The 60,948-nt window shown below is 38.3% G+C and overlaps 4 protein-coding genes, 1 long non-coding RNA gene and 1 pseudogene across 6 annotated transcripts; 4 read left to right on the plus strand and 2 right to left on the minus strand.

Annotated features, from left to right (window-relative positions):
- Positions 1-551: 551 nt before the first annotated feature.
- LOC138899053 (uncharacterized) lies at positions 552-2,531 on the plus strand. The gene is made up of 2 exons (XR_011410854.1): positions 552-1,121; positions 1,748-2,531. It is a non-coding gene; the product is annotated as an uncharacterized lncRNA (long non-coding RNA).
- A 23,473-nt stretch (positions 2,532-26,004) lies between these two features.
- On the plus strand, positions 26,005-26,938 carry LOC104115975 (ferredoxin--nitrite reductase, chloroplastic-like). The gene is made up of 2 exons (XM_070196556.1): positions 26,005-26,279; positions 26,561-26,938. The coding sequence occupies exons 1-2, from the start codon at positions 26,256-26,258 to the stop codon at positions 26,936-26,938; spliced, it is 402 nt and encodes a 133-aa protein (XP_070052657.1). The 5' UTR covers positions 26,005-26,255.
- A 6,083-nt stretch (positions 26,939-33,021) lies between these two features.
- LOC104115974 (GDSL esterase/lipase At5g03980-like) lies at positions 33,022-34,146 on the plus strand. Its single transcript, XM_009626721.2, has one exon. The coding sequence runs from the start codon at positions 33,022-33,024 to the stop codon at positions 34,144-34,146; it is 1,125 nt and encodes a 374-aa protein (XP_009625016.2).
- Positions 34,147-34,494: 348 nt separating this feature from the next.
- LOC104115973 (uncharacterized) lies at positions 34,495-48,546 on the minus strand. Of its 2 annotated transcripts, none has more exons than XM_070185185.1 (4): positions 48,271-48,546; positions 46,921-47,349; positions 46,028-46,286; positions 34,495-34,779 (listed from the first exon to the last, which is right to left on the minus strand). In XM_070185185.1, the coding sequence occupies exons 1-3, from the start codon at positions 48,370-48,372 to the stop codon at positions 46,056-46,058; spliced, it is 762 nt and encodes a 253-aa protein (XP_070041286.1). In that variant the 5' UTR covers positions 48,373-48,546; the 3' UTR covers positions 34,495-34,779; positions 46,028-46,055. The 2 variants fall into 2 exon arrangements, with proteins under 2 accessions (XP_070041286.1, XP_009625015.1); XM_009626720.4 differs by lacking the exon at positions 34,495-34,779 and adding an exon at positions 44,889-45,073.
- LOC104096772 (ferredoxin--nitrite reductase, chloroplastic-like) lies at positions 35,232-37,457 on the plus strand (annotated as a pseudogene).
- Positions 48,547-52,268: 3,722 nt separating the features above from the next.
- On the minus strand, positions 52,269-60,640 carry LOC104115972 (probable N-acetyl-gamma-glutamyl-phosphate reductase, chloroplastic). Its single transcript, XM_009626719.4, has 14 exons — positions 60,446-60,640; positions 60,133-60,294; positions 58,008-58,115; positions 57,583-57,669; positions 57,383-57,433; positions 57,227-57,298; positions 56,968-57,087; positions 56,163-56,223; positions 55,992-56,072; positions 55,005-55,084; positions 54,817-54,906; positions 53,489-53,617; positions 53,250-53,393; positions 52,269-52,556 (listed from the first exon to the last, which is right to left on the minus strand). Exons 1-13 carry the CDS (start codon positions 60,512-60,514, stop codon positions 53,286-53,288), a joined length of 1,218 nt encoding a protein of 405 aa, XP_009625014.1. The 5' UTR covers positions 60,515-60,640; the 3' UTR covers positions 52,269-52,556; positions 53,250-53,285.
- Positions 60,641-60,948: the final 308 nt, after the last annotated feature.

A 60,948-nucleotide genomic window follows, 5' to 3' on the forward strand; every position in this document is an offset into this window, starting at 1 on the left:
ATAAAATTAAAAATTAACAAAACAAATAGTCACGTATTCTTCTTAAATATGATTTCATGACGATTAGGATTTCAATTTCTTCTTTCTTATTCTTGAGACGTTCTTTTACACAAAAGAAAATATAAAAATACATTTTACCTAGTTTTATCTAATCTTAGGAAGTCTAGTTTTGTGAAATAATTCTCATAGTTATAGTTAATTACACATTTTTGAGTTTAATTATTTTAGATACTTTTGTAAATTTTCTATCTTACTACTTTAACAATTCTCATCTACACCAACTCACGTTTTTGGCACAAATTACTAGCCTTTTTTCTCGTTACGTTTCTTTCATTTTTTTGTTTTGTTTTGTTTTTTGTTTCTTCTTTTATTATTATTTTTTATCACTACAATGACACATTACTAAACAGATAATAATAGCACGAAGGAGGGATTTCTTTTTGACTTTGGGACCACACAATTTTGGAGAGAATTTTTCTTGGAGAGCAATCCATACTCTCACGTGACCTTGCACATAACACTCCAGAGAACCTTTCATATATACTCACACACATCACAAGAGAGGAGGAGGGCGGACGAAAAATTGGGAAAGAGATTGGGGCAAAACTTTTCTATGAATTCTTTTCCTCTTGATTTCGAGGATGAAAGAAGCCCAAAAAATTTTCACATTTTAGTATTAGTCTTTAGCAATTCAGATCAAAAAATCACACAAAACTACATTAGTTTCTCTCTTTCAAAAATTAGATTTCGATAAGCAAGTGAAATGAAAATGGGTTATACTTGAGATCTGGTCCGCGTTCGAGGAGTCGAGGTTCACAGTTTGTTCGAGCTTTGGTCTGCGGATTCCTGTTGGCTTATTCCGATTTTGTTCGAGTCCCGGCGTCGGCTCTTGCTTGTATTCCCAAACAGAGAATAGTTAAAATAGCAAATTAGACCCAAAACCGACATTTAAGGACTAAAAGGTGCAAAATTTCGGAGAGGGTCAAAAATTACATGTCTACACTTGCAACTCAATTCACTGTTGAGGACATCCATGCGATCTCTAAGGAGACTGGGTCCGATGTTTTAAAGATGATGCTTAAAATTCTCAAACTTGGAGAAAATGCAGTCAAAGCTTTCAAGTAAGTACATGGCAGGATTGATGGGGTGACAGTGTCAGCCAATGCCAGCTTTGAACCTCTGAAGGAAGCGATTTGCAAAAATCTTACTTATTTCTTGCGTCGTTAGTTATGGAAGTTTCAATCAATCTCTTTTTGTTGTTTTGCTATTTTGGACTGGATAACTAGTCGCTGGATATTTCGTTTCTTTATTTTTGCTAAACTCTGCATGCCTATAATATTTGCCTATGCTGTGTCTGCCGGTATTTTATTTGCCTATAATTTGCATATATGCATATCCCCTCTTTGCTGATGTCAAAAAGGGGGAGAAAGAAGTTTTACATTGCATGACAGACTGTTGGCAACTCTTGTTTAAGGGGAGTCGAATGAAGTATATGCAGTATCTGTTGAGGGGGAGTCGACTAACTATGCAACACCTATTGAGGGGGAGTCGACTGAAGTATATGCATTATCTATTGAGTGAGAGTCGATTACAAGGATGTCATATATATATATATATATATATATATATATATATATATATATATATATATATATATATATATATATATATTTTGTCATCATCAAAAAGGGGAGATTGTTAATTATAAATTTCAATGATGAAAAATAATATATCACATTTGGTGAAGGATCACAAGGAATAAAATAAAAGAATCAAGAAGCAATACCAGTCAAGAATAGATTAAGGAAACAATCTATTAACAAGATCTCCAAAAGCAACGCAAGGAAAAGAATCAATGATTAGCGATGAAAAAGGAAGAAGCAACGGAGATCCGGAAGAAGAATCAATCAGTGATTCTATAAATGATTGATGGAAGCTATTACTGGAAGGTCCCAAATCAAAGGGAAACGAGATCGCAAAGGGATGCACTGAAGATTGTTGAAGTCAGAAATCAAGGGATCTATCGCAAATCACTCAAGTAATGAAAAGATATGCCTAGCGGATGAAAAGCTTGTCAAGATCACAAATCAAGGAAGATCAACAGAAACTTGACTTTATTCTTTGAAAGAATCAATCTATGATTCCTTTCAAGGATTAACTCCCTTGGGTTTGCAATCTTTCAAGATTCACGTTATTCAAGAGTCAAGAAGGCCTCATGAAGTGTTTATATACATATCTTCCAGACTTGAAGCTGATATACTTTGAATGAACCATTTTTACTCATTTTATTCTACTCCAAACAAGCATTGTAGTTCTTATAGATCTGCTGTGTAATTAGTGAGAGAAGAAAAAGAGAAAAATATTGGTGAGGCATTGTATCAAGAAGAGAAAAGTGACATAGAGATCAAACTGTTGGTGTAAAGCTACATCAACCATTTTGTACTAAAGAAACTTCGATCACTGAAAGAGAACACCCTTGCAACCCAAGGGGACTGTAGTAGGATTCACATTGAATCCGAATCAGTATAAAATTCTGGTGTCTTTATTTCCTGCATTTTATTTCTACATTACTATTATCCTGCTCTTATTTATAGTCGACTAATTGGTAAACTAGTCAACTACTTATAATATAATTTTTAAATAGGCAATTCACCCGCCCTCTTGTACTTTCACGTTCAACTTTGATACGCAGAAGAAGTGTGGAGACGAAGTATTTGCAATGTTTTATGATAATGCTTTATATTTATATTGAGATGGATTTCGATTGACACCTGAGGCTTTGGAGAACCTGATCGATACGTTGTTCAGCCAAAGAGGATTTGTATTCCCAGAATTGAAGGTTGGAGAAGAAACAGCAGAAGCAGTAACAAGGCATCATTCTAGGATTCATTCACGAGTTAGAGACATATTCACTACTTGTTGAAAGAGTAAATATTGCTTAGTGTTCAGCATCTGAATGATACTAAACCTATGGATTTCTCATATAATTTTTGTGGGAAACCCTTTGATGAAGTTCAATGGAATTCTTTTCTTGAAATGCTATATCCAAATACATGTTTCAATCATATTTTTCTGTTATCTATTGACTCTCTACTGTTGATCATTCTGTTAGTTGTACTAGCTTGTAATATAGTATCATTGAGGAAGTTTTTATGTCTATCAAAATGTCATAGAGTTTCTAAGTTGTCATTTTGTTCAGCTGTTTTAACGGATTTTTGAGCTTAGGATACATAGCTTTGGGAACATGGAAGCTTAAAAATCAACTCCATGATCATGAATATCATACTTTTATTGGTGACCAGATGGCCGGTTCATGATGAGATTGAAGCATCCAAATGGAGTAACAACGAGTGCATAGACTCGATACTTGGCAAGTGTGATAAGGAAATACGGGAAGGAAGGATGTGCTGATATTACAACAAGGCAAAATTGGCACATTCGTGAATTTGTACAACATGATGTGCCCGAGATACTAAAGGGACTAGCAGAAGTTGGGTTGACCAGTTTGCAGAGTGGCATGGACAATGTCAGGAATCCAGTAGGAAATCCTCTTGTTGGAATTGATCCAGAAGCAATAGTAGACAAAAGTCCTTACACTAATTTGCTCTCCCAATTTATCACGGGTAATTCACGAGGCAATCCAAAGGTTTCTAACTTGTAAGTATCTTACATGCAGTACTCCTATTCATATGTTTTCCTATGCGTTGATCGTGCTATAGTCATTAATTGTGGATTTGGTATTGTATTTAACTTGTATACTATTTACCCTCAAAATCGGATAACAATTGAATTTGTAAACGGGTTTAAGGATATGTGGATTAAATTAATACAAAGCGACAAGTAAAATTGTAATTGAAAATAAAATATGATAAAGTAAATTCAAACCACACGAATTGAATAGTAACAGCCTTGGGGCAGAGCCACATTTTAGCAGAATGCACTTCGATCAGTGTCAAGACACAGTTGAAATAGGACTTAAAGAGAAAATAATAATATATTACTTCTGAGTGGATGTTACAATGTATTTTACAAATAATCAGACCCCCTTTATATAGTAGGGGAGTCCTACTTTAGGTACAATTCTATAAAAGGTAAAAATCCCATAATTTGCTAATTAGCTGGTTTCTCATTGATACTTGCTGAGATTTTTATCGTGATACTCGACCGGTTATGGATATTTAGGCCTTCCGTTATTCAGTCTGGCAATGTTTCCTCGAGTTTATTCAGGGTCAGGGTCAATTTCGGGGTCATGGACTCGATGTTCTCGAGGACGGGCATTCTGACCTCGTATCCTGGTTTGATAGAACTCGGGGTCGATCTTCAACCCATTACGTTTTAATCCTGATATGTCATGCAATAGACGAGCCGAATTTTGGCCGTATACAGATAGTCCCCTCATTTTTTGAAGAGTAAACGATGATAAATGATATGAGCTACTGATTCTCGCCTCAATACTTCGCGTCAGAAATGACAAAATGAATGAAACATCTCGTCAGTCACGTCTTAATGGCATTAAATGTTCGCCGGTTGTTGGTCGGCCACTCCTGATGTTTTTACCATCGTTTGAAAATTATAAATACCCCCTCCTTCATTCATTCAAACTTTACATTCAAACCTTTTCTACTCTTGTTCTTAAAAATCTTTGCATTTTCTAGCACTTGTACCCAGATTACCTGAGATCTTTGTAAAACTCTCGCTTGTTTTCACTCCAAACCATTAAGTGCACCCTTTTAACTTCCTCCCCTTGATCTTTATTCAAAATAAAATGGCAAATACTTCTAAGACGGTTCCTTAAAAAGAAACCGCTTCTTCATCACGGCCGGCCGGTGAGGAACCAACGACGGAACCTTTTCTTGGAGCGTTTATTCCTGGCAGGTGCTCGGTGACCGCCAACTTCAAGATTGAAAAACCTTCATCCGTTCCGGGCTGGGGTGAAAATGTCTCAAGGTATATTTGCTCGATCACCGAAGAGATCCTCCCTACAGTCATAAAGGACTGCAACTGGGACAGAAAAGACGTGGTGGTTCCTGGGCCCGAAGAAGATATCACTACCCATATTAAGGGATACTTAAGTGTTTACACTTATCCCTTTACGTTGGTCCCGTTGAACCCGGTGATCATTCAATTCTGTAAAAGGTACGAGGTGTGCCTTGGTTAGATCCACCCTTCGTTTTGGAGGATAGTCATTGTCCTCCAATTCTTCGCGAGTAAGATTGATGGATGTCCATTCACCGTTGATCATCTGATGCGCCTATACAATCCCCGATTCTTCCAGTGGCTAATTAAACTTGCATGCTGGGCCACTAAAGACCTGTTCTCGAGCATCGATGAAGATCGAGATCGAGGTTGGCTGGGCCGATTTGTCCGAGTGAGGACCTCGGACTTGATCCCAGCCGAGTACATGTCGTTCCTCGAGTAATGGAACACAAAACGTAAGTAAAGTTTCTTAATTCCCCAGAATTTTATTTTTACTCTCTTTTTCTCCTTTCTTATCGATGTTTGGTGTCGATGCAACTGTTTCTTTGGTTCTGGATGCAGTTCATCAACTCAATGAGTGGGTCGAGGGCATTGTCTCACAGAAGCCGTATTCCGAGCGTGCATGGTGCAAACTTTCGAAGGGACGGTGGGTGGCCGTTCTCACGGTGAGATTCCTTTTTTGAGTGAACAACACTTGGGTTCTCTCCATGTTGCTGAGCTCTTACTCATTTTTTTTTATTTTATGTTTTATGCTGGTCTTTCTAAATATGTCACCATGAGGCCTCCATTTGGTGACAAGGAAATCCCCGTCGAGTCCCTGCCCCGAGGCAAAGTGAGGATAAGAAGAGGAGAAGGGCTCCGAGTTCTCCAAACTCGGCGAAGAAAAAATTGAAAAGGAGGTTGGTGTGCAAACCCAAGGAAAGCACCAGCGCCCGAGGGCTCTTGTCAGACTCAATCCACCGGTTGAGGGATGAGTCTAAAGAAGAAGAAGAAGAAGCTTCAGAACTGGTGGCTCACGTGTGAGGCAACACCGAACTGCCTCAAACCAGGGGGGTTATGAGGAGGCAGTGGCCGAGGCCTCCGAACCAGAGAGGGGCGAGGCCGTTTTGCCCCAAGTTATGGAGGCGGAAAAAGAGACTGCGATTGGTGCTTCTTGGGCAGAGGATAATGCCTCTAAGCATTCACTTGGAGTGATATATATCTCTTAGTTGCCTTTATTTACCGACTCCATGATCCACGAGGCCGAGACGCTGAAAGGATGCCCAAATGAGGGGCCCCAAGGGGTGGTAGACCCCTTTAACAACTTTTTTGATGGTTTAGATTCTACCGCCTCGGAGGACGTCACCGGTTTAGGTGACTTACTGGTACCAAAGAAGAGTCCATCTTCGAGAACCAACAGGCCTTCTTCAAGTCCGAAACTAGTAAACCGGTTCCCAGCTCCGAGTGCAGATTCTGACCAGAAGCGGTCAATTATTATGTCTATTCCGGAGGATGCCCGGGTCCTCTCTGTCCCAGTGGGGGTTTAAGTTATCTTTGGTGCCTGGTGACCGAAGAGGATAAAGCAAAGATGAACGATGTGGAAGCGCATTGCTTGTTCAACGAAGCCCAACAAGCATTAAACCGGGTAACTTTGAATGCATCTTGATGACTTTTTTCATTATGTACTTAGATTAAGTCATAAATAATCGTAACCTTTTCCTTTGTGTTTGTAGGCCTCCGTGCTTCATCACGAGACTTTTCTCCGATATCGAGAAGATTTAAACCACCATGAGGCCGAGGCCCGAGAGCTCATTGAGAAGAGGAACGCTTAAAACTTCTCAGTGAGCAACATGGGGGGAAGGTCAAGGATCTTCAAGCTGAGCTGAAGACGGCTCAAAAGGAGCATGCCGACCTGGTTGAGCAGGTATAATATTTGAGGTTAGTGACGAGGAGTAAGATATGGTGGCTAATGGTCTGAACCCGCAGGTCCAACAGAAGCTTGACCAGATCGGACAGCTCCGGGGAGAGGTGGATACGGTAAAGGCTGAGACAAAAGAATGGAAAAAGAACATGGACTGTTTGGCCTTAGAAAAGGAGACCGCCCGGGAACAACTGGCTTCGGCTGAGGTCCAGCTTCGAGCTGTAAAGGAGAAGTACTTGGTGCATGCCAAGAAGATCGAAGAGCTCCAGTCCCAGTTGAAATCGGCCGTCTCCGATCGATAAAATCTGGCCAAGGATCTTGAAGCGGTCAAGTCGGAGGTCAAAGTAATTAAAGTTGATGTCGACGAGATGGTGGTCGTTTATAAGGCCGATGCCGAGGTGGCTCATATTCGAGCAAAAGATATCATCGAGCATATGAAAATTCAATCTCGAAGGGAGGCCCTCGAGAAAATTTATGCTCGGGGTTTCGACTTATCGGCTGAGATTGAAAGTGCCAAAGAGCTCAAAGCCGGGGCCAAAAAATTAGCCTATCCCGAAGATGACGAGGAATCCGAAGATTTGGGTAAGTCTGTGGGTGGTGGAAACCCTGAAGATGATGATGCTGCCCCCGGCGAGGACTAGGCCACATAGGCCTTTTTTTGTATTATCCTTTTGTTGAGGACGTATGGCCTTTGCAAAAATTTGCATCGGGGCTGTTTGGCCCTTGTAAAAAGAATTTTTTGATTATGTATATAAGGCTTTTTTCCCTTTAATAGTTTTTGAATTTTCTCTTTGCTTTATTTACTTATATTTGCAAAGATCTAAATACCTTAGCATGCAATAGTTAGGTTATGTTCAGAGGTTCGAACAAACCTTGCCTTCAACTTTATTTTGTTTTAAGGCATCATGGGGGTTCGATGTGACCGTAAATGTTTTTCCCTGAAGTACTTAGACTTTTTTAGATCATAGTCTGCTGAGGGTAGCCTTTAGAACTGGTTAAGAAATTTTAAGGCCTTATTGTTTTTGTTTCGGGTCTCGGACATCTCCGAGCCATGTTAATATGGCCGTAGCCTTTTTAGTTTAGGTGTTGCTCCATTTTAATATCGCTATCCCAAGTTATTCCGACTTACCTAAGATGACAGTCCCCGAGTGGGGATGGCCGTAACCTTTAAAATTCGGGCGTTGCCTAATAGGTCTTATGCCCCTGTAATGACCCAACCGGTGATTTTACCTTCTAGAACCCCTTCCCCAAAATTATACTCCTCGTATGTGCTTTTACTACTTTATGACTTGCGGGGATGGTTAGTTCGGGTTTTGGAAGGGTTCAGGTTGAAATTGGAACACTAGGTTCCTTAGTTGGCCTTAAAAAGGCTAAGTTTGTCTTCGGTCAACTTTTTTAGAAAATGACCCTGGAATCGGGATTTGACAGTTCCAATAGGTTCGTATGATTGTTTTGGACTTGGGCGTATGTTCGAATCGGGTTTTGGACAACCCGGGAGCATTTTAACGCCTAATAGTGAAAGTTAGCTATTTGAAGGTTTTAAGGTTCTTTAAATATGGTTTGGAGTAGATTTTGGAGTAATCGAGGTGTGTTTGGAATTCCGAGCCTGGGAGTTTCCGTATGGTGATTTAAGACTTTCACGCGCGTTTGGAGTAAGTTTGAAGAATTTGAAAATTTTAAGTTGAATAAATTTGGTTTGAGGTATGATTCTTAGTTTTGATGTTGGTTTACACGTTTTGAGGGTTTGAGCGAGTCCGTTTTATGATTTCAAACTTGTTGGTATGTTCGGGCGGGGTCCCGGGGGCCTCGGGTATAAACCGGACAAGGCTCGGACCAAATTTGGACTTAGGAGCAGCAGCTGAAGCTTTCAGCTTCTGCTGCAATCGCACCTGCGCTTGGCCAGCCGCAGGTGCGAGCTCGCAGAAGCGATCCACGAGCCGCATAAGCGGCCAGGAGGGGGGCTGCCAGTGACATGGACCGCACCTGCGAAGGTGTAGGTGCGAGGAAGGCAGCGCAGGAGCAGACGGAGGTCGCAGGTGCGACACATTCACCGCAGAAGCGTTCTCGCAAAAGCGAGTCGCTGGTCGCAGAAGGTAAGGAGCCAGCTAGGGGAAGGACCGCATCTGCGAGGCTCTTTCCGCAGATATGGTTGTTGAGCCGCAGATGCGGAAATCACATAAGGCAGAACCTTCATTTAAGTCAGGGCTCAGCCATTTTTGAGCACATTTTCTTTATTCTTGGGCGATTTTAGAGCTTCTTGAGAGGAGTATTCACCTAACAACTTGGAGGTAAGTTAATTCTACTTATTGTGAGTTAAATACATTAATTATGGGTAGATTATAACATGTAAATTGTTAAAATCAAGGGTTTAGATGAAAAACTTAGTTTTTTGCTAAAATGAGATTTTAACCACGGAAATGGTTATGGAATGGGATGAAAATTGTATATTTGAGTTCTTAAGATAATGGGTAACGATTTCCTCCAAAAATATCCGAAATCCGGGTATGTGGACCTGGGGTGAATTTTAGAAATTTTACCATTTTGGGTCGGGTAATTAATCCAATGATCTAATTTCGAATTATTGAGCATGTAATGATTAAATTATATAATATTTGGCTAGTTTTGGATTTTTCGGCACCAAGTTGAGGCTTTAATACGAAATTTTGATCGGGAAGTGAACTTTAAGACGAGGTAAGTCTCTTGTCTAACCTTGTAAGAGGCAATTTACCCCATAAGTGTTAGAAATAAATAATTGTTCCTAATTGTGGGGGCTACGTACGTACAAGGTGACGAGAGTCCGTTCGTAGCTACTATTATGCTATTGTTCGGATAGTTTTAGGACTCAATTCATGAACTATTTGGAATTCTTGCACTATACTTGTTAAATTTAAATGTCTAATTTTATTAAATATTTGTTGGGGAAATTGTGAAAGACTGCTAATGAAATTCGTATTATTTTCGTATAAAACCTTATTAATATTTAAGTCAAATGCTTATAAATATTCCTTCTCTTCTTGTGGAGCGGGTCGAACGCCTAGGCAGTAGATAAATGCATCTATGGATCGTGCCGCACGTCCCTCAGCAGTGTACACGACACTCTGGATCGGGCCGTACGACCTCGGTATAAATTCTGCTTAATAATAACAATTACACGATACCTTGACATTCTTATTGCAGCTTGTGATAAATGATTTATTGGAAATTATTGAATTTGAAAGAATTATTTATTTCCGCTTGTTATGAAAATTTTTGTGATTCACATAAACCATGTTTATTTAAATATTTTTATTTTAATATTATTGACCCATAGTGAGTGTCAAAGTCGACCTCTCATCACTACTTCTTCGAGATTAGTCTTGATACTTACTGGGTACACGTTGTTACGTACTGATGCTGCCCTTGCTACACTTTTTGTGCATGACCTGAGATAGGTGCAACAGGAGGTTCTACTGGCGCGTACCCCAGATATCCCGAGACTTAGTGGTGAGCTGCTTCATGAGTCGTTCTGCAACCCTAGAGTCTCTCTCTTTTGAACTTTGTATTCTTTCTATTTCATATTCAAACATTGATTAGAAGTTTGTATAATCTACTAGATGCTCATATACTTGTGACACCAGGTCTTGGCACACTCATTAGTAGAATTGTGATTTGAATTATTTTTCTTGGATTTATTTAATTAGAACCTTCTATATTTTCTTAAATCTGGCAAGTAAGAAGAGTTTAATTACTCAAAAATTTGTTAAGAGAGGAAATATATGTTTAGTTCACTAGTCGGCTTGCCTAGCTGTGCTACTAGACACCATCATGACCTATAGGTGAAATTGGGTCGTGACAACATGGTATCAGAGCACTAGGTTCAGTAGGTCTCATAAGTTCTGAGCAGGCCTAATAGAGTCTTGCGGATCGGTGCAGAGACGTCTGTACTTATCTTCGAGAGGCTATAGGGTGTTAGGAAACCACCTTTGTTCATCTCCTATCGTGCAATTGATGTAGTACTAAGTATCTTTCTCTTATTCTCTCACAGATGGTGAGAACGCTCTACTGAGGTTCGAGACAAGGGAAGTGTTGCCCCCTTGTTGTTAGAGGCCGAGGCAGAGGCCGAGGGAGGGCTCTAGCCTGTGGTAGGGGACGAGGACGTCCCAAAGTTATTCCAGTTATGCCACTAGTGGATCCAGTAGAGGATTCTATCCTCGAGGAACAGGGCGAGGTGCCCGCAGCAGAGCCAGCTCCGGTGGATTTCACATCCGCACCAGGATTTTAGGAAGTCAAGGGTCGTATGCTGCGGTTCATGGATACTATGACTCAAGCCGATTTATTTCCGGCAGATCCATCCACATCTCAAGCGGGAGGGGGAGAACAAACCCCTACCGCACAGGCTTATGGGCAGGCAGATGCTGTATATCAAACCTAGGGTGCACTACCCGTAGGCGGGGCCCAGCCAGTGGCAGCAGCTACACCTGAGCCCAGACCAGCTGAGGCCGGCGAGCCGCATAAACTATTGGACAGATGGACCAGACTACATCCTCCTCTCTTTGGGGTGAGCGACATGAGGATCCCCAGGACTTCGTTGATCGGTGCAGGGACAGACTGCACAACATAAGGATATTGGATTCACATGGGGTAGACTTTGCTACCTTTAGCTGGAGGGCAGGGCCCATAGATGGTGGCAGTCCAATCCTCTTGGCAGGCCAGTAGATTCTTCTCTCATGACTTGGGATAGGTTCACCCGTATTTTCCTGGATTGGTATATTCCACCATCCGAGAGGGAAGAGTTGCGGTTTCAATTTGAGCAACTCCAGTAGGGTCAGATGTTAGTGACCGATTATGAGGCAAGGTTCTTTGAGTTGTCTCGCCATGCACTTATGATACTCCCTACTGATGCGGAGAGAGTACGGAGGTTTGTTGCGGGTTTGCACACTGGCATTCAGGCCGCTATGGCCCGAGAGGTTGAGATGAGGACTTATTATGAGCTAGTTGTAGAGTTAGCCCGGAGGATTGAGGGTGTACGTCGGCGTAGCCGAGAACAGGTTATGAGAGATAAGAGGTTTAGATATTCTGGAGAGTTCAGAGGTGCCCCGTCTGGGGTTAGAGGTCAGTTTGTGAGAGGGCAGTCCAGCAGGCCCCCATATCTAGCACCACCGACTCCTCAGGGTTCTCTAGTGGGACCTTATTTCAGTGCTATAATAGAGAGTTCTTACTGCCCACCGGCTATTCAGGGTTCTTCCAGTGGATATTCAGGTCATCAGGGCCAGACTTCAAGTCAGCAGCCCATCGTACCGAGGGTTTTTTTTAGTGCGGGGATTTTAGTCATATGCGGAGATTCTTCCCCAGGCTTTAGGGTAGACCAATGTAGTAGGATCAATAGCTTATGATTATAGCACCAGTTGCTCCACCAGTCGTCCGGCCGCCGAAAGGCGGAGGGCAAGTAGGTAGGGCCTTCCTAGAGGTGGAGGCCAGCCAGGTGACGCTCTAGATCGGTTCTATACTTTTCCGGCCAGACCAGATGCAGCCTCAGATGTCGTGATCACATGTATTATTTCTGTCTGTGGCAAAGATGCCTCCGTATTATTTGATCCAGGGTCTACGTATTCCTATGTGCCATCTCTATTTGCTCATTTCCTGGGTGTTTCTCGTGAGTCCTTGGATACTCCTGTTTATGTGTCCACTTATGTGGGCGATTCTGTTTTTGTGGATTGGATCTACCGATCCTGCATTGTTACATTCTGTGGTTATGAAACTAGAGCAGCCCTTCTACTTCTTGAGATGACCGACTTCGAGATCATCCTAGGCATGGACTGGTTATCTCCATATCATGCCATCCTAGATTGCCATGTCAAAACTGTTACCTTGGCGATTCCATCGTTGCCTAGGTTGGAATGGAAGGGTTCATCTGTCAACGCATCTAATCAGGTGATTTCCTTCCTGAAGGCTCGACACATGGTCAAGAAGGGTTGTTTGGCTTATCTAGCCTATGTTCGGGACACTACTGCAGATACTCTGGTGATTGATTCAGTGTCTGTAGTTCGGGAGTTCTCCGATGTATTTCCTTCAGATCTTCTAGGCATGCCACCAGGTCGCGATAGAGATCTCTGTATTGACTTGGCTCTAGATACCCAGCCTATATCTACCCACCATATCGCATGACTCCGAAAGAGTTGAAGGAGTTAAAAGAGCATCTTGAGGAGTTACTAGCCAAAGGGTTCGTTAGACCGAGTGTGTCGCCTTAGGGCGCACCAGTATTATTTGTGAAGAAAAAGGATGGAACTATGCATATGTGTATTGATCATCACCAATTGAACAAAGTTACCACTAAGAACAAATACCCGTTACCGCGTATTGATGATCTAGTTGACCAATTGCAGGGTGCTAGGGTGTTCTATAAGCTCGACTTGAGATCGGGGTACCATCAGTTGAAGATTCGGGATTCGAATGTTCCGAACACTACTTTACGGACTAGATATGGTCATTATGAGTTTCTGGTGATGTCTTTCGGTTTGACTAAGGCCCGACGACGTTTATGGATTTGATGAACAGGGTGTTCAGGCCATATATTGATTCGTTTGTCATTGTCTTCATTGATGATATTTTGATCTACTCGCGCAGTAAGGAAGCACACGAGCAGCATATGAGAGTGGTGCTTCAGACATTGCGGGAACAAAAGCTATATGCTAAGTTCTCCAAATGTGAGTTTTGGCTAAATTCTGTAGCATTCTTGGGACATATTGCATCGGCCGAGGGTATTAAAGTTAATCCCAAAAAGATCGAGGCAGTTCAGAATTGGCATCGTCCCACTTCGGCGACTGAGATCAGGAGTTTCCTAGGTTTAGCAGGTTATTATCGTCGGTTCGTGGAGGTTTTTTCATCTATTGCAGCACCTTTGACCAAATTAACCCAGAAAGGTGCTCCGTTCTGATGGTCTGATGATTGTGAGGTGAGCTTTCAGAAGCTTAAGACAGCATTGACTACAGCACCAGTATTAGTGTTGCCTTCTAGTTCGGGGATGTAAATAGTGTATTGCGATGCTTCACGCATCGGTTTGAGTTGCGTATTGATGCAGGGGGTGAGTTATTGCATATGTTTTATGACAGCTGAAGCCTCACGAGAAGAATTATCTGGTGCATAATTTGGAGTTAGCTGCGATTGTTCACGCTCTTAAGATTTGAAGGCATTATCTTTATGAAGTGTCTTGAGAGGTTTACACTGATCATCGTAGTTTGCAACATTTGTTCAAGCAGAGGGACCTAAATTTGAGGCAGTGCAGATGGCTTGAGTTATTAAAGGATTATGATATTACTATCCTGTATCATTCGGGCAAAGCAAATGTAGTTGCAGACGCCTTGAGTAGAAAGGCGGAGAGTATGGGTAGTTTGGCTTTTATTTCAGTAGAGGAGAGGCCATTAGCTTTGGATATTCAGTCCTTGGCTAACAGACTTGTGAGGCTGGATATTTCAAAGCCCAGCCAAGTTCTTGCATGTGTTGTTGCCCAGTCTTCACTATTTGAGCAGATCAAGGCTCGCCAGTTTGATGATCCACACTTATTGGTTCTTCAAGAAATGGTACTACGGGGTGGTGCCAAGGAAGTTACTATTGGCAAGGATGGTGTCCTGCGACTCCAGGATCATCTTGTGTTCCTAATGTGGATGGACTGAGGAAAATGATCCTAGAGGAGGCACATAGTTCTCGGTATTCTATTCATCCAGGTGCAACGAAGATGTATCGTGACCTGAGGCAGCATTATTGGTGGCGGCGGATGAAGAAGGACATAGTTAAGTATGTAGCTAGGTGCTTAAATTTCCAGCAGGTTAGGTATGAGCACCAGAGGCCAGTTGGCCTACTTCAGCAGATGACTATACCGGAGTGGAAATGGGAACGCATTACTATGGACTTTGAAGTTAGATTGTTGCGGACCTTGCGGAAATTTGATGCAGTTTGGGTCATTATAGACAGGTTGACCAAGTCGGCACACTTCATTCCGGTTGTGACTACGTATACTTCAAAGAGGTTGGCCCAGATTTATATTCAGGAGATAGTTCGGTTGCACGGCGTACCAATTTCCATCATATCAGATAGAGGCCTTAAGTTTACTTCAAATTTTTGGAGAGCAGTACATAATGAATTGGGGACCTATGTGGAGCTCAGTACAACCTTTCATCCATAGACAGACGGGCAGTCAGAGCAGACATTTCAGATTTTGGAGGATATGCTCAGGGCATGTGTGATTGACTTTGGAGGTCAATGGGATCGTTTCTTACCTTTGTCCAAGTTTGCTTATAACAACAGTTACCAATCCAGCATCGAGAAAGCTCCATTTGAGGCTTTATATAGTCGGCGATATCGTTCGCCCATCGGATGGTTTGAGCCCGGTGAGGCTAAGTTATATGGAATTGATTTGGTAAAATATGCCTTGGAAAAGGTAAAGTTAATTTAGTAGCGACTTCGTACAGCACAGTTCAGACAGAAGAGTTACGCGGATCAGAAATCGTGTGATTTATCATTTATGGTGGGTGAAAAAGTTCTCTTGAAGGTTTCACTGATGAAGGGAATCATGAGATTCGGGAAGAAGGGAAAGTTGAGCCCAAGGTTTATAGGCCCATTTGAGGTGTTGAGACGAGTTGGGGAGGTTGCTTACGAGCTTGCTTTGCCTCCCTGTCTATCAGGAGTTCATCCGGTTTTCCATGTATCTATGCTCCGGAGGTATCAAGCCGACCTATCATATGTGTTAGACTTCATCACAGTTCAGCTAGATAAGAGTTTGGGTTATGAAGAGGAACCAATTGCCATTGTTCATAAACAGGTTCGCTAGTTGAGGTCCAAGAAGATTTCTGCGGTAAAGGTCCAGTGGAGAGGCCAACCAGTCGGGGAAGTGGCTTGGGAGGCCGAGGAGGACATGCGGGGCAGATATCCATACTTATTCAGCACTCCAGGTAAAATTCTAAACTCGTTCGAGGACGAACGTTTGTTTAAGAGGTGGAGAATGTAACGACCCAATAGGTCATTTTGCCTTCTAGAACGCCGTTCCCCTAAATAAGACTTCCCGTATGTGCTTTTACTATTTTATGACTTACGGGGATGGTTAGTTCGAGAGTTGGAAGGGTTTGGGTTGAAATCGGAACACTAGGTTCCTTAGTTGGCCTTAAAAAGGTTAAGTTTGACTTCGGTCAACATTTTCAGAAAACGACCCCGGAATCGGGATTTGACGGTTCCAATAGGTTCGTATGATGATTTTGGACTTGGACTTATGTTCTAATTGGGTTTGGACAACCCGGGAGTATTTCGGCGCCTAATAGTGAAAGTTAGCTATTTGAAGGTTTAAGGTTCTTTAAATTTGGTTTGGAGTAGGTTTTGGAGTAATCGAAGTCCGTTTGGAATTTCGAGCCTGGTAGTAGTTCCATATGGTGATTTAAGACTTGCACTCAAAATTTGGAGTCATTCCGAGTAGTTTAAGTATTTTCGGCGCGTTCGGAGTAAGTTTGAAGAATTTAAAAATTCTAAGTTGAATCAATTTGGTTTGAGGTATGGTTCTTAGTTTTGATGTTGATTTACACGTTCAGAGGGTTCGAGCGAGCCCGTTTTTATGATTTCAAACTTGTTGGTATGTTTGGACGGGGCCCCGGGGACCTCGGGTGTTAACCGGACGAGACTCAGATGGACTTAGGAGAAATAGCTGAAGCTTCTAGATTCTGCTGCAATTGCACCGGCGCTTGGCCAGCCACAGGTGCGAGCTCGCAGAAGCGGCCAGGAGGGGGGCTGCCAGTGACCGCAAAATTGGGGAAATGGATCGCACCTGCGAAGGTGCAGGTGCACGGAAGGCAGCGCAGGAGCGGACAGAGGTCGCAGGTGCGACACACGCACCCCAGAAGCGGTCACGCAGAAGCGAAGGAGCCGTCTAGGGGAAGGGCCGCATCAGCGAGGCCTTTTCCGTAGATGCGGTTGTTAAGCCGCAGATGCGGAAATCACAGAAGGCAGAACCTTCATTTAAGTCGGGGCTCAGCCATTTTTGAGCCCATTTTCTTCATTCTTGGGCGATTTTAGAGCTTCTTGAGAGGAGTATTCACCTAGCAACTTGGAGGTAAGTTAATTCTACCTACTGTGGGTTAAATACATGGATTATGGGTAGATTATAACATGTAAATTGTGAAAATCAAGGGTTTAGATGAATAACATAGGTTTTTGCTAAAAATGAGATTTTAACCACGAAATGGTTATGGAATGGGATGAAAATTGTATATTTGAGTTCTTAAGATTATGGGTAACGATTTCTTCCAAAAATTTTCAGAATTCGGGCACGTGGTCCCGGGGTGAATTTTAGGAATGTTACCATTTCGGGTTGGGTAATTAATCTAATAATCTAATTTCGAATTATTGAGCATGTATTGATTAAATTAAATAACATTTTGGCTAGTTTTAGATTTTTCGACACCAAGTTGAGGCTTTAACGCGAAATTTTGATCGGGAAGTGAACTTTGAGATGAGGTAAGTCTCTTGTCTAACCTTGTAAGAGGGAATTTACCCTATAGGTGTTGTAAATAAATAATTGCTCCTAATTGTGGGGGCTACGTACGTACGAGGTGATGACAGTCCGTGCGTAGCTACTATTATGATATTGTTCGGGTAGTTTTAGGACCCAATTCTTGAACTATTTGGAATTCTTGCACTATACTTGTTAAATTTAAATGCCTAATTTTATTAAATATTTGTTGGAGAAATTGTGAAAGACTGCTAATGAAATTCGTATTATTTTCGTATAAAACCTTATTAATATTTAAGTCAAATGCTTATAAATATTCCTTCTCTTCTTGTGGAGCGGGTCGAACGCCTAGGCAATAGATAAATGCTTCTATGGATCGTGTCGCACGTCCCTCGGCAGTATACACGATACTCTGGATCGGGCCGTACGACCTCGGTATAAATTATGCTTAATAATAACAATTACACGATGCCTTGACATTCTTATTGTAGCTTGTGATAAATGATTTATTGGAAATTATTGAATTTGAAAGAGTTATTTATTTCTGCTTGTTAAGAAAATTATTGTGATTCACATAAACCATGTTTATTTAAATATTTTTATTTTAATATTATTGACCCATAGTGAGTGTCAAAGTCGACCTCTCGTCACTACTTTTTCAAGATTAGACTTGATACTTACTAGGTACACGTTATTACGTACTCATACTATGCTTGCTGCACTTTTTGTGCAGGACCTGAGACAGGTGCAACAAGCGGTCCTACCGGCGCGTACCCCAGATATCCTGAGGCTTAGTGGTGAGTTGCTTCCTGAGTCGTTCTGCAGCCCTAGAGTCTCTATCTTTTGAACTTTGTATTCTGTCTATTTCATATTTGGACAGTGGTTAGAAGTTTGTATAATCTACTAGATGCTCATATACTTGTGACACCAGGTTTTGGCACACACATTAGTAGACTTGTGATTTGAATTATTTTTCTTGGTTTTATTTAATCAGAACCTTCTATATTTTTCTTAAATCTGGCAAGTAAGAAGAGTTTAATTACTCGGAAATTTGTTAAAAGAGGAAATATATGTTTAGTTCACTAGTCGGCTTGCCTAGTTGTGATGTCGGACTCCATCATGACCTATAGGTGACATTGGGTCGTGACACCCCCAACTCTGATAGCTCGGACCATCCGAGTTTGGTTTCAAATGGCAGTCCCCGGGTGGGAGCGATCGTTTGAACTCGGACTAAGGTGGCCCTTGGGCTCGATACCTTTAGGGGATCGGAAGTAAGATATTCCTTAAGAAATGCAAGAAAAATTTAAAAAGACATACTATTTATCCGCAAGGAAGAGACTTCTTTTTATTCTTGTGCGTCATAATTACACATGTGTACAAGCTTTGTGTCAGGGATCGAGCAATCTATGTGGGTACGGTTCATTTGACCGTTTGGCCCTTACAATAAATCCTATCGATCGAGCCCCTTCGGTTACGAAGTTTCTTCCCTTGCTAAAGTCGATATCGAAGGGTAACGTCCCCAAGTATTCATGGTTGATCATAAAGAAGCCTCGGATACTGTTAATATTATCTTTGACACCGATTCATGACCGGTCTTCGATTCTAAATTAGCACGATCCATTGTTGCCTCGTTAAACCTTGTCGGAAAACCCATTTGGGACAAAAACGATTCAAGGGAAAAAGAGTGCAATGCGTGCTTTCAGGCCTAAAACATTTTGTACTGCCCCCTTATCAGTTACCTGCAAGCCCAAAATATAAGTAAAAGAAAACGAACGGGGTCGTACCTTAGTAGTAATATCGTTTCAAGTGAGTTATATTCCAATTTCTCGGTAGTTATTCATCGTTCATTGTTCCGCGTTTGTAGGACCCTTTTTCCAGTGATTTCGATGATATGATATGGCCCTTCCCAGTTCGACCCCAACTTCCCCTCATTCGGGATTCGGGTATTCGGCGTGACCTTCCTTAATACTAAGTCCCTGACATTGAAGTATCGAAAGTTAGCCCTCCTATTGTAATATATCTCGATTTGTTGCTTTTCGTTAGCCAACCGAACGAGGTTGAATTCGCGCCTTTCATCCAATAGCTCTAGGCTCGTACTCATGGCCTCGTCGTTTGATTCCTTCGTTGCATATCGGAATCTCATACTTAGTTCTCCGACTTCGACCAGTATTAGAGCTTTAGCGCCGTAAACCAATGAGAATGGAGTGGCCTCGGTACTGGACATCGAGGTAATATTTCCTTCCATTTTCCTTTGGCGTCGGTCAACCTTTTTTTAAGGTTCTGGAGTATGGTTTTGTTGGTCGATTCAGCTTATCCGTTCCCACTAGGGTGGTAGAGTGTTGATAAGATCCTTTTGATCTTGAGGTCTTTAAGAATTTGGTTACTTTGCTACCGATGAATTATTTTCCGTTGTCGCACACGATCTCGGACGGCATTCCGAACCGGCATATGATGTGGTCCCAAATAAAATCGATGACTTCCTTCTCCCTGACCTTCTCGTATGTCTGGGCTTCTACCTACTTAGAAAAATAGTCAATCATAAATAAAATAAATTGAGCCTTACCGGGTGCCCATGGAAGGGGGCCGACGATATCCATTCCCCACATCATGAATGGCCGTGGCGACATAACCGAATGTAGCAGCTCCCTGGGTTGGTGAATCATCAGAGAATGTCGTTGGTATCCATCACATTTTCGTACGAACTCCTTCGCGTCCTTTTCCATGTCGATCCAGTAATATCCATCTCTGATCACCTTTCGAACCAATGATTTGGCGCCAGAATGATTTTCACAGGTGCCCTCGTGAATTTCCCTTAGAACGTACTCGGTTTCTCCTGGTCCCAGACATATCGCCAGTGGGCCATCGAACGTTCTTCTGAACAAGGTTGCATCTTCGGACAAGCTAAACCGGGCTGCCTTTGTACGCAGGGCCCTCGATTCTTTTGGATTCGAGGATAGTTTTTCAGTTTTCAGATATTTTATATATTTGTTTCTCCAATCCCAAGTCAGGCTTGTAGAGTTTATCTCGGCATTACCTTCCTTCACCACCGATCTTATGAGTTGTACGACAGCCCCAGAGTTAAGCTCATCGTCTTCGACCGATGACCCTAAGTTAGCAAGGGCATCGGCCTCACTATTTTGATACCGAGGCACATGTTGTAAGGTCCACTCCTTGAACCGATGTAATGCTACCTGCAACTTATTAAGGTACTTTTGCATTCGTTCTTCTCTGACCTCGAATGTTCCATTAACTTGGTTTACCACGAGGAGGTCGCACTTAGCTTCGATCACCTCCGCCCCCAAGATTTTGGCTAGTTCGAGACCTGCAATCATGGCCTCATATTTGGCCTCGTTTTTAGTCAATTTTATAGTCCTAATAGATTGTCTAACTACATTGCCTGTTGGTGTCTTCAACACGATGCCAAGTCCGGACCCTTTTGCGTTCGAGGTGCCATCCGTAAAGAGGATCCAGATTCCCGAGGACTTCCCCGAGTTTACTAACAACTCTCGTTTGACCTCAGGTATTAGAGCCGGCGTAAAGTCGGCCACAAAATTTGCCAAAATTTGATATTTGATGGCTGTCGAGGGTCGGTATTCAATATCGTACCCACTGATTTCCACGACCCATTTGGCCAATCGTCCCGAGAGTTCGGGTTTATGCATAATATTTCGCAATGGGTAAGTTGTCACAATACATATGGGATGGAACTGAAAATACGGTTTCAGTTTCCTAGAGGCGCTTAGCAAAGCGAGCGCCAATTTTTCTAGGTGAGGGTACCTAGTTTCGGCCTCACCTAGAGTCCTGCTAACATAGTAAATTAGAAATTGCGTACCTTGTTCTTCGTGGACCAGGACTCCACTTACCTCTATCTCTGATACTGCCAAGTACATGTATAGTTATTCGTCTACCTTCGGTGTGTGAAGCAGCGGTGGACTCGATAGATACCGTTGGAGTTCCTCCAAGGTCTGTTGACACTCCGGGGTCCACGAAATATTGTTCTTCTTCTTTAGTAGCAAAAAGAATCGGTGACTCTTATCTGAGGACCTCGAGATGAATCGCCCCAGGGCGGCTATGCATCCGGTTAATCTTTGCACGGCATTCACGTTGTCCACGACCGTGATATCTTTGATGGATTTGATCTTGTCGGGGTTGATCTCGATTCCTCAGTTGGATACTATGAACCCAAGGAATTTACCGGATCCGACTCCGAACACACACTTCTCCGGGTTCAGCTTCATATTGTACTTCTTCAATATGCTGAAGGTTTCTTGCAAATGTTGTAAATGATCCTCTGCTCACAGGGACTTAACCTCCATCGATTTTCCTATTTATTCCTCAAACATCCGGTTTACTAGGCACTAATAAGTGGCACCAGCATTTTTTTTAATCTGAATGGTATCATGTTATAATAGTACGTGTTGTACTTAGTGATGAATGAGGTTTTTTCCTGATCATCCAGGTCCATCCATATTTGGTTGTACCCGGAATATGCATCGAGAAGATTGAGGATCTCATGGACGGCCATGGCATCGATCATGCAATAGATGTTAGGCGAATGGAAGGATTCCCTGGGACATGCTTTGTTTAAAGCCTTATAATCTACACATATTCTTAATTAGTTCCCCTTTTTAGGGACTACCACTCCGTTTGCTAACCAATCCGGGTATTTAACCTCCCGAATGGACCCTATTTTAAGAAGCTTAGATACCTCATCCTTGATGAAAGCATGTTTGACCTCAGACTGGGGCCTCCTCTTCTGCTTGACCGGATGGAATTTCGGGTCCAGTCTTAGCTTGTGAGTGGTTATCTCCGGTGGGATCCCTGTCATATCAAGATGGGATCAAGCGAAACAATCTATGTTAGCCATAAGAAATTGGATGAATTTTTTCCTAAGCTCGGGAGTTAACCCAATGACTAGGTATACCTTCCGATCGGGTAGATGCTCGATCAATATGACCTGTTCCAACTCTTCTACCGTTGATTTAGTAGCGTAGGAGTCATCGAGGACTATAAAATTTCGGGGAACCCCGTAATCATCGTCTTCGTTAGTCCCTTGCTTATTCGGTTGGGTCGTGGCCGGTATCAGTGATTGCTATTTGGCCTCTTGCTTTGCACCCGAACTTGGTTCCTTTGGCATTGCGAGTGTAGATATCGAAATCACTTCTTCGACTGCAAATATCTCTTTTTCGGCCGGTTGTTCTCCGTATATCGTCTTAATCCCTCTCGACGTTGGAAATTTTACCACTTGGTGAAGAGTCTAGGGCACTTCCCTCATGTTGTGGATCCATGGTCTCTCGAACAAGGCGTTGTACCTCATGTCTCCTTCGATCACATAAAACTTGGCCTCCTGGATGGTCCCGGCAGTATTGACTGGTAATGTTATCTCCCCCTTAGTGGTTTCATATGTCATGTTGAATATGTTCAGAACTCGTACTGCAGGAACGATTTGATCTTGTAGACCGAGATGATCTACGACTCTTGACCGGATGATGTTGGCCGAGTTACCTGGATCAATTAACATACGCTTAACTCGAGATTTATTTATGATTACAGATATTACCAGTGCATCATTTTGAGGCTATACGATCCCTTCTGCGTCCTTGTCGTTGAAAGACAAGGTTCCTTATGGTATGTAATCTCGAGTCTGCTTTTCCCTTGTGATGGACACTTTGGTGCACTTCAACATCGGTCATTTAGGGACATCGACTCCACCGATGATCATGTTAATGACGTGATGACATTCTTCTGGTTCAGTTTGTTTGTTAGAATCCTCGTTTCTGAAATGATTCTTGGTTCGGTCCCTCAGAGATTCTCAAAGGTGCCCGTTGTTGAACAACCGGGCTACTTCCTCTCTCAACTGTTGGCAATCCTCTATTCTGTATACATGAGTTCCATGATATTTTCACATCTGGTTATGGGCTGGGTTGGATTATAAAGGTCGAGGCCACTTGGTATCTTTAATGCGTCCGATAGCTGATACGATGGAAGTTGCATCAACATTAAAGTTATATTCCAATAACCTTGGTGCTTTTCTAGTTTCGATAGGCCTGTCAAAGCCGTTCTTGCTCATGAGTTCCCGAGTGCTCTAACCTCGATCATTTCTCCTTTCATTTCGTATATAACTTCGCCCGAACCCATTGCTTCTTCGATCTCCATTATACGGCTGGTACCGATCTCTATTTGACCTCAGTTCAAGGTCGATATCTCTCTTAATTCTGTCGACAGGTATGACAGGATAAACGAACCCTGAAGGAGCCTCAAGTTGGTCATCTTCGACTCTGATTTTTGATTGATATCGGTTATACACATCGGCCCAAGTAACAGTCGGGTTCTCTATCAGATTCTACTTCAACTGATGTGAAGCCATCGAGCTTCGAACATTGAGTCCTTGGGTAAAAGTTTGAACGACCCAATCATCAGTGGCAGGTCCATCCGTTCCATTTGAAACCGGGACATGAACTCTTTGAGCATTTCATTACCCTTCTGCTTTACTTTAAAAAGGTCCAACTTCCTAGTCTCGACTTTAATATCCCCGGCGTGTGCTTTAACGAAAGAATCTACAGGCATGGCAAATGAGTCAATATAATTAGGAGGTAAGTTGTGATACCATATCATAGCTCCCTTTGACAGGATCTCTCCAAATTTCTTCAGCAAGACAAATTCGATCTTGTCATCCTCCAAGTCATTCCCTTTGATGGCGCATGTGTAGGAGGTAACATACTCGTTTGGTTCAGTCGTTCCGTTGTACCTAGGAATCTCGGGCATGCGGAACTTCTTAGGGATCATCTTTCGAGCCGCGCTCGGAGGAAAAGATTTCTGTACGAACTTCTTGGAGTCTAGGCCTTTCAATATCGGTGGCACTCCTGGGATTTGATCAACCCTGATTGTAGGTTTCCACTTTCTTATCGCTCGCCTCGATCTTCTTCTCTACCGACTCTATCCGTTTTGTCAGTTCCTTGAGCATCTTCATAATTACTGGGTTGGTCCCTGACTCCTTCTCATTCAATCTCCCTGAGACCGGTTCAACTCTCTGAACAACTTCCTGGGATGGTTCGGGCTCAATCCTACTTGGCGGGCGGCTCTGGTTCTGGAGTTGGGCTATTACTACCTGTTGAGCCTGTAATATTTCGAAGATCACTCGCAAGTTGATTCCACCATCTTCGCCACTGTGCGTTCTTTGTGTGGCCGATCGAACATCCCTACGGACATTGTCCTCAGGATCGGTGGGCAAATTTGTATTGATGGACACATGCGAGCTGACATCGATTGGGTCTGTAGCGGGGACTCCGTCGAGGTCGACCGGGGGCACGTCGTTTCCGGGCACTACGTTGTTGTTTTCGCCATGGTGGTCGGACTCATTGTTAACATGTAGGGTTTTGGTTGAGAGTTCGACATTTTTATCCTAAAATCAGAGACACTTCAAAGAACAAGTGTAAAATAGTGCGTGTTATGAAAATTTGTATAAAATAACCACTATTATCCTTAGTCCCACGGTAGGCACCAAACTGTTTACTCTCAAAATCGGATAACAATTGAATTTGTAAGTGATTTTAAGGATACGTGGATTAAATTGACACAAAGCGACATGTTAAATTGTAATTGGAAATAAAGTATGATAAAGTATATTCAAACCACACGAATGGAACAGTAACAACCTTGGGGGGAGAGCCACCCTATAGCAGAATGCACTTCGATCAGTGTCAAGACACAGTTGAAATAGAACTTAAAGAGAATAACAGTATATTGCTTCTGAGTGGATGTTACAATATGTTTTACAAATAATCAGACCCCCTTTATATAGTAGGGGAGTCTTACTTTAGGTACAATTCTATAAAAGGTAAAAAATTCCATGATTTGCTAATTAGCCGGTTTCTCATTGATGCGTGCCGAGATTCTTGCCGTGATACCTGGCCGGTTATGAAAATTTTGGCCTTCCGTTATTCGGTATAGCAATGTTTCCTCGAGCTCATTCAGGCTCAGGGTCGATTCCGAAATCATAGACTCGATGTTCTCGAGGACGGACATTCTGACCTCATATCCTGGTTTGATAGAACCCGGGGTCGATCTTCAACCCATTACGTTTCAATCCCAATCCGTCATATAATAGACGAGCGCGATTTTGATCGTATACATATACACTGGCATTGTAACACTCATGACGTATTTTAGCATGTTGTAGGAGATAACCAACCTTATATTCTAAGTTATTAATATCACTTATTAAAGATAGTTACCTGTGATATCTTTTAGGTGAATTATAATGTTCATTTACATTATTAGTGTCTAGAAGTTAAACTATTTAACATTTACCTATGTGCATAAGACATATCTGTTGCATTCAGTTTTGCATACTTGATTGCCCGTAAATCAGCGGAGGATAACCTAGTATATCTTTCCCCTCCCCTCCCCTCCCCTCCCCTCCACACACACTCTTCAGAATCAAAATGAGAGTTTTTCCTTTCTTAGCTTTCCCCTGAATTTTCAAAAGAGGGAGGAACTTTCTGATGTAGTTATGTTTGTACTAATCTTCATGATAACGATTGTGAAGAATGGAATCATTCATTTGATAGTGAAATAGAACTTGATTTATGATCTTGTTATTGAGGGAGAGGTTAACAGAGGTGTTGACATATTTTGATGTTATTTCAGGCCAAGTGAAATCCGTGTGTAGTAGGCTCTCACGATCTTTATGAGCATCCCCATATCAACATTCTCGCCTACACGCCTGCCACAAAAGATGGGCGATTTGGATTCAACCTGCTTGTGGGTGGGTTCTTCAGCGCAAAAAGATGTAATGAGGCAATTCCTCTTGATGCATGGGTTCCAGCCGATGATGTTGTTCCGGTTTGCAAAGCAATACTAGAAGCTTTTAGAGATCTTGGTTTCAGAGGGAACAGACAGAAATGTAGAATGATGTGGTTAATCGATGAACTGGTGAGTGATACATTGGTGCATTCACAATTTTCTTGCTTATTATTCTTATGATTTAACAAATAGACTCAACTAGGTCTTCTCACTGTCATTGTATAACTATTTGACTAAATATCAAGGGCCTAGTTTCCAGCTAAAATACATTTTCTGATTTGCTAGTAATTTATAGCAAGTCCTACTTCATGTAATGGTGGAGACTGACAGATATATTCTTCTCTATGTAAATATCTGCTATCAAAGTTATAATTAGCTGGTCTAACTTGTAACGATTTCAACTAATGCAGGGTGTAGAAGGATTCAGGGCAGAGGTCGAGAAGAGAATGCCACAACAACAGCTTGAGAGAGCATCTCCAGAAGACTTGGTTCGGAAAGAACGGGAAAGGAGAGATTATCTTGGTGTACATCCACAGAAACAAGAAGGCTACAGCTTTATTGGTCTTCACATTCCAGTGGGCCGTGTTCAAGCAGACGATATGGATGAGCTAGCTCGTTTAGCTGATGAGTATGGTTCAGGAGAGATCCTGTTTACTATGGAACAAAACATTATTATTCCCAACATTGAGAACTCAAAGATTGAGGCACTGCTCAAAGAGCCTGTTCTGAGCACATTTACACCTGATCCACCTAGAGTTGTCAATATGGGCGGCGCCGGGCTAGCCTAGCCCAGCCCACGTGGGCTTTAGCAATTGACAGGCTGAGCTGGGCTAGTCCACCATTTTAATGGGTCTTATAATGGTCAGACCACCCCAGTCCTATGTGGGTTGCGGGCTCCTACGGGCCGACCCATCCTTTTTTAAAATATATTTTTTATTTTTTATTTAAGTTCTAACCTAAAAACGATAAATATTTAAAAGTTAAAAAAATCTTATTGAAAAAATTTTACAAAACTTAATAACTTTTTATACTGTTCCAATATATCACAATAAATACTAAAAAAAATAAAAGACAAGACTTTATTTCATTCACTAAAAGTCAAAACTCAAAATAAATTATTCAAGAACGTCCATGACGCTTATGGGATATCCAACATATCATCTTCATCAAACACATTTGAATCCGCTTGTGAGAAGGTTGTCTTAATATCTTCACTTTCATCTACATCTACAATACGTATACAATATTAATTAGTTAAATATTAAAAATAATTAAATTCTTAAAACTAATTAACGTTTTAAGACTTTGATCTTTTAATATGATGAGCTTAATAAACTTTAAGGTTGGGATACTCTTCTTCTTATTTTTTGTGTCATATATTTTTTATATTTTATATATTTTAAATACGCATTTTTATTAGGCCCACGGGCCGGCCCAGTCCAGCCTCAGTCAAGCCTCACGGGCCACGGCTTACTCGGGTCGGGCTTAAAAGCCTCGTTTTTAAATGGGCTTCAAAAATTTTAGCATAACCCTGCTAAATCACGGGTTGGGCTGGCCCAACGGGCCAAGCCCATATTGACGTCTCTAGATCCACCTATTCTCATGAAAGGTTTAGTGGCTTGTACTGGTAACCAGTTTTGTCACGACCCGAAATTCCCACCTTCGGACTGTGATGGCGCCTAACATTTCACTTGCTAGGCAAGCCAATATTAGAATAATATCATCTATTTTTAAAATAATTTTTAAATTTATTAGTAACCAAAGAACAAATGCGGAAGTAAAGTCTGAAATGTAGTGAATAATCCATAAAAATAACGGTGTCTAAATACCATCCCAGAATTTAGTGTCACAGGTGCACGAGCTTCTAGAATAATACAAATAAAGGTCTGAATAAAATAAAGCTGTCTGGAAATAAACACACAGCTAAAGTAAAATAGACGGGGACTTCAGAACTGCGGACGCCATGCAGTTATACCTCAAGTCTCCTCCGATTAGCTGAAATCCGAGCAAGTCTATGGCACGTCGTTGGGACCAACTCCGAAATCTGCACAAGAGTGCAGAGTATAGTATCAGTACAACCGACCCCATGTACTGGTAAGTGATGAGCCTAACCTCGACGAAGTAGTGACGAGGCTAATGCGGGTCACTTACATTACATATACGCAATATTAATAACAACAACAATAATAAAAATAAATCAGGTAACTCATTTTAATAATTGAAGAAAACTCAGCAGTCATAACCAATTATCATTTTCATTAATTCTGTTAGAGCATGCAACCCGCTCTCACAATATATTCACATTCAATTCTGTTGCAGCGTGCAACCTGCTCTCACAATATATTCACATTCAGTTCTGTTACGGCGTGCAACCCGCTCCTCCAATATATTCATTTTAATCAAGTCCTGTTGCGGCGTACAACCCGATCCCCCAATATATATATATATGTATGTCGACTTTTAAATAAATTTATTGCGGCGTACAACCCGATCCTCCAATATGGACTTTTAATAAGTCGGTTGCGGCGTGCAACCCGATCCTCCAATATGGACTTTTCATAAGTCTGTTACGGCGTGCAACCCGATCCTCCAATATGGACTTTTCACAAGTCTGTTGCGGCGTGCAACCCGATCCTCCAATATGGACTTTTCATAAGTCTGTTGCGGCGTGCAACCCGATCCTCCAATATATTCATTATAATTAATTCTGTTGCGGCGTGCAACCCGCTCCTCCAACATATTCATTTACCAATTCTTATAGAAGAAATTTTTCCAATAAATGCAACAATTAATATAAAATTATAAGACAACAAGCATACAATAATTATAATTTAATTATGAAACAAACAAAGGCAAATAGCAAATTATTATGGAAATCAGAGAGAAAATATGCAGTTTAATATTTAATATGCTAAATATCAAATAACAATTAAGACACCTAATTCAAATAGCATGTAACAATTAATGCAGGAATTCAAGAATTAATATTTGACAAAGAATAGGAGATAAATAATTATTATAATAATTAATTCATGATTTAAAATAATTTATGATTTTTCAAGTAAGCAGGCAAACAATTAATTTGAGGACGTATAGACACTTTTCACCTCGCCTATACATCGTTCACATGCATTTCACATAACAAATAATTTAAGGATTCTATCCCCTCAAGTCAAGGTTAACTATGACACTTACCTCGCTTTGCAAAATCCAATCAATTATTCAACCACAGCTTTTCCTTTTAAATTTATCTCTGAAAGGTTCAAATCTATTCACAAACAATTCGATATAATCAATACTAATCATAGGAATTAATTTCATATGAATTTATAAATTTTTCGGATAAAAATCCGAAATACATTAAAATATTCGGCAGTGGGACCCACATCTCAAATCCTGGAAAAACTTACGAAATCCGAACACCCATTCCGAGACGAGTCCAACCATATAAAAATTATCCAATTCCGATGTCAAATTGACCTTCAAATCTTAAATTTTCGTTTTTGGAAGATTTTATAAAAATCTGATTTTTCTTCCATAAATTCACGAATTCATGATATAAATGAGTATGAAATCATGAAATATAATCAATATAAGATAAGGAATACTTACTCCAATGTTTTTCCGTAAAAATCGCCCAAATATCGCCTTACCCGAGCTCAAAAAAGAAAAAGGGTTGAAAATGGGACGAATCCCATTTTTCAGAACTTAAGTTCTGTTTCTGGGACCTTTACCCTTCGCGAACGCGATCAGTGCCTCGTGTTCGCGAAGCACAAATTTGTGTTGTCCCATTTTACACTTCGCGAATGCGAGGGCTACTTCGCGAACGCGAAGCTTGCCTAGCTTGGCCTTCGCGAACGCGGTCACTCTGTCGCGAACGCGAAGCACAAAATGTGCCAGCCCCAATTTGTTTTTCGCGAACGCGAAGAAGAACACACCAGAAGCCTGAAGTCTACAGAAAATCAGATTTTCTAAGTCCGAAAATGATCCGTTAACCACCCGAAACCAACCTGAGCCCTCGGGGCTCCAAACCAAACATGCACCCAAATCCTAAAACATCATACGAACTTACTCGTACGATCAAATCGCCAAAATAACACCAAGAACTATGAATCGGACACCAAATCAAAAGAAATTTTCAAGAAAACTTTAAAACTTATATTTTTACAACCGGACGTCCGAATCACATAATCAACTCTGATTCTCACTAAATTCAGCAGACAACTCATAAATATTATAGTGGACCTACACCGGGCCCCGGAACCAAAATACGGACCCGAGGTCAATAAATTCAATTTCAGTAATTTCTTAAAAATCATTAAGCTTTTAAACTTTTAATTTTTTATCAAAATTTCATATCTCGGGCTAGGGACCTCGGAATTCGATTCCGGGCATACGCCCAAATTTCAAATCACGATACGGACCTACCGAAATTGTCAAAATACTGATCCGGGTCTGTTTGCTTAAAATTTTGATCAAAGTCAACTCAGTTGAGTTTTAAAGCTCTATTTCATATTTTAATCCATTTTTCACATAAAAACTTTTCGGAAAATTGTACGGACTGTGCACGCGAGTCGAGAAATGATACATGGTGCTTTTCGAGGTCTTAGAACACAGAATTACTTATTAAATTTAAAGATAACATTTTGGGTCATCACAAGTTTTATGGACAAGCCACAATCGAAACTAAAGCTCGTTTCCTGAAGATAACTGAAGAGGTTCAACGGCAAGTTTCTTTGACACGGCCAGTGAGGAAGGCGCCGATGTTTTCTTAGGAGGCAGAATAGGGAGTGATTCAGATTTAGGAGAAGTATATAAGAAGGCTATTCCATGTGATGAATTGGTACCACTTGTTGTGGACTTACTAGTTAACAACTTTGGTGCAGTTCCACGAGAAAGAGAAGAAACAGAAGATTAATAAAATTCAGAATAGTTGGTGATTTTGCTGTGTTCATAACATGTAATGTATGATAAATCAATGCAAACATTTCTACCTACGTGAGAGATATTACATGCTACATATATTCTTTTGAAGAAAATTGCATTCGTACTCCTCAATTATTAGGTTTCACATTGAAATTTGACTTTAGGCTACGTATGTGTTTGAGCCGCCCCTGCTAAGCATGATGTACTTCTTTTAGTTTTCGTCATGTCCAACAATGATTGTATCCTTATATTAGAGTTAATCGGTCAGTCCATATGACTTCACGACAGTGGAATTCAATGAATTTTCACAAATATGCATTGTAGCGACATTATTTTCAAGTGTGCTCAAGGGCGGATGTAATAAGGCCCGAGGGGATGATACGCCACTCACAAGATTCGGTCAAAACTTTGTATGTATATATATATATATATATATATATATATATATTAAGAAATCGTATATATATTTAAAGCGCCACCCCCAATAACAGTTTATACAAAGGTGTCAATGCCGGCAAAGTGTAGGAGATTCTACCTTGGTTGTGAAGGATTGAACCCAACTTGCAAAATTTATTGAACATTTTCGCTTGCTACATGACGTTAAGCTTTCTATCATTCTATGTGTTCCGTTCTCATTTTTATGTGATTATTGTTAACTATCTTACTTTATTTGTTAACTTTTGACTTTCTTTTTGTGTCTCTTATTAGTTAAGTATTTGTTTTTTTTCTTACAAAGTTAAAATAATATTTTTTTTTGCAAATCTTCGCTCTATCATAAATATGGTACTATATTTTTTTCATTTAAGCGATTTATACTATATTTCAAAAAATAAGTAATCCGAACCGAAGTCCAAAGTTGCTCAAACCAACAAAATAGTTACTCCATCTCAATGTATAAATAGCGACACATGGATGTTTAAAGCTACGTGGCATCCGGAAACTTCAAATCCTGAATTCGCCTCTAAGTATACTATCGACTGGGACTAGTTTTATAAAATTTTCGGTAAAAGAACAATGTTTCTTATAGTAAATAATTAACTACCAAATTAGTTTTTGTCAAAGAATATTGTACTAGAGCTAAATATGCTGTTCCTTCAGAAATCAAGTAGAGTTTTCGAGGAAAATATAATCTAGGCTTTTCATTTAACTACATATACTTGTATAAGGTTTGGAACTCAAGTTTTTCTTTAACTTATGATTAAATCTGAATTACACAATTCCTACAGGTACCATGTCTAGCGTTTCTTAGCAATGATATTGAAGTCACCTATGTAACAAATCAAATTATTATTTATTGAGTAAAAAAAGATACTTAACAAATAGAGTATTAAATAACATTGAACAATGAAATTTTTTAAAGTAACAAAATACAAATAAAAATGAATTGCTCTGATTTAGTAATTTTACTAATCTCAATCGTAACCCAAAACCCACCTACTAAATTGAGAATAAAAGAGAGATGACTCAAATAGTTAATGCAGTTAAAATATGCTAAAATAAAAATTGTTTTGGAAAGTCAAAAATATTATATAGAAATATCATAATTTTCTTGTTTGTTCAAGTTTCTTTCTCTCACAAAAATATATATTTATAAAGACCCAAAGTTTTGCTCTCAAACTTAGTTTGTCAAAAAGGAAAACTGAATTCCTTTTTCTTAAAAAGTTATGGAAATAGTAATTTGGGGATCGTGCACCTTGGTTTATGAAACTTGGGATAAAAGAAAGAAAAGGGAAAATAGTCTTCGTCGATAATTCAATAAATTCCTAAATGAAAACTAAAAACTCGAATTCTAATTAACTTAGGAAACACCAATAACTTTGCTTAAACACCAAGCTCACAACCTCTATAAATACAGTATGTACCATAAACTAGAGTTCACGCCTTCAAACCTAATTACACTAGTTACTACGTAGCTTAATTCTCTCATTAGTTTCTCTTTGATTGTATGGCGGCCTCCGTTTGCATCAGCCATCATTTGGTTGTCTTGGTATTACTATTTTCTTGTCTGGTTGTTGTTTCGTCTTTCTCTCTGGCGAGAGAAGCTGTTGGTCCCTTTAATTCCATATACAGTTTCGGAGATTCTTCTTCATCAGCAGCTGATCATATTGCTGCAACACTCAGTTTGCCTTCTCCACAACCATACACCCAACGAGGCACCGAGTTCTTCGAGTCGGGCCTCAGTTTTGCGACGCCCGGAACGACCATCATGAAGCCCTTTTTCTTCCTCAAGAATGGCATCCCACCGCCTCCTCAGTCACATGAACTTTCTCAGATTTCTACCTTTATGAGGTTCTTCTATGAAGATTGCTTCTCTTTTCATGACTGCGGCAGAAACAATAAGGTTATTCCGAAGGCGCTCATCTTTATGGATCAACCCGGCATCAACGACTACAAGCATGCCTTCTTACATGGAAAATCTAGTTCAGAGGCGTCCCATCTCGTGCCTGTTGTGGTGGAGACAATTAAGAATTCAATAGAAAGACTTATCAATGAAGCTGGAGCCAAAACTCTCGTGGTTTCTGGAATTCTACCCATGGGCTGCTTTCCTGGTTTTAGGACTCTGTTTCCCGAGGGCGATTCAATTGGAAAAAACAGATGCCACAGGGGACTTAATATGTTTTCAAAGCTTCACAATGATCACCTATGGCAAGCAATTCTGGAGCTGCGTTTGAAATATCCTGATGTTCGCATCATATATGCAGATTACTACAAAGCATTCATGGCTGTTCTTAAAAACCACGCGTTTCTGGGATTCAAGACGAATAATTTGATGAAGGCATGTTGTGGCAGTGGCAACGCTCCATTCAAATTTGATGTGCAGAAGAAGTGCGGAGAGGAAGGGGTAGCTGTATGTTCTGATAGGGCTTCGTATTTACATTGGGATGGATTTCGATTGACACCCGAGGCTTTGGAGAACCTGATGGATACGCTGTTCAGCAAGAAAGGATTCGTATTCCCAGAATTGAAGGTTGGAGAAGAAACAGCAGCAGCAGTAACAAGGCGTCATTCCAGGATTCATGCACGAGTTGGAGACATATCTTATGTTATTAGGCATTTACTCTTCGTCTAAGCCAATTTTCTGCATAATTCTTCTCACTAAGTAGCATGGTTATTTCCCCCCCCAATGCGTTTGATTCAAAGAGTAGTCCCTCATTGCTTTGTATGTACAGGGAATGCCCCTCTTAGCTTCTGTAACAATTAACAATTCTTTTGATTCATTATCAAATAAAAGTATCCTGATTTAATTCAAATATTTTTCTAGAGATGATTCGATGCTTATTATTTATTATCTGTTTATCCTGTTTTTATCTTTCAACCTTAATTTTAAGCCTGAGATTGACAAAAAGGGTTCAAATGTTTGTAAGAAACTTAGTATAAGATTGCTCTTCCCAATTGACCTGGTTAATACTTAATAGGAAGTAACCTGATAAGAATCCAATTATAACGAGAACAAAATACAATAAAAAAGAGTAGAAGGGAGACACTTCCTCACAACGTTGGGCATTATACTGACTGAAAATGTTTACAGTGAAAACTTTCGACTGCTATACCTATTTTCTGATTGCAAAGAAGCTTTCTTCTGTAGAACTAAAAACCAAAGCCCCTCTAAAAGTGAAAATCAAAGATCTTCAATTCTGATCAATCCAATTGCCCAGACCAATTGACTGCTGCTGTACAATTTGCCAAAAATAGTGATTTGCCCCTAACAAAAATAATTTCTTCAGTCAATTTGCAAATATCTAATTTTCTGAACTATGAAAGAATATTCCAATTGCAAAGCATTCATGGCGGTCCTTAAAAACTATGTGTTCCTGGGATTCAAGATGAAGACTTTGATGAAGGCATGTTGTGGCTACGGTGATGGTCCATTCAACTTTGTTGTGCAGAAGAAGTGCAGAGAACATAAAGGTTGAACTTATAGAGTTTAAATCTTGGATCCGTCTCAGCTTTCAGGTCTTGAGATTGGCTATGCTTTGTGAAACTCGCAGAGCAGAGTTAATTCTAGGCTATGTATATGCACGAAAGTTAATCTTGTTCTAGCCGAACTTGTAGGGATATGCTCAAATACTCTATTTTATGATCTGATTTATGAGGAAAAAAACAAAATACGTTTCAAGATCTTATTTCATTACCATATTTTGGTGACCAGATGGGCAGTTCATGATGAGATTGAAGCTTCCAAATGGAGTAACAACGAGGGCACAGACTCTATACTTGGCGAGTGTGATAAGAAAATATGGGAAGGAAGGATGTGCTGATATTACAACAAGGCAAAATTGGCAGATTCATGGAGTTGTACTGCCTGATGTGCCCGAGATACTAAAGGGACTAGCAGAAGTTGGGTTGACCAGTTTGCAGAGTGGCATGGACAATGTCAGGAATCCAGTAGGAAATCCTATTGTTGGAATTGATCCAGAAGAAATAGTAGACACAAGGCCTTACACTAATTTGCTCTCCCAATTTATCACTGGCAATTCACGAGGCAATCCCGCAGTTTCTAACTTGTAAGTCTCTTGCATACAGTATTCCTATTCATATGCTTTCCTATGCGTTGATCGTGCTAGAGTAATTAAGTTGTGGATTTGGTATTGTATTTAACTTAATACACTGGCATTGTAAACTTAGTACATATTTTAGCGTGTTGTAGGAGGTAACCAACCCTATATTCTAGGTTATATATCTCACTTATTAAAATCCAGTTACCTATAATATCTTTTAGGTGAATTATAATGTCATTTACATTATCAGCGTCTAGAAGTTAAATTCTATAGCATTTACCTATGGACATAAGACATATCTGTTGCGTTCAGTTTTTGCATACTTGATTACTCGTAAAGAGTCAAGGTGGTATCAAAATGAGAGTTTTTCCTTTCTTAGTTTTCCCCTGATTTTCAAAAGAGGGAGGAACTCTCTGATGTAGTTATGTTTGTACTAATCTTCATGATAACAATTGTGAAGAATGGAATCATTCATTCGATAATGAAAGAGAAGCTGACTTATGATCTTGTTATTGAGGGAGAGGTTAACAGACGTGTTGACATGTTTTGATGTTATTTCAGGCCAAGGAAGTGAAATCCGTGTGTAGTAGGCTCTCATGATCTTTATGAGCATCCCCATATCAACGTTCTCGCCTACACGCCTGCCACAAAAGACGGGCGATTTGGATTCAACCTGCTTGTGGGTGGGTTCTTCAGCGCAAAAAGATGTGATGAGGCAATTCCTCTTGATGCATGGGTTCCAGCCGTTGATGTTGTTCCGGTTTGCAAAGCAATACTGGAAGCTTTTAGAGATCTTGGTTTCAGAGGGAACAGACAGAAATGTAGAATGATGTGGTTAATCGATGAACTGGTGAGTGATACAGCGGTACATTGACCATTTTCATGCTTATTTAGTCTAATGATTTAACAAATAGCCTCAACTAGGTCTCATCGCTGTCATTGTATAACTATTTGACTAAATAGCAAGGGCCTTATTTCCAGCAAAAATACATTTTCTGATTTGTTAGGCTTTTATAGCAAGTCCTACTTCATGTAATGGTGGAGACTAATAGATACATTCTCCTCTATGTAAATATCTGCTATCAAAGTTTTAATTAGCTGGTCTAACTTGTAACGATTTCAACTAATGCAGGGTGTAGAAGGATTCAGGGCAGAGGTCGAGAAGAGAATGCCACAACAACAGCTTGAGAGAGCATCTCCAGAAGACTTGGTTCGGAAAGAACGGGAAAGGAGAGATTATCTTGGTGTACATCCACAGAAACAAGAAGGCTACAGCTTTATTGGTCTTCACATTCCAGTGGGCCGTGTTCAAGCAGACGATATGGATGAGCTAGCTCGTTTAGCTGATGAGTATGGTTCAGGAGAGATCCTGTTTACTATGGAACAAAACATTATTATTCCCAACATTGAGAACTCAAAGATTGAGGCACTGCTCAAAGAGCCTGTTCCGAGCACATTTTCACCTGATCCACCTATTCTCATGAAAGGTTTAGTGGCTTGTACTGGTAACCAGTTTTGTGGACAAGCCATAATCGAGACTAAAGCTCGTTCCCTGAAGATAACTGAAGAGGTTCAACGGCAAGTTTCTTTGACAAAGCCAGTTAGGATGCACGCTGCCCGAATACATGTGCACAAGTTCAATTTGCAGACATTGGATTCATGGGATGCCTAACTAGAGATAAGAATGGAAAGACTCTGGAAGGCGCAGATGCTTTCTTAGAAGGAAGAATAGGGAGTGATTCACATTTGGGAGAAGTATATAAGAAGGCTGTTCCGTGTGATGATTTGGTACCACTTGTTGTGGACTTACTATTTAACAACTTAATTTGGTGCAGTTCCACGAGAAAGAGAAGAAACAAAAGATTAATAAAATTCAGAATAGTTGGTGATTTTGATGTGTTCATAACATGTAATGTATGATAATCAATGCAAACATTTCTACCTACGTGAGAATTATTACGTGCTACATATATTCTTTTGAAGAAAATTGCGTTCATACTCCTCAATTATTAGGCCTCACATTAAACTTTGATTTTAGGCCACGTATGTGTTTGAGCCGCCCCTGCTAAGCATAATGTACTTCTTTTAGTTTTCTTCATGTCCAACAATGGTTGTATCCTTATATTAGAGTTTACCGGTCAGTCCATATGACTTTAAAATAGTGGAATTCAATGAATTTTCACAAATATGCATTGTAGCTGACATTATTTCTCAAGTATACTCAGGGGCGGATCTAGTAAAGCCCGAGGGGTAGTACGCCACTCGCAAGATTCGGTCAAAACTGTGTATACATGTATATATATGAAAGAAATCATATATATATTTAAAGCGTCACTAACCGTAATAGTTTATACAAAGGTGTCAATGGCAAAGGGTAGGAGATTCCACCATGGTTGTGAAGGATTGAACCCACCTCGCAACAATTTTTGAATCTTTTGGCTTGCTACATGACGTTAAGCTTTCTATCATTCTATATATTCCGTTCTCATTTTTCTTCTTATGTAATTATTATTAACTATCTTACTTTATTTGTTAACTTTTGACTTTTTTTTTGTGTCTCTTATTAGTTAAGTATTTGCCTTTTTCTTACAAAGTTAAAAATATATTTTCTTTTGCAAATCGTCGCTCTATCATAAATATAGTACTACATTTCTTTCGTTTAATCGATTTATATTATATACCAAAAAATAAGTAATCCAAATCGAAGTCCAAAAATGCTCAAACCAACAAAATAGTTACTCTATCTCAATGTATAAATAGCGACACATGGATGTTCAAAGCCACGTGGCATCCGAAAACTCCAAATTCTGAATCCACCTCTGAGTATACTGCCTACTCGGACTAACTTTATAAAATTATCGGTAAAAGAACAATATTTCTTATAGTAAATAATTAACTACCAAATTAGTTTTTGTCAAAGAATATTGTAGTAGATCTAAATATGCTGCTCCTTCAGAAAGCAACTAGAGTTTTCGTGGAAAATATAATCTAGACTTTTCATTTAACTACATATACTTGTATAAGGTTGGTGTAATATGGCCATTAATTTGGCTTCTTCTCAAATGGGGGCCAAATTTTTATGACATTTGCCATGACATAATATTCAATATAATAAATTTGTGGATCATGACATTTGCCATGACATAATATCCACTATTAGGCCAAGGATTTCTTGCTATAAATAGAGGACCTTCTCCTCATTTGTAAACACACCAATTCAAGAGCTTTTTACTCTTGTCTTTCTTTATCCTTCTTTATTTCATTATAGAGTATTTTGTAAGAGAGTGAGTGTTGCGAAACATTTGTGTGAACCCTTTCTTTGGAGTGATCTTGTGAGGTTATTCTCTTGGGGTATTTGGGCCTAATTAGAGTATTTACTCTAATTTTATACTCTCTTTTGTACTCTTGTTGGTATAGTGAAATTGCTCCTCTCCGCTTGTGGACGTAGGTCACCTTGATCGAACCACGTTAAATTTGTGTCTTCTTTATCTTCTTTAATTGCCATTATTATCAACTTGCATTGTCTTTATTATTGTCATTATAATATTATTTGGCTAAATTCCGCACTACCCGATTTTCCGATCCTAACAAATTGGTATCTGAGCCAGATCTAACCGGGTTAGTTTAAATAACCAAAATGACTCTAACAAAGTCAGTTTATCTTCCGAACCGGTTAAATACCTATAACAAAAAAAGGCCAAAGCCCGCTGAGAAATTTAACCGAAGTGCAAACTTCGAAAAGTGGCAATTAAAGATGGAAGCTATCCTAATTCAGGATGGATTAGATTTGGCACTTCAAGGAAAGGAGAAGATGCCAGATAAAATGACGGACGAGGAGTTTGCCGTCATAGACAAAAAGGCAAAAGCAGATATTATTTTAAATCTTTCAAATGAGGTTTTTGCATGAAGTTGCAGCAGAAAGCTCAGCCAAAGGCATATGAAAAAAGCTTAAACCCCTATATATGAAAAGAATAGTAGAAAATAGGCTTTACCTAAAGCAAAAACTCTACACTTTTCGTATTGGCTGAAGGTACCTCTATACGTACACATCTTGATACTTTTGATTCTCTTCTTATGGATTTAAGTAACATAGATGTTGAAATCAAAGATGAGGATCAAGTTATGTTATTGCTTGTTTCCTAACCCCAGTCGTTTAAACATATAAGAGATACTATGCTTTATGGAAAGGATAATATCTCTTATAAAGATATCAAATCTATTTTGAAATCAAAAGAACAAATAGATATATATATTACTGGGAAAACTAGTGGGAACCAAGGGGAAGGCTTATTCATAAGAGGTAGATCCAATAAGAAAGATTCAAGTAGAGAGAAACCTAAATCAAGGTCAAAATCCAGATACAGAAATGTCGTGTGCAAATAATGTCATAAGAAAGGTCACATTATTTTTGAATGCTTTAAATTAAAAAACAAAGAAAAGCATACAGGAAAGAAAAATGAGCACGAAAATATTGACACTGCCGAAGCAAGTGTAGTTGCTGATGAGACTGAAGGAACTATTTTTTTAGCAACTAATAGTAGTTTCAAATCTAACAATGAGTGAATTTTAGATTTGGGTTGTTCTTATCATATGTGTCCCAATCAGGATTTATTTATCACATATGAATCTATTGGAGGTGGAATTGTCTTGATGGGCAACAAAGTTGCCTGCAAAGTTATTGGAAAAGGTACAGTCCGAATCAAAATGCACGATGGTGTGGTGAGAACTCTCACCGATGTTAGACATATTTCTGACTTGAAGAAAAATCTCATCTCTTTGGACACTCTAGAATCTCTTGGGTGCAAGTACACAGGTAAAGGTGGAGTTTTGAAAATTTCTCATGGTGCTCTTGTGATCATGAAAGCACGCAGATTTAGTACGTTGTATACTCTTTTGGGATCTACTGTTACAGGTGCTGCTGCAGTTTCAATATCAGATAAATCAGATTTTGACATCACCAAATTGTAGCATATGCGATTGGGGCATATGAGTGAAAAATGTCTTTCAATCCTCAACAAAAGAGGTCTTTTATGTGGCCAAAGTACTGAAAATATGGAGTTCTGTGAACATTGTGTGTTCGGAAAGCAGAAAAGAGTCAGCTTCAAATCTCCAGCGATTCATAGAACAAAAGGTAATTTGGATTACATTCATTCAAATCTTTAGGGTCCTTCACGTACCCCATCAAAAGGTGGTGCCAGGAATATGTTAACTTTCATTGATGATTATTTAAGGAAAGTTTGGGTTTATTTCCTGAAAAATAAAGTGATGTTTTCTTAAATTTCAAACAATGAAAAGTTTTGATTGATAAGCAAATAGGAAAACAGGTTAAGTGGCTTAGAACAGATAATGGCTTGGAATTTGTAATGATAAATTCAACGAATTTTGCAAGAATGAAGGAATTGCTCGACATTGTATTGTGAGAATGACACCTTAGCAAAATGGTGTGGCATAAAGGATGAATAGAATTCTTTTGGAAAGGGCTCGTTGCATGATTTCAAATGCTGGGTTGACAAATGCCTTTTGGGCAGAAGCTATCTCTACAGCTTGTTATATTGTCAACCGAGCTCCTTCTGCACCTTTGAACTTTAAGACTCCAGAGGAAATGTGGTCAGGTGCTCCTGCTAATTATTCTGATTTAAAGATATTTGGTTGCCCTGCATACATGCATGTAAATGATGGAAAATTAGAGTCAAGGGCTAAAAAGTGCATTTTCCTTGGGTATGCATCTGGGGTGAAAGGATACCGACTATGGTATCCTGATCCCACGGCACCAAAATTTATAATTAGCAGAGATGTAACCTTTGATGAATCCTCTATGTTACATTCTAGAAAAGAGTCTTCTAGTTCTTGTAATACAGATAAAGGAAAGAGTACACAGAACCAGGTGGAGATTGAGATTGGCATTCCTTTTGAGCCAAGCTCATCAACTTTGGAGCAAAATACAGTTGAAACTCCTGAAGTTGAGCAAGAAGCTGAAATTCCTGAAGTTGAGACTCCTGAAGTTTAACTAGAAGAAGAGGAGTATTCTATAGCCAACCATAGGCCAAGAAGAGAAGGTAAACAACCATTAAGGTTTGGAAATTATGTTGCATTTGCTTTTTCAGTTGCACAAGAAATTGAAGAAATTGGAGAATCATCAAAATATTCAGAAGCAGTTTCTGGCGTTGACTCATCCAAGTGACTAAAGATCATATGTATCATGAAAGGACAAAGCACATTGATATAAAGTATCATTTCATCCGAGAAACCATTGCTGAAGGAAAAGTCTATGTTCAGAAGATCAACATTAGAGACAATCATGCTGACATGTTCACAAAACCTCTTCTAGTGTCCAAGTTCAAGCTTTGCCTAAACTTGATTGGCATTTATGAAGAATGATTTTGCTCATTGGGGGTTTTGCGGCGAAGGTGGAGCAAATTTACTATATAAGCCGAAATTAGGCCAAGGTGGAGATTTGTAATATGGCCATTAATTTGGCTTCTTCTCAAGTGGGGGCCAAATTTTCATGACATTTGCCATGACATAATATCCACTATAACAAATTTGTGGATCATGATATTTGCCATGACATAATATCCACTATTAGGCTAAGGATTTCTTGCTATAAATAGAGGACCTTCTCCTCATTTGTAAACACACCAATTCAAGAGGTTTTCACTCTTGTCTTTCTTTATCCTTCTTTATTTCATTATAGAGTATTTTGTAAGAAAGTGAGTATTGGGAAATACTTGTGTGAACCCTTTCTTTGAAGTGATCTTGTGAGGTTATTCTCTTGGGGTATTTGGGACTAATTAGAGTATTTACTCTAATTTTGTACTCTTGTTGGTATAGTGAAATTGCTTCTCTCCGCTTGTGGACGTAAATCACCTTGACCGAACCACGTTAAATTTGTGTCTTCTTTATGTTCTTTAATTGTCGTTATTATCAACTTGCATTGTATTTGTTATTGTCATTATAACATTGTTTGGCTAAATTTTGCATTACCCGATTTTCCGATCCTAACAGTTTGGAACTCAAGTTTTTCTTTAACTTATGATTAAATCTGAATTACACAATTCCTACAAGTACCATGTCTAGCATTTCTTAGCAATGATATTGAAGTCACCTATGTAACAAATCAAATTATTATTTATTGAGTAAAAAAAGATACTTAACAAATAGAGTATTAAATAACATTGAACAATGAAATTTTTTAAAGTAACAAAATACAAATAAAAATGAATTGCTCTGATTTAGTAATTTTACTAATGTCAATGTAACCCAAAACCCGCCTACTAAATTGAGAATAAAAGAGAGATGACTCAAATAGTTAATGCAGTTAAAATATGCTAAAATAAAAATTGTTTTGGAAAGTCAAAAATATTATATAGAAATATCATAATTTTCTTGTTTGTTCAAGTTTCTTTCTCTCACAAAAATATATATTTATAAAGACCCAAAGTTTTGCTCTCAAACTTAGTTTGTAAAAAAGGAAAACTGAATTCCTTTTTCTTAAAAAGTTATGGAAATAGTAATTTGGGGATCGTGCACCTTGGTTTATGAAACTTGGGATAAAAGAAAGAAAAGGGAAAATAGTCTTCGTCGATAATTCAATAAATTCCTAAATGAAAACTAAAAACTCGAATTCTAATTAACTTAGGAAACACCAATAACTTTGCTTAAACACCAAGCTCACAACCTCTATAAATACAGTATGTACCATAAACTAGAGTTCACGCCTTCAAACCTAATTACACTAGTTACTACGTAGCTTAATTCTCTCATTAGTTTCTCTTTGATTGTATGGCGGCCTCCGTTTGCATCAGCCATCATTTGGTTGTCTTGGTATTACTATTTTCTTGTCTGGTTGTTGTTTCGTCTTTCTCTCTGGCGAGAGAAGCTGTTGGTCCCTTTAATTCCATATACAGTTTCGGAGATTCTTCTTCATCAGCAGCTGATCATATTGCTGCAACACTCAGTTTGCCTTCTCCACAACCATACACCCAACGAGGCACCGAGTTCTTCGAGTCGGGCCTCAGTTTTGCGACGCCCGGAACGACCATCATGAAGCCCTTTTTCTTCCTCAAGAATGGCATCCCACCGCCTCCTCAGTCACATGAACTTTCTCAGATTTCTACCTTTATGAGGTTCTTCTATGAAGATTGCTTCTCTTTTCATGACTGCGGCAGAAACAATAAGGTTATTCCGAAGGCGCTCATCTTTATGGATCAACCCGGCATCAACGACTACAAGCATGCCTTCTTACATGGAAAATCTAGTTCAGAGGCGTCCCATCTCGTGCCTGTTGTGGTGGAGACAATTAAGAATTCAATAGAAAGACTTATCAATGAAGCTGGAGCCAAAACTCTCGTGGTTTCTGGAATTCTACCCATGGGCTGCTTTCCTGGTTTTAGGACTCTGTTTCCCGAGGGCGATTCAATTGGAAAAAACAGATGCCACAGGGGACTTAATATGTTTTCAAAGCTTCACAATGATCACCTATGGCAAGCAATTCTGGAGCTGCGTTTGAAATATCCTGATGTTCGCATCATATATGCAGATTACTACAAAGCATTCATGGCTGTTCTTAAAAACCACGCGTTTCTGGGATTCAAGACGAATAATTTGATGAAGGCATGTTGTGGCAGTGGCAACGCTCCATTCAAATTTGATGTGCAGAAGAAGTGCGGAGAGGAAGGGGTAGCTGTATGTTCTGATAGGGCTTCGTATTTACATTGGGATGGATTTCGATTGACACCTGAGGCTTTGGAGAACCTGATGGATACGCTGTTCAGCAAGAAAGGATTCGTATTCCCAGAATTGAAGGTTGGAGAAGAAACAGCAGCAGCAGTAACAAGGCGTCATTCCAGGATTCATGCACGAGTTGGAGACATGTCTTCTGTTATTAGGCATTTACTCTTCGTCTAAGCCAGTTTTCTGTATTCAATTCAATAGCATTGGATTTTTTCGTAATCTGTTTAATTCAAAAGATCAGGTTCATATTGCTTCATATGTACAGGGGAATGCCCCTTTTAGCTTCTGTAACAGTTAACGATTCCTTTGATTCATACCAAATAAAAGTATCCTTATTTAATTCAAATATTTTTCTAGAGATGATTTGATGCTTATTATTTATTATCTGTTTATCCTGTTTTTATCTTTCAACCTTAAATTTAAGCCTGAGATTGACAAAAAGGATTCAACTGTTTGTAAGAAACTTAGTATAAGATTGCTCTTCCCAATTGACCTGGTTAATACTTAATAGTAAGTAACCTGATAAGAATCCAATTATAACGAGAACAAAATACAATAAAAAAGAGTAGAAGGGAGACACTTCCTCACAACGTTGGGCATTATACTGACTGAAAATGTTTACAGTGAAAACTTTCGACTGCTATACCTATTTTCTGATTGCAAAGAAGCTTTCTTCTGTAGAACTAAAAACCAAAGCCCCTCTAAAAGTGAAAATCAAAGATCTTCAAACTTGATCAACAATTTGCCAAAAATAGTGATTTGCCCCTACAAAAATAACTTCATCAGTCGATAACAGTACATGTAAATATCTAATTTTCTGAACTACGAAAGGAACTTCCAATTGCAATACTTCTGCTATCATGACTACATTTAACAACTTAAATATCAAAGGAAACTGGCGCTGCCATTACCACTATTTTAGAAATTCATAATTGAAATTCCACATCCAAAAGTTAAAGGTCATATACTCAAATGGTCAAATAGTAAAGAAGCCTAACCATACTGACTGACTATTACAAAGGGATTACAATTTACAAGTATGCTTAAGCATACTTCAGAAACCTTACGCATTATTGGATGACTTTTTCATCATATCATTTAGTTAAGTCTTTCAAAGTCTTTGAAGTTGGAAGTTCAAATTGTTGCTGAAAGTATTCAAGAGCTTTCAAGAGAAACGTCTTCTCTGAGTAAGCATTAAAGTACAGCCTAGACCTTAGTAAAAGGACATTCATTTAATTGGAAAGAACAAAAAAATAAGGGCAGAAAATCAGCTTAATGCAACTGCATAAGGAATACGGGGTTTTGCCTCTCAGAACTATTATCATTAGAGTTTATCATAGTTATTAATTAAGTACCTTTTTATTCAGAGATTCCATGCAAGGTGGCTGACACTAGTCAGAACAGAATTTACAAATGTGCAAGATCTATCAAGCAGACTTGCTACAAACGGATTGCATTATCGATTCCCTTTGCCCCTTATAATAAGAAAAGAGCACATAGCACTTAAAGTATGCAAAAATATGTCAAACAAATACAACACCTTTCTCATTCATAGAACACCTTTGGCCAAGCATTGGCGCCTGTATTATTTTTCTTTCTTTATAACCAAAGGAAAGGCGCCTGCATTATTTTTCCGTAGGGCGCAAGTAGCAGCGAGTTCTAATATGCAGATAAACTACTTGCAGATGAAACTACTTCTAGGAGAATAAATGTTATTACCAGTCCAAATACTTCGACGCCGAAGAAGTTATAGCTCCTTCTGTTCAGGATCAATAACTACTGAATCAGGCAGGGTCTTTTCTAGTGACTTCCTAGGCCTTCTGTACCAGAGGAAAGCAAACCACAGAGTTCTGAACAATGCCCCATTTGCAAAGTGTGGAATAAAAATTCGACCCCAATATGGATAATATGGTCCCGGCAATTTTAGCAGAGTGAAGAAAAAGCCAATGGCAATCAAATGCCAAGGAACTTCTGCATTCTAGCATTGTAAACAGAGCAGAAACATGTCAGTATACAACCAGAATTCATTCATGTAATTTTCTTCTTGGACAAAGAAGCAGATCAATATTAGACATACAGCACAAACTTTGGTGCACAATTGCAAAAGGCCAAACAGGGACAATTTTTTTTATTTTTTTTTTGGGGGGGGGTTGGGGGGGACAAGGATAGGATAATTGCGAACTTTTCATCTATCTACTTTCCAAGTTTTACCGACTAGGAGGCAGAGACACTCCAGAGGCAATCTAATATTTTTCAAGTCCGGTGCACTAAGTTGCCGCTATGTGTGGGGTCTGGGGAAGGGCCGGACAACAAAGGTATATTATACGCAGTCTTATCTTGCATTTCTGCAAGAGGCTGTTTCCATGGCTCGAACCCGTGACCTCCTGGTCATATGGCAACAACTTTACCAGTTGTGCCAATGCTCCCCTTCCTTGAGAGGCAATCTAATAGATACACTTTTTTTTCCTTGAGAAAATATCTAATAGGAGCATTTAATTGGTAATGTCGGATATATTATTTACACGAAACAAACTGAATCGGCAACATGGAATTTAACCATCAACAATCTTCTGCTAGAATTTCATGAACTATATAGATACAAAAAAGATCACCTTGAGAGATGGAGATGATTCCAGAGCTGCGGACTTTAAGATGCCAGCAATAGCAACACCAACAAGAAAAGGAAACAGCGTGATATAAAGCTTCCTTTCATGTGCACAGTAAGACAACTCACTGATTGAGGTAACTACAAGTACTGGTACATACAAGTATTTGGTGACTATCAAAACAATGTCAAGAATAAGTTGAACGAAATTGTCCAGTGCTCTATTCCAAGGGAAACTCTTGACAGGTGTAGGAGTGCTGTCCCACAATTTCCTTGCCCGGTCTATTATGTTCTCCAAGTTAAATTTGTGAGGTTCATCAGATTGTCCAGCTGCTATGTTCATATTGCAGGCTATTCTAGGTCTTGCAATTGGACGTGTCCCATATGATCTGATGCTCAAAATGCACATATTAGACTTAGTCAACGGTCGTAAAATCTGCCAAGATAGAAGGCGACTGTCATCCAGATTGAGTGAAGTGAATAACAGGAGAAAAGAAGCAATCCAGAAAAAATATTGGATAAAAAGAACAAAGACAAAAGCAATAAACAAAGAGCAATAAAAACAAGAGAAAGAACCAAAACAAGGACAAGAGAATAGGGACTACAAACATTCTGGAATTGGTTTGTCAAACCAAAAAGGAACTAATAAATGTATCTTCCCATTTAGATGTAAAATATAGAATGCAAACAGTAGCTTGGTTTCAATATATATAGCATAGGGACAGATGACTAAAATAAGATCAAACATCAGAAAAAAGATGAATCAAATAAGTTTTCCGCTAGTAAACCAACATGGATATGAGAATATTGCAGGCAAACTTTCCATGGCAAATATACGAGAGTTCAGCTTATCAACCTAACCATCAAAGAGCAATTAAAATACATTTCCCTTTTTATCGCTTGCAGAGAAATACAAAAAAATAATAAGAAGAAAACCCCTTTCAGCAGAAAACAGATTAACCTATCATCAATGCTGCTTTCTACATATTTGAAACTTCAGCTTTCCATTGTATGATCATTTGCCAAAGTCGTGATATTTTGTCAATGTGGTGCTATATAGTAAAGTAAAAATTAGATTTTCCACACCTACTATTACAGCAATACTAGCAAAGAGTAAATCCAGCAGACATTAAAAAAATTCACCGTACATCAATGTTCCACTCATTGTCTAGCATCCAATACTTTAAACCTAGAGTCATATCCATGATTAAATATTACAAAAGTACGAGCTAAGCAATCAAAAATGCTAAATTGCAAAAAGACCAGAACTTTATTAGTGGGTGAAATTCTAAACTTATGTACATAGCAGAAAACGAACTGTTGAGAAATAAAAATCTCTTTATGTGATGAGGGTCACCTGAAAGCCATTGGCGGCTGGAGAATTAAGTTTGAGAGACATCATAGTAGGGAACTGAAGTTTTGCAGATACACTCGAAAACTGTGTATAAGAAACTGCCATTTTTAAACTACTTTCAGAAACGCCATGAAAGATAAGGTCTTTTTAGGCATGAAATTGAGGGGTTTAAGGGGTGAGTCTTGGAACTTGGAAGAGTGGAGTCGGATCCGGGTAAACTCACTGAAGCGAATTTGGATGATCCGTAGAGCCTTAAATGGGCCGTCTATTTATGGGAAGTATACAATTGAAACTGAAAATGGCAAAGGGCCAAATATACCCCTCTAATTTCGAAGAATATTACTCGTTATACTATTGACTTATCTATACTCCTGCAATCATACTTTGGGTTCAAATATACCACTCATTTAAACGGAGGGACACGTATCATCGTCATGTTGGCCAATTTTAAATATCTCCTAATTAATTAAAAAGACTCACTACCCATACCCGAAAAATAATTTTTTAAAGCAATTTTTTTATATATAAAAACTGAAAAATACTGAAATTAAAACTGAAAAAAATGAAAAAAAAATTCAGTTTTTACAAAAAAACTGCTTTAGAAAAAACTGAAAAATATTTTCTAAAACGATATTTTTGTAAAAACTGAAAAAAAAAAAAAAAAAGCTGAAAATGAATTTTCTAAAGCAATTTTTTTTGTAAAACCTGGAAAAAAATTGAATTTTTTTTTACTAAAAACTGTAAAAAATCGAAAATATTTTTTTTTCCAGTTTTTACCAAAAAAAAACTGCTTTAAAAAAAGCTGAAAAATATTTTCTAAAATAATATTTTTGTAAAAACTGAAAAAAAACTAAAAAGTAATTTTCTAAAGCAATATTTTTGTAAAAACTGAAAAAATAAATATTTTCTTTTTTTTTCAGTTTTTAGTTAAAAATATTTCAGTTTTTTCCAGTTTTTAATTGCTTTAGAAAATTGCTTTTCAATTTTTACAAAAATATTGTTTTAGAAAATATTTTTCAGTTTTTTTAAAGCAATTTTTTTGTAAAAATTGGAAAAAAAATTATTTTTCAGGTAGGGGTAATGGGTCTTTTTAATTAATTATGAAATATTTAGAATTGACCAACATGACGATGACACGTGTCCTTTCGTTGAAATGAGGGGTATATTTGAACTCAAAGTATGACTGCAGGGTATAGATAACCCAATGATATAACGAGGGATATTCTTAGACCATTTTCGAAAGTAAAGGGGTATATTTGGCCCTTTGCCGAACTGTAAAATACAAAAAGTCATGAATTTTTTCTAGTTCTTCCTTTACAAAATTAAAGTAGGCATCGCAAGATAATTGAGTTGAAGTTGAAAAAAAAAGGGGGCAAAAAACCAAAATAGGCAAAATTTAAGAAATTTTTAACCTAGCAGGTATTTTATATATATGGCAATTAAATAATTATATTTCCTAGCAAAAAGCTTTAAATACCTAGACCCAAAATCACGTACTCAAGGCATTTATTTCCTTGAAAAAGGCTAATCAAGTTATACTATTTAAAAGAGACTTGTACTTAATTATTGTTATTTGCTCACATTACATAGTGTTTTTTGTTCTCATTCACAAAAAAGTGAAATTACCAAATCTGAAATATAACATGTATATATAATAATATACATATAGAAGGGTGGAATATAAATTGTGATAATATATGTTGAATAAATCGTGTATAATTTATAATAAACTACAATTCAACAGATAATTTGTATACGATGTAAACCATATATAATTTAAGGAATTTTCACAAACCACTATTGTTTAGTGGCTATTAACTTTTTATAGCTATCATATACATAATTACTTCCTATGGCTACTATTCAGTTGTTACGGTAGTGTATTCGCTTTGTTGTATTCATGAATACAGCAGCAAAAAGCGCCTAAAAATCAGGGCAGTCTAGCTGTACGCGCATGTATTCACATGTATTCGCGTTGTTGTATTCATGAATACAGCAGCAAAAAGTGCTTAAAATCAGGGCAATCCAGTTGTACGCGCATGTATTCACATGTATTTGCATTGATGTATTCATGAATACAACAGTAAAAAGCGTCTAAAATCAGGGCAGTCCAGCACTCCAGCTGTACGCGCATGTATTCACATATATTCACGCCATGTATTCATTAATACGGCAATCACCTTAAAAATAGGTATGTCCAACTGTCTAAAAGAGAGGAAAAACATAAATAGCGTATTTCATTCATCAATTGTAGTATATACCATAAATACTTATTTTGCTATAAAATATAAAAGATAGCTATAGAAAATAATATTTTAAAATAATTTTGATTTATAATAAATAGGGCGTATACCTTTGCAATAAGAGGTAAAATTTCCTATAATTTACACCAAATAATATATCAAGTAAAAATCATGTATATATTAATGTTATATTTTATCATAAATTCTTCAGCCATGGTATATATTGATTAAGTATTAATATTAATAATGTGGATAAGTGTGTGTGTGTGTGTGTATATATATATATATATATATATATATATATATATATATGTGTGTGTGTGTGTGTGTGTGTGTGTGTGTGTGTGTGTGTGTGTGTGTGTATAATTATGTATATATACACAATATAATGATGGTATTAATTATGTATAATTACAAGAAAATTCTAGTATGTTAATATACACAATATAATGATAGTATTATATAGTGTATAAATCACAGTGTTATTTTAAGTATATTAATGTTATATTTTATCATTTTAGTTCTCTTTAGTATGTGGTTGAAGAATAAATATCCTTTTAGAAGAAGATGGTGTAAATGAGCAAAATAGAGGAAAACTTCTTTGAGATTTTTGGTACTTTGGTTTTATGGGAAGAGATAGAAAATCTAAAAACCTTTACAAGATGTTACTGAGAATGGAACTATTTCCTTAAATTTGGGTGCTGCCAATTTGTTTTTTAAAATGGAAATAGTTTACTTAAACATTGGGTGCGAGTGCGACATTTAAGTTTTTAAAATGAAAACGATTTCCTTAAATATTGGGTGAGGCATTTAAGGAATTGTAGTTATATATATTCTTTTATAATGCTACATTTGTAATAAAATCTGTTATTTTTGGAATAAAGAAAAAGTATTATTAATTAAGAAAATAATTTTTATAAAGAGATCATCCGTGTAAAAAATTATGAAAGGGAAAGGAGCTGAGTTTCCAATTTTCTTTAACATTTCATGACATTACATTACTTTCTTCGTTCAAGGAAAAAACGGCATGGTTTGGATTTTGATTTACGATTATTTGTATATGGTTTATAGTTTATTTAAATTTGATTGGTTTCATTAGAAGAAAAAAGTTAGTTATTTGATAAAAATAACATTTGGTACACTAACCAAAATGATTCTGAGTATAGAACTCCAAAAATCTTATTAAACCTGTAATAATGTCCAAACCAAACAGGTAAATTCTTACAAAACGAATATACTATGCATAAAATGCTAAGGAATGAAAAGGCTGGGAAAAAAAATCAGTTCCATTAAATGACGATGGAAAATTTCCACCACTTGAAAGTCGAAGAAAAATATTATAATGTAAAATTAAATTACAAAAATGTTAAGACGCTGAATAATTTAGACAGAGACTTTTGAAGTGGGATAAATTTTCAAAGCTTGAGAAAATTAACTATATAGTTTTGCATAAACACTGTGTTTGGAATAAATACATGACATGTATTTATTTTATACACTTCAATCACTTCACCATAATTAATTGTAGTGCATTTTTACCTTAATATTTCACTTAACCATGATTAACTATATAGTTTTGTATAAACACTAGGTGTGAATAATTTTTTCCCAGCACTCAGTGTTGTATTAAGACCCTACAGCTAGATGGCCCAGTGTTTAGACAAGATTTCGAGTGTACAGACTACAGAGCTTTGGCTCACTGGTGGAAAAGTACCAAATCTGGCTGAAAAGGGACAAATTCAGTCCTTCACCAAAACATAAAGCCAACTTTGCCCAAAGATTTCATATACTATCAATTATTTGGTTTTATTCAAGTTTGTTGCCAGCCCCGGGACCGCACATCCACCCCCTGTTCAACTTTATCTATGGCACATAATTTCCTTCTGAGGCATAAAATTAGCAATCAAACATAGGGTACATTTGAAAACTAAGCCAGGATACACGGGAATACTTCTACAGCAATTACAAACTCAGCAAACAAAACTCTTCCACAAAATATCTTGAAGCAGTCTCTCCTTGTGGAAAATAATAAGGCTTCACAAATACCTGCAAGAAAGAATGGAGGAGCATTACTGTCATGTAATGTCAAACAAACGAAAACACAAATCTCAATAGAAGTTCAGAACTGCCTTTCCAGAATGACGATATACACATTCCAAGTAGTGCTCATTTGTTGAAAAAAAAAAGAATTGTTAATTAAACCAAAGAGTTTATAGGTCTCTTCATAACATTATTTGCTCTCAATGACTAGATTAGCTAGGAAACACTCAGTTCTTGGTCAAGCAGAGTATGGACAACAAGTAAATATCCGAGAGTTGATACTTAAATTTGAGCATCAGATACAGCATTTGACCCATCAATATGCTACGTAAAACCTAATTCATTACAAGGACTTGAGACAAATAGAGAACGAGGAAAATAATGATTTTGTTAATTAGAGAAAATAACTGGTGTAGAACAACTGGCAGGAATTAACTTGTGCCAGTACATACTCCTGTCGCCTCAAAGGACAATTCAGAAACATTTCATGCTACATTATAGATTCTCTTATCTTTTTTTCTTTATTCAGGTACGACGCAAGAGAGAGAGAGAGAGAGAGAGAGAGAGAGAGAGAGGGGGGGGGAGAGAAGAGAAGAGAACAAGAAAAGTCAAAGGAGGTGGCATGATAAACATGGCAGTTGACAACAACTGCCTCATTACCATTTTCCAGAAAACAATTGCTAGATGAAGAGCTTTTACCTTAAAACATCAGGAGGATCAAACCACAAGTATATCCTAAGGAAACAAAGGCAAGGAACTGAGTCCTAAATTCTCTGGAATTCCCATCATTACGTTAAGATTCTGCAAGGCTTGACCAGAAGCTCCCTTAACAAGATTATCAATCTACAAAAGGTAATTGGGAGTTTGAATTTAGTAAGCAACACCAAATCTAACCAAAATATCACATGCAATCTATAAAAACATGCTGCAAAACTTACAACAGATACTATTATTGCTCTCCCAGGAATCCGGTCTGGAAATACATTCATGAGGCAGTAATTTGATCCCGTAACATGTCGAGTATAGGGAACTTCTTTGTTCTTCAGCAACACCACAAATTTTTCATGCTGGAGAAGATGAAATACAACACATATATCAATCCTAAAGGGAAAACATAACCTTTTCTTATGCATATGCAGATGAATATCATAACTACTTATCTTGGACTCTAAAGATAACAGAAGTGCCCTCCACTTGCACACAGATATATAAATATCTCAATATCTTTTGGTGTGGGGTGAAATGTTATATACAACAACAACTACGTCCCAATCCCAACACTCGTTGGCATCAGCTATATGAAGTGTTATATGTATTGCTATTAATTCCAGCAGTGCTATTGTGGTCAAACTGGAAAGATGAGACTTGAGATCCGAGTACAACTTCTTTTAACAACAGTACTTATAAGGAGAGATCAGCTGTCAGATAATTCATGCATGGCTAGTTGAAAGAACTGGTTTGATCCAGACTAAGCTTTGATTACATTTGTATGAGGCAGACCTAATAAAGAACCAGACTAGTCATACTTCTCTTGAAAAGGTCATTGACCATAAAATCCAAAACAAATGCAGGTTTAATCACCCACAGCTAAGATATCACCGTGCTTGGTAGTTGTAGCTTTAGCAATTAAAACCCCAAGTTTACCTTTCTTTTATCGACCTTCTTAGACAACAATCATTTTTTATTCCGATTTAGCAAAAACTTCTAAAATTATGCCTTCAGATTGTATAATAAAAATTTAATATAAGTGTAGTCTTTCCAGCTATTTTTCTGGTTCTAAGGTTGCTGGTACTATCTTTCTGGTCTTTGTTGTTGTTACTGTTCTATTGTTTCTTTTCATCTTCTTGAGCCGGGGTCTATCAGAAACAACCTCTCTACCCCCAAGGTAGGGGTAAGGTATGCGTACACACTACCCTCCCCTTGTTGTTGTAGTCTTTGCACAAAAGATAGATTACGTGGTTTCTCATAATTACAAGAAGACCTCGTCACAAGTTACAACTACAAAAGGTATCTAAGGTCAGTGAGTAGCATGAAGCCACGTACTCCCTCTTTTAACAAACTGAAAACTCTTCCTAATTTGAAAAGGGAAAAAAACACTTGGGATGTGACATCATATGCAACCACAGAATACATTGAAAACAGAAATAGATTGAGGATTTTACTAACTGGAGAAATGGAGTTCTATCGGGCTGAACTGCAGAAACAAAAATGGTAATGAAATCCATGAATTAATCGCTACCCAGGTCATGCAGCGGAAAGTTCATACCTCATAGTAGTTAACAAGGCGATCTTTCAAATCCTGAGTTGTCACCCCTGGAGCCATTTCCACATATATAGTAGATTGCATACCACGGCTCTGTAGCACAGAAAATAACGCAGATAAAAACACAGACTAAGAGGAGGACCTACTGAGCAGCGCAAACTAGACAAACTTGAAGAATGTTCAGCTATTACCATTGGCATAAGATGTGGAGTGAAGCTAACAGTAACCTTTGAATTTGCAGCTTCTGATAATCCTTGTTCGATCTCTGGCACTGTGAATGAAATCAGAACTCTTAATTGTAGAAATTACACTTGATAAGAATTTTCCTAAGCAAAACTCAGGAGAATGGAAATTTTGTCAACAATGAACTACCCGTTTTGCAAACTTCTGAAAACTTGAGGTATATCACATGATAAAAAGAGAAGACATAAACAACTGAACTTCATGCAGAATCGAAGTCACTCAACTAAGACCATTAAGTTAAAAGCCTCAGTGTTTCTCTGATATAAGAATACTTCTAAACTAAAGTCAATTACAAAATAAATCGTAGTATTCATCAAATAATAATTGTTGTGCTTGACGTGATCTGATCCTAGTGTATTGGTTAATAATAGTCTTTCATATTACAGCAAAATACTATTCCCACCATTCTAAGAAAGAATCATGTTATTGCTATTTCAAAAGCCAGATGAATTTTGTTTTTTTTATTGTATAAATACTTAAAATATCTTTTATATTTTAAGTACCCTCTTGCCCCACTTTTAAGGACAAGAGTGGGTTGCTCCAGTGGTGAGCACCCTCCACTTCCAACCAAGAGGTTGTGAGTTCGAGTCACCCCAAGAGCAAGGTGGGGAGTTCTTGGAGGAAGGGAGCAGAGGGTCTATCGGAAACAGCCTCTCTACCCCAGGGTAGGGGTAAGGTGCGTACAAACTACCCTCCCCAGACCCCACTGATGGGATTATACTGGGTTGTTGTTGTTGTTAAAATATCTTTTATCCTTTCCTGAATTGGTTCAACCTTCAGCTTGGGCTGACAGAGTATCATGTTAGGGTGAGATGCTATGCCAATAATTAGTAATCTTAATGTAGCAATTAACTTAGTAAATTTCTCCATTTAAGAAATTAAGAAATAATAACTATAACAATTCATTATTTGCATAGCGGAAATGGATTACTGACCATGCCGATGTCTGGTTATACCATAAGAATGTATTCCTTCGGCTATTTCAGTGAACAAATTTGCCTCCTTTGCAGCACGACCTTCAAGATAAAGTTCGAGAAGCTGGTTACTACTGCTAAAGTAGTACAAGTGGCTGTCATGACTAGGAAAGGTTACGAAAAAGTACAAACCTGCTCCACTAACACCAGATTTTGAATCGATAATTATGTTTCTCACTTCAATGAGGTTGGACTGCAATAATAAAGACAGAATCAACCAAGGAAAGGAAAAACTAAATACATTAGCATGAGCATTATAGCATCTGTGCATCAAGCACCTTAAGCTAACAGCAAGGCAAAAAAAGCATGTGTTCAAATTATAAAAGGCCTATTTTAGTTACATTTTGTAAAAGAAGCTGACACAAGTAAAAGCCATTTTTCTCAAGAAAGAGGGATCGTAAGATTTTCAGAAAATTGTAGCAGACACTCGTGAATGCACATTTAATGGAAATTGCATCAATCTCAGATATCAGAAACTGGAAGAACAACAAAACCGACTAGTCAAACGCACTTTCTACAAGACAGGCCTTCTAGTTCACCTATATTAGCAACTTAAACTTTAGTCAGGTACTGGTTCAATTGGTATCTGTTGTTTACTAAATTACGATAAAAATGGGCTTCTGGACGACTAAAACATTTACACAAACATTGAAATTTCTTACCTGGGATGTTCCAAACTTGCTTTTGGTTCCAAAGATTGGAGATTTTAAAGGTTAAAAAGGACTTAAGTAAAAGTATGAGATGAAGGTCAATAAAAGGTTATTTCCGAGAAGCTTATTTTCTTCTTATAATTTTAGAAGGAATTATTCATTTAAATTTCAGATTTTCCAACAAAGGAGGCCTATATAACCAGATACTTCCATTGTCAAAAACTTTTGACAAAACTCACAATGCAGGCAATAAAAGATAGGCTTCGGTTTTCAACTTAGATGCAAACCTTTATCAAGGGAATAAGAGGAAGTTGAACAGATGTTGGATAACAACCAGGATTTGCAACCAGACGTGCACTTTGAATTTCTCTCCTCGAAATCTCAGTCAAGCCGTAGACTGCTTCTTGCTGCATCAGTCGAAGAATACTCATTCAAACTGCTGAGCTTATATTGGCCACAAGGAGATACTCAATATTTGTACCAAACATGAAGTTCCTCTTTTTTCATTTTTCTGGAACGAGGGAGAGAAGAAATCGACTACTCTACCTGCAAAGCCATTGCTTTGTGAGGCTGGCCGTACCATTCCTCATACTCAGCAATATCACACAATCTGAAGTCCTACATGACCATGATGATGACAGTAAGTATAGAAAAATTTTGAGATGCAGAGAAGTATAACAGAAGTATAAACTGAATGCATACCGCAGAAAGATCAACAATCTTTAGATTTGTGGGAAGACTTTTGATAATTTCCTGCAAAATGTAACTAATTAAAAAAATAAAAACTTATATACAAGTCTCAAGATCTCCATTAGAAATTATGATAGGCAAATGAAACCACTCTTCCTTCGATAAGAGGCTGATTGATTTTGGGAAATCTGAGATATGGAATTGCTACAAACCTGAGTTGTACCATGTGGCAAACAACAAAAAACAGCATCCACAGCAGAGAAATCTGCATCCTTAACAGCAACCAGACTCGGAAGATCCTGAATGGGAATGGTTGATAAGGAAAAGATATAGAGGAAGTAAAATTAATACTTCATGGTCTAAATTGAAAATGCACAATCCTTCCCCTCAGAAAGCAAAGAGCATGAATGAAAAATGATCTTACAAAATTCTAATAGAAGAGAGAGATATAGAAGAGACTCAATCTCCTTCATGATTCTTTCATATAGTCAGAAAGTCAAGCAAAAAACAAAGATAGCAAAATAGATCCACAATTACTTGTCCAATATTTTCCTACTTTTGAGTCCTATATGAAATTCAAAAGTAATTCCAAAAAGCATAAGAAAGAATACAAGCAGGTGAATATGAAGATCCATACTTGTGTGACCAGGTGAGGAAAAACTGATTCTATTGATTGGCCAGCTTTCCTGTCAGCGGTCATCAAAGTAATCTGAAAATGTGGATGATTTGCCAGGAGTCTAATAATCTGCAACAAGTTTTATACTTGTCAAGCGAAAATAATAGATTGGAGGGATGGTCATGATACATCTAATGATATATGAAAACAAGAGCATGATGTAACCAAGCAAAAGTACCCAAAATGACATGATAGCACGCACTGCAGAAGGAGAACATTAACTTATCTGGATAAATGGGTACAGAAAAGCGCCATTAACATTTTAGCCACACTGGGTTCTTCAGTTAAATTACAGTGTGTGTGTGTGTGTGTGTGTGGGGGGGGGGGGGGGGGAGATTATTCTCTGATTCATCTTCGAAGAGTTTTCCCATACATAATGCATAACTTTTTCTAATCGTTATCCACACATACCACTTAACTTCTAATGCTCAAAAGTAAAAACTCTCCTCTCGAGCATATCATGATTTAGAAATATAAGTATCTTCTTCCACTATGTAAGATCTCCAAAAACGATTTGACTACCCACACACAAAGTTTTAGAAGAAACCGTAGATTCATTTTCCATATCGTTCCCTGATAGATTTCACCATCTTCAATCTCTTTGAAACATTATAGCAATAAAAGCTACTTGTCCTCTTAAATATTAGGAACCTATAGCCTGTTTGGCCAAGCTTCTCCAAATCCAAAAGCACATTTTTTTTCAAAAAAAAAAGTGCCTTTTTTTTCAAAGTTGAAGTGTTTGGCCAAGAACAAAAAGTGCTTTTGAGTAGAAGTAAAAGTAATTTTGGAGAAGCAGAAAAAGTAGCTTCTCCCTAAAAGCACTTTTGAGAAATGTACTTTTGACAAAAAGCACTACTCAAAATAAGCTGATTTTTGAAGCTTGGCCAAACAAGCTATTAAACTATCTTGGTTGTTTTAACAGCACGCGACGATCATCAGTGTAGTGGAAAAGGTTACTTTCCCGTCGTACCTTAAACCACAAACCTTGCACAATCCAAGTTCAGAACAACTACATTAGCACTGTGAGTGTTATCAAAGGTGCGCTTAAGCACTGAAGCGAGGTTCAAAACATGTTGAGCGCTTCGCCTCATTTAGCGGGCGCCTCAATGTTGTCATCAAGGCTCTAAGACATACGTTTCCTTGCCAATGAGTGTAAGGATGAAGAAACGGCATTAACCAACTGATATTTCACTTTATCGTAAATTTTTCTCAATTCTTTTGTCCATATATTTGGTATTCATGCTTATGGATATTAGTCTTGGACTACACATAAATATTTGTAGTTTTTCTCCATTTGCGCCTTCCTTCACTAAAACCCACGCTTTATTTGCGCTTTGCGCTTAAAGCCCCAACAGACCTTAGAGCTTTTTTGCGCTTTTCGCCTTTGATAACACTATCTCAAACAATCAGAGTTTGTCTTGAAAATGATCTTTTTTCGGTTTTACATCTAAGCATGTTTATTGAGCTTAGTTTTAAAAAGTATTAGGGCAACATGTAGATCTTGCTGCCAAGATGATAGCAATTTTTAAAAAGCATATGAGATAGATAAAATAAAATAAGGGCAAGAAGCGATCTCTACCAAGTGTCAGTTTTGCATTTCAGTTTTTTGAATTGCTAAAAAAACTTATGTTTTCAAATGTAATGAAAAGAAACAATGAATCGCTACAAAAAACTACTCTCTCTGGTTCAATTTATGTGAACGTCCTTTTTAGTCGAACTCTTCAATTTTAGGTTTCCACTATTACCTTCAGTCAGTGAGAAGTTTTCACAACCACCCAAATGGTATAGCATTTTCAAGACCACACGTGTCAAAAGTCTTTTTTTCCCTTAAACTCTGTACCCAGTCAAATAGGTTAACATAAATTGAAACATAGGGAGTAATTCTTAGTGCACGAGTAAAATAAACATTTATCAGACATCATCCTTCAAGCATAATGTCGGATTGCGTTCAAAGAGTATAACTTTAAGACTCGTTTGCAGGCTTATTTCTTTTCAAAATTCACAGAATGAAAATCAAACAATCAGAAATTGAACAATAAACTGAAGCGGGGCCCATCGACAAAGAGCAAGATCAAAATGTGCAGACCTCAGTACCAGTGTAACCACTAGCTCCAAGCACACCAATACGCAATTTGTCCAGCTTGTTAGCTTTACCCTCCCCAAACTGCAAGCCTTGCGCTGGTGATGATGTCGCCATCGATGTAGCTCTTATTCTGAACTTCCCAACCTTACTAACCTTCAGTTCCCCCTGCAAATCGCTTCACTAATCAGAAAGCAGGAAAATAGAAAGGTGCATTTCATAAAGCTAACCCTAACTAATTATGGACTCGATTGAGATTTCAGTTGCGAATTAAATGAATGCGGATTCAAAATTGAGCATTTAGATTGTTGTACTTAACCTGAATTTTCCAAACGGAAGAAGCTCCATTGAAGTGGCTAGAACTGAGTGCAGCCAATGAAGAAGACATTGGAGATTCACACTTTCAGTATGAATTTCGCAAAATCAGGAAACAGATGAGTAAAGAGTATAGAACTGTCTCTGTGGACGAACGAATATATAAAGATCAATTGACCCGACTCCACCTACTCCAATTTTAGACATGTGATTCTTGGGCATATATTAGTACTGTGTTTTGATTGAATATATTATGAAAATGTGAAATAATTGATGGGTAAAATAGACTATTTAATTCATTAGCGTGAAAGTATAATGAGTGAAGGAATTAATTGGGGGAGAGTTAGATTTAAAATCTCTTCAAAAAAATCCATATACTACTAATTAATTAGTGGGAAATATTTTTATTTTGGTATACAATTGGCTCGAAATAAACTTAAATGAAGTGAAATGGTGAAGGGAGATTCATATAACCAATTCCAATTTGTTTGGAATATGTAGTTATTG

Source organism: Nicotiana tomentosiformis, chromosome 1 (genome assembly GCF_000390325.3).
Source record: "Nicotiana tomentosiformis chromosome 1, ASM39032v3, whole genome shotgun sequence".
In the NCBI taxonomy this organism is placed as follows: Eukaryota; Viridiplantae; Streptophyta; class Magnoliopsida; order Solanales; family Solanaceae; genus Nicotiana; species Nicotiana tomentosiformis.

Excerpts from the sequence above, each read along its gene's own strand:
- LOC104115975 (XM_070196556.1), top strand. The coding sequence starts at position 26,256 with ATGATGTGGTTAATCGATGAACTG. Across the intron at positions 26,280-26,560 it reads TGTGGTTAATCGATGAACTG|GGTGTAGAAGGATTCAGGGC; the intron begins GTGAGTGATACA and ends CAACTAATGCAG.
- LOC104115974 (XM_009626721.2), top strand. The coding sequence starts at position 33,022 with ATGGCGGCCTCCGTTTGCATCAGCCATCATTTGGTTGTCTTGGTATTA.
- LOC104115973 (XM_070185185.1), bottom strand. The coding sequence starts at position 48,372 with ATGGCAGTTTCTTATACACAGTTTTCGAGTGTATCTGCAAAACTTCAG. Across the intron at positions 47,350-48,270 it reads CAGCCGCCAATGGCTTTCAG|ATTTTACGACCGTTGACTAA; the intron begins GTGACCCTCATC and ends CTATCTTGGCAG. Across the intron at positions 46,287-46,920 it reads AATCATCTCCATCTCTCAAG|AATGCAGAAGTTCCTTGGCA; the intron begins GTGATCTTTTTT and ends TTACAATGCTAG.
- LOC104115972 (XM_009626719.4), bottom strand. The coding sequence starts at position 60,514 with ATGTCTTCTTCATTGGCTGCACTCAGTTCTAGCCACTTCAATGGAGCT. Across the intron at positions 58,116-60,132 it reads GTGGTTACACTGGTACTGAG|ATTATTAGACTCCTGGCAAA; the intron begins GTCTGCACATTT and ends AACTTGTTGCAG. Across the intron at positions 57,088-57,226 it reads ACAAAGCAATGGCTTTGCAG|CAAGAAGCAGTCTACGGCTT; the intron begins GTAGAGTAGTCG and ends CGACTGATGCAG.